Source organism: Conger conger, chromosome 5 (assembly GCF_963514075.1).
Source record: "Conger conger chromosome 5, fConCon1.1, whole genome shotgun sequence".
NCBI classification, from domain to species: Eukaryota; Metazoa; Chordata; class Actinopteri; order Anguilliformes; family Congridae; genus Conger; species Conger conger.
The window spans coordinates 34377909-34439647 of NC_083764.1; the positions used below are offsets into that span (position 1 = coordinate 34377909).

The following is a 61739-nucleotide window of genomic DNA, read 5'->3' on the forward strand; positions in this document are numbered from 1 at the left end:
ATTAGAACTATATACTTTTATTTCAATACTACTCTAATCTACTCATGTTTCAATTAGATGTTTCATCTCTTTTTTAAATTATTTTACTTACAATTGACAGTTGACAACCAGCAGCATTGGAAAAGCCAAAGAACTGTCAATTCAGAAGACACAGATGGTAATTCACCATCAGAAGTCATGTAATGGATACTTAAAAATACATAAAAGGTTAAGCATACCACGCAATAATAAAAAGGCATAAAACAGATCGAATGGTTGCAAACTTGCCAGGAAGAGGATGCAAGTGCATATTATCCCCACGGACAGCAAGGAAGATGGTATGGGAGGCCATAAGTAACCTGCAGTGATTTGCAGAGAATTGCAGAGATTGTGTCTAAAAACATAAAATGGCACCTCCATACTAGCAGACTCTTTGGAGGGGAGGTATAACATAACATAAGGTAATGGCAATTCAGCCCAGCAATGCTCACCTACCTACCTACCTACTGCCTAATTTGCCTAAAAGCTAAATAGTATAACACCGTATCAAGCCTGGTCTTGAAAACCCCCAGTGTTTCTGCCTCCACTACATGCACTGGCAAGCTATACCACACATTGACCACTCGCTGTGTGAAAAATACTTCCTAATATCTGTATGGAATTTTTCCTTTGCCAATTTCCATTTGTGCCCTCTCGTTCTGCTAACCAAACCCAACCTGAAGACTCCCCTATAATTAACTTTGTTAATCCCTTTAATCAATTTAAAGCCTCAAGCAAATCCCCCCTAAAAACCCTTACTGAGCACAATAAACAAAACCAAGCATCTTGAGTTTACCAAACGTCATTGGAATTATGACTGGAAAGGTCGTTCTGGCCATACACACCATCAACATGTTTGGTGGCTAAATGGAATGCGTACAAGGAGAAGCACCAGATACCTACTGTCAAATATGGAGGTGTGTCATTGATGTTTTGCTGCCAGTGGTCCAGGAGCACTATTTAAGTTCAATGGCACAATGAATTCAGCAAAGTACCAGGAAATCTTGGCAGAAAATCTGGTTGCCTCTGCTAGGAAGCTCAGTCTTGGTTATAAGTTGATTGTCCAGCAAGACAACGACTCCAAGCATTCATCAAAATCCACACAGAAATAGTTCAGTAAAAACCACTACCATGTAATGGCCATCTCAGTCTTCAGTCTTAAAACCCATGAAAAACTTGATTCTGAAAAGGTCTGCATGGAGAAATGGTGAAAAATCCCTCCAAATGTGTTCTCTAACTATATCACAAATTATAGGAAAAGACTGATGGCTGTCATCTTTGCCAAGGGTGTTTCTACAAAGCATTAAACCAGGGGTGCCAATAATTGTGGAACCAGTTTTGTGGGGAAATACGTCTTTAAAATAAGTGGGGAAATAGACTTTGGTTGATTCCATTGACTCATTAATAAAGCACACTACTTTACACATGTTGGAAAAATAAAGCTTATGTCAATAGCTTATTTTAATGTTTGGTTTACAGCACTAATTACATCGCATATTTATCAAGGGTGGCAATAATTCTGGGGCCCACTGTATATGGATAATCCAAGTACTGATACTGCTGAGGTGTGTTCCACTAATACTTTGGAGGTGTGTTCCACTAGTCAGGAAATGTGTGGCCAGGCTTGAGAAATGTTGGCTAGCCAAGTATTTTCGCCTCGACACTGAATGGAGTGACCAAGTTGTTTTGCCTTGAATGTTTCTCCATAGTTTAAGGAGTGCATTTGTTTTTATCTGAAGATGTGCATACACTTTTCACAATGGCAAGAATAGCTAAACACCCTATTTCATGTTAGCTTACAGTGGGAGCCTCAGGGTTTTTACTACCCTGGTGTGTGTTCATTTCTAAATGTTAAGGATTCAATCATATTGTAGTCCACAGTTTGTTTCTTGTCACATATGCCTTGAAAGCATGAAATTCAAATATACCGTACCAACAACAATGTAGTTACATACATTTTGCAAGGCACTATTCATGCACTATTTTTACTAAGCTAATGAGGGGTTGTCCATAAGCAGGCAGCTCTACTGAAAAAGGATAGAGACAGAAAGTGTGAACTCAGTTCAAAGTTTACATGGTTTTACAGGTTTGGGTTATAATTGAAGCACTGAGAGAAAATCCAAGGGAAAACGACAGGCGGCACATCTCCAGTCCTGGAAGGCTGCTATGTAGGCTGCTGTTCCAAATGGTTATTCTCCATTCGTCTTCGGGACAGCTGTACACACCAATTCTGGTTCACTCCTCTATAGACCACAGTAAAAATGTTTACACCAAGGATGAATGTGCAGTTCATTACCTTAGCAAAAACATGAGCTTGAATAAGTAGAGCAGAAATTGGCATGAAATCCAAAATAAATCACCCCAATGAGCAGGGGTCATTAGGCCAGGATCAGGCTGTTCCAAGGCTCTCCCTTGGAGCTAGATGGAGGTGGGAGGTTACCAGGGGGCAGCTTGAGAGAAACTCCACTGCCATGTACACTCATGTAGGCTGGGACAGATGAGACCTGCAAGGAGGTAGAGGCAAAGTAGGAAGTGACAATATTTTGCCACTAAAAATATTTGGTACAAATATGGCTTTGTTTACCCAGTCATTTCTAAGCAGCTACTTTTACTTTCATGAAATGATATCATTAATTATTTTTTGGAGGGGGAAGATACCTTAACTCACCTGTGGGTGTGCACTGTGGTGTGTGTACAGGGATGTAGTCTCAGGCTCAGTCTTGATTGGCCGCAGCTCCTCTGCTTTACTACCATTGGTAGGAGTGCTGCTGGGTGGGTAGTCTTTGCCAGGTGTCCCTGTCACACAAATCCAAGCATGATACAACCACTAAGGGTGGAAAATACCAGCTGTATGGTTTTCTACAGACCTATTTAGCCTCAGCTCTGCACTGGCACTGAATTGTTGTGCCACTGAGACTAATTGTAAGAAAGAAACTGAGATAATATGCTCAAATCTGGTTTAATGCGCAAAAGAACATTCAACAATGACATCTGCTGGTTAAAAAACAACACTGAGAATAATGTACCATAATGAGTAGCAAGTACACCTAAAAACATATTTTGATTATTTAATTTAGCTAACATGGTGGGGGCTGCATGAGACTACCTAAACCTACTGTAGATCTGCCATAAGAACAGCAAAATACATAATACATTTTGGGTCAATTGCTGAACAGCTCATCATCATTGAAAATATGTGGTTAGCTAACTGGCTAGCCAGCTATCAGAGCTAGCCAGCAATGATTAGTCAAGTTCAAAGTAGATATAGAGTTCCAGTTTGCTTTGCAAAGGGTCAGGTGATATAAAGGGCAATGTTCATTTGCTACAGTGCCAAATATGTAGTAATTAGGAGGTAAGTTAATACAATAAAAATGAAGATGAAACAATCCATAGTGGTTTAGGGATTGTTTTCGCATAACTACCACCAGGTGGCAAATGTGAGCACTCTAACCTACAGCTATTGTGAGTCCATCCTTGCAAAATCAGACTTCCTGCCAGAATTAAACTCCCCTTCACATGCACACGCGTCACTCTGCGTACTACATTGTTTGCTGCTCTGTCTGTTCTCCTTTCGCAATTTCCAACCTGTTTCAGACCAATCCCTATAGTTACTTTCACATTTGAAATGGTCGTTTTCGTGGTGTTCCGAGACAATTGCAGTGGCCTATTTGCAAGAATCACAGCTTGCTTTTGTCATACTAATTTTCAGTTTTTCTATAACAGTAATTCCCACGTTATGAAGCAAATAAAAGGCATGGAAATTATAGTTACCTAAAATGGTGTTGACGTTTTGAAACTACAAGACGTGAGATAACCACTGAGTTTTTTCTGGGAGCATCCCTAGAGACCAGGGACGCACCCCAGAAGAGGAAGGGGTAAACAATAAAGGGACTTAATAACTCCCCGGCAATTAGCCAGTGAAGAAAACGACCTATTAGAATGGTCAACTTATCTAATCTGAGACCTGCAAAGAAAAACCGATATGATATAGGTAGCCTACGCAAACTGCGCCAGAGAGGAAAACTACGCAGGCTGCCAATAGCATACCTAAAACCGGAAACAGCAAAGTGAACCCGAAAGACAAGACATCCTGTCTCCTATTCTACTGACAAAGCGGCAACATGGTCCCTAATACTAGAATACACTGAAGCATTTACAGTTCAATTCGACTGAGGAAGCAGTCCTAACAACATTTACAATTCAATTTGACTGAGGAAGCAGTCTTACCAACATATAAATACATACAATATTTACAATTTAATTCACCTGATGACACAGGGCTACTTTTAATACGGAGACGGGAATACATGAAACACATTTACCCTCTAATTCAACTGACGATGCAGGAATACTAACACAGAGGTAGAAAGTGTACAGGAAACAGCGACGGGGATCTCAGTCACAGAACCCCAAGCTTATCGGTGAGTTCGCAAAGCTTTCTTATCGGTGAATTTGCATGACTGTTGGGCGATACTCCAATGATCATGTACACCACTTGACTTTTAGGAAAGTCAGAAAGCACAGAGATTCACCAGACGGTCGACTAGGCTCAACAGACTTACGAGAAAGTGAGCTAAAGACAAGAGCAGCACCGAGGTTCTCCTGCATAGAGCCTTGGGCTAACGGAGGTTCGCAAAGCTCTCCACTGAGAGGCGCAAACACTCCAAAACACGTGTCAATAACCTTAGTGTTACACATAACAGATCAGTACTAAGAAGGAAACGAAAAGCATAAGCCCTCCGGGTATGAGGTTCATGTGAACATAACCTAACTACACCATCCGCCACCAGTTGCAAATAGCGACATAGTGCTGTATATCCAATGACCGACAAAGACGACACAACCACGAAAACAATGCATTTAGAAAGTGACAAAACGAAATACCTCAGACAGCTGCCAAACAGGGAAACCGCAATCTATTGGAAAGACATAATGGCACCAAGACCAATATCCACCTACGGATAGAGGAAATATTAACCAACCCTTATGCTCCATCAAAACTGTAGGGAGTCTGAACCAATATTAATTACCTCAGGTACTCCTGGGTCCACATTAACTTAGCCTAAAGCTCCTTACTTCCCAAAGGTAGTTTTTAAACAAGGCGGAATCAAACTATGTGGACAAATAGCCAATGAGAAAAAGCGTGTGGAACAAGGGTGCAAAAACCTCAATCTAACCCTTGGCGTAGACCGTAGGAATCTGCGAACGGGGTCTCAAACTCCCAGGGGAATCCCATCTTCCCACGGTACTGTGTCTAACATTTGTACACCAAAATAAAATATGAAAGTGAAGCTGTGGTAGACTGTCCTCACTACCCTAAATTGACGGAGAATTGCTACGTGTTTAGCTCCCATGGACTCTGTCACAAAAGGTAAGGAAGAATCTTCAGTCACCCCTCACATAATTCACAAATAAAACTAAAATAACGTGCTAGGGTGAATGCAACAAACAAGCCTAGATTTGAAGAGAAACAGGGCTTAAATAGACAGGCACGTAGCTAACCTTGATCAGTAATCAGATCCCTGTGGCAGGCAATTGTAATAATTAATCAGCACGAAGGCATCGATTACATAGGGGCGACGTGGCTCTGGCAGTAAGAGCAGTCGTCTGGCAGTTGGAGGGTTGCCGGTTCAATCCCCCGCCTGGGCTGTGTCGAAGTGTCCCTGAGCAAGACACCTAACCCCTAAAATGCTCCTGACGAGCAGGTTGTTGCCTTGCATGGCCAATCACCATTGGTGTGTGTATGAATGGGTGAATGAGAAACATCAATTGTACAGCACTTTGGATAAAGGCGCTATATAAATGCCAACCATTTACCATTTACCTAATTGTCAAAATAGGCTGGAATGCAACAATGCCGCCATCTAGCGGCGCAAAAAGGTAATGTCTGGAAAACCTAGCTGAATCCCTACCATAATCATGACAGTTTCATGAATCTACATAAATGTTTCTGAATTAGTGTATCTGAGATGCAACTGACAATAGCCGAGAACACAAACTGTTGCAGTACGAGGTGTTCAAATTGGACACATCAGGATTCTCGTTCTGATGAGAGTAAATAGTATCAGGTGGGGGATGAGCGGAGAGCCAAGTGTGACCGAATGAGAACCTTTCCTAGATCTCCGGGGCGGAGTGTAGGGATTTGTAGAACAGAAAACAAATCTACTCCCGAAACGGGGGAGGAACGAAAACAAACCCGAAGGCGATTCTTAATAAGGAAACAGAAATGGAAATATAAAACAACCCTCTGAAAACAGGGCGAGTGTTCCAACCAGTATTAGTGCTTAAAAGGCGAGCACTGAGGATTACCAAGCGAGAGTTCAGAAATAAAAATACAACCTAGCGAAAAACAGCTAGGCATGAAACAAAAAACCATGAGGTGCAGCTCAGGAATAAACACAAACAAAAATACAATAACCGGGGACACCGTCCCTCTACCGTCGGCTCACACGAGCCCCAAACAAAATAGAAAACCCTTAGGGAAGGCGTCGGTGTCCTACACAACTAAACTGAATGCCTTCCTTACCTTTTTCTCTTTTAGATTGTATGGCTTAGAAAACACACACCTGCACAGTACCCGACTCTTAACAGACCAGAGTCTACCGTGTGCATTACCGGCTTTGAGTAGAGCGAACAGTACACAAAAGCACTGAAGGCTGGTTGGAACTGGCCTTAAATACTCAGCTGGGAGATAATTCCCCTGGCGCAAATGAGGAACAGGTGTCAACAATGATCCTAGGCCCTCTGGCGGGCACCACGGGAATTACCTCCCACCATGACAAATAGTTATGTTTGTATAGATTATTTGATCCAATCTTGCCGGTTACATATTATTTAGTGTCTCAAGGTGAACCGCAATGTTAGTTTTTATAGATAAATGATAAATGGACTGCAGTTATACAGCACTTTTATCCAAAGTGCTTTACAATTGATGCCTCTGACATCAATTGGGAGTGTCTTGCTCAGGGACACTTTGACACACCTAGGGCAAGGGATTGAACCGGAAATCTTCTGACTGCCAGACAACCACTCTTACCTTGACCAAACCTGTTGACCAAACCTGTTCTGTGGACTATTTTGGAAAGTGTAGTGTATCGTTTATGATATTTAGTATATTATAGTATATTAGATACAACTTTATTTCATCTGGGCGGTACCCATATGAAGCATTAGAAAACTACACTATCTGCCAGGAAATCACTGTCCCCAATGCTCAGATTGCCTCTGGAGACGCAGCGTGACGCATGTGACGTCAAAGAGGAAATGGCGCTGGGCCTATTCTAGTGGGATATGTAGTCGTTAGGTCATTTCAAAGTGTGAAAATTGTAGGTGATTTGTAGGCAGGCCTGCATTTTAGGCCTCTTTGGATAAACTAGTACTTTTCCTGCCTCAGTTTCTGCTTGGTAACCATATGAGTAAAATGCCTGGACTAATTTTTCTTTTTATATGAAATTATTCATATAAAAGTGGAAAATTTATTTATGACCCAGGGGGCCTGGCAGGAGTTCAGTACCCTATCAGCTATGGGAATATTTGTGGGCTCTGCAAAAAATAACGCAAATGATTGGCTCTTGAACAATGTCGACAGTAATGATGGCAAAAATGATAAGCTTCACTCCCCCACTGCTGGCTCCTTTGTTCCACTCGTTAACTCCACTCCTTTGTTCTGCATACGTCTGCTGGAGTGGAGGAGTGGTAGTGGGGGGGTGGAGTAAAGGAGGGTGGAGTGAAAAATAATGGGACGGTAATAATGGGTTTGGTTTGAGGTCTGGTCTCACAGAATGTTTGTTATCACGGATAGCTGTCTAGCCAACTCCTGAATTATATTAAAAACGGGCTAAACTATAAACCTAGCTAATTGTTCTCAAAGATGAGTTATGGAACCAACTGTGTCCGTGTGAATTAATTGCCAATGTAGAACACATCTTTACTTTTAAATGACGGGATGATATAATTTTACAGGATGGTTAATGTCTAGCCATTCTTTGCCTATGTTTAACTACTCAACGCCTCTGTTTCTGGTCCTTCAATTTAGTTAATCTAACAGTTGGCCTACTATAACATTAAACGCTTATCTAGGTGGACCCTGTTGGCTTATTGTTGTTGTTGCTACATGCATGTATAGCATTTTAGCTACGGTATCTGCAATCTGAACTGGTGTCAGCTGGTATAGGCCATCCAATGCTGCCTTTTTCTCCTTTCTTGTCTGCGACCCACTTTTGTGCTTCAAGGGCATTTTCAAACCAGGCAGCTAAATGGCGCTCAATATTCAACGTATTTCTAGTTCTGCTTACTAAAAAATGTGTTCCCTTGAGTATATGTGTATCTACAAAACCAAAATTGTCAGTTCATGTATATCATTTTATATTACAAGACTAGGTTGTATACATAACAATATCATAGAGCCATGTCATTAGGACGTACAATTGCTTCATAATGTATGAGAATATCAGTGGAGTACCAGGTGGAAATTGGTTACATTGTTTATATTCCAATAGTTATAATGGCAAATGTATAGTGCTGGAATATATAATGATTATGTAATGTCAATATGCCGAAATGAGCTTCCTCCGTAGGGTGGCCGGGCTCAGCCTTAGAGATAGGGTGAGGAGCTCGGACATCCGGAGGGAGCTCGGAGTAGAGCCGCTGCTCCTTCGCGTCGAAAGGAGCCAATTGAGGTGGTTCGGGCATCTCATCAGGATGCCTCCCGGGCGCCTCCCTTTGGAGGTTTTCCGGGCTCGTCCAACTGGGCGGAGACCCCGAGGGAGACCCAGAGCCCGCTGGAGAGATTATATATCTCTCCTGGCCAGGGAACGCCTCGGGATCCCCCAGGAGGAGCTAGAATGCGTTGCTGGGGAGAGGGACGCCTGGAATACCCGGCTTTGCCTACTGCCCCCGCGACCCGACTCCGGATAAGCGGGTGACGATGGATGGATGGATGGAATATTTTATTACACAAACCTTAAAAACAACATGTAACCTATTTGAATAGCGATATTCTTGTCACATTCATGCAATCCTGCAACTGCGTCCAGTACATGGAACTGGGAATGCTCATCCCCAGAAGGTTTTATTTCACTTTCGCTTGCTGAACAAGCATCTTCATCAATAGTATAGCTTGAAGTGCCTTACCTAAGGATAAATATTTTGGAGGCATGTTTCTGATGGCACCCCAGACAGGTGTATTCTCATTGCCCTTTATGTGCATTCAGCAGGTACTACTTCTGGTAACAAAACAGCTGAAATTTAGCTAAATGAATGAAATGTTTTCAAATGCAACTTTTATTGTCTGTCATTTCGATATAGTTGAGAGTCGCAAGTCTCCGCTGCATAACAAAAATCACTCCTAAATCTCACAGCTGCATCTCTATGGTGCAGAAGCTCCAACCTCTGGGGTTTGCAGTACTCAGTCTGGTGCATGTTCACATCAATGTTCTCATCCTTGTAAGTGACTGATTCATGAAGGATAAATTGAGAATTGCCCATAGTCTGCTAGGGTGACACAAAGCCCTGGCAGATAATGTTGTGGTCTGACTCACCCAATTTTGACTTGTTGGGAGTCTTGGGCTTGCGCTTACGGGTCTGAATGCCCTCTTTCTTCATGGCCAGGGGTCGAGGAACCTGAGAAAAAAAAAAAAAAAAAAAAACTCAACCTGTCTTTGACAAAATATCAGTCTTTCTACATGCATGAAATGTTTTAACCAGAGGTGGGTAGTAATGAGTTACATTTACTCTGTTACAGTAAAACATTTTTAATGAATTGTACTTCTAAAAGTTGCTTCATAAGAGGATCATTTTTACTTTAGTATATTTAGTATAAGGAAAAAAATACATTTTACTACAATGCAATGCAAGTTCTGTTAGATTTGTTCTTACAGCAGGAAAGTTCTGCCATGCCTCTCAAATAGAGATGCGTAAAGACATGCGCAGAATAAGTAATCACTTGCACGCAGGTAAAAAAAAAAAAAAAACTCCATTCAACATCATTCCTGTTTTTTTTTTTTTTTTTAATTTCTTCTTACCATGCCTGATCTGAAAATGCAGAAGCAGTCAAAAAACAAAACAAAACAAGAGTATTTGTTACAAAAGCTTAATGTTATTATGTAATTATTTTCATTCAGTGTGAATGGGCTTTGATACTACAAAGTTATCTGTTTAAGAACAAGTTTGGGGATCTATGAGTGTTGTAGCTTATGTTGGATGAAGATTTAATTTATTTTTGTGTATTGTGTACTGTTTTAATTTGGACATGGCTATTTTGTATTTTGTTTGTTACTATTTTATTGGAAGTGCATTTTACAATGTTATATTTTGGACATTTTACAGTGCTTTCGTGTTTAATTTGGTGCTTCTGCCTCCAGAGATCTGTCGGGCAGCGGCACAGTAACTGTTTTTTTGTTTTTTCCACAGTAACTACTTGTCGTTTGCACAAACACCATCAGCTGGCATATGTTAGTCCACTAATCCACAGTGGCCTGACATACTTGCAGGCTCCAACAGTAGGGGGGGAGGCAATGCTCTTTTTTTATCATGAGGAGCTTGCATTATCATGAAAGTGCTGAAAAGACTGTTTCTGGAAGTAAATAATACAGTGCTAAAATACTCGCCAGAGGGAAACAGACATTTGAATCATGGTTATGTTTTGTTTCTATTTATACACAATTCAGATAAAAAGTTTTAAACATGGATTTATTTGGAAGGGGTGCAATGTCCGTCTCTTTTTCTCCGAAATTAATGCCAGACAGTAACGCAAATAACCATGCATTACGACAGAGGAATGCAGAAGAGCATCTCTAAACACATAACATGTCAAACCTCTAAGTTGATAGGCTACAGCAGCAGTCTAAAAAATAAATCTAAATCCCAGCTTCCATGCTTATCAAGGCAGGGCAACTGAAAAAAACACCAGACCAGATTTTCTTTTTCAGATTTTTCCCTTTTTCTCCCAATTTGGTAGCCAATTGTACTAATCCAATTAGTGTTAGCTGGGGGATACACCACCCACACTCCATCTCTCGGCGGCCCGAAGGAGAACAACACACCCTCTTCAAGCCGTCTCGTCTCATGCTCGTGACCATGATTCCGAGGCGCCCAGGGTGCTGTTGCGTGCGGCGATCCGCTAACCCTGTCAATTCCCTCCTGCTGGAGCAACAAGCTAATTATGCCGCTCTACGAGAGCCAGCCAAACTTGGCTTTTGGCAGGACCGGGAATCAAACCCCGGTCCTCGGTGTGCAACTGCAACGAACTGCAACCGCAAGTCCGCTGCATCTTAACCTGTTGCACCACCTGTTTTGACCCTTGCTTCATCCATTACGACTCCTGCCCAGCCCTTTTTGGTTTGTTTGACCAAGTGTTCAATCCTATTCGCCCACCCTGACTTTTACTTTACTTTGCACCTCTGCTCGCTGTACAGTGATTCCTGTTATTTAGAGCGTTTCAGCTGGATCGCATCCTTCATTCAGGACATTATTTGGTATTTTGCTTCGCCATTCTGAGAAGGTCTCCATTGGCGGTTGGCTACATGCACGCTTTGGGTCGTAACACTCTTACCCCATGGAGTTTCATGTAGAGTCCACAAGCATTGCACACAGGCTCTCCCTCAGCATTACGGCGCCACAGTGTGGTGGTGGTGGTATGACAGTTGGTGCAGGACAGACCCACCCTCCTCGAGGCTGACTGGATCAGTGAGTGAAGGAGAGTGACAGTTTTACATATAAATACTTTGTATTTTTAGTTACCATGTCACTTTTATAACATCAGAAAGACTTGGCGTAATTTATGCCCCTATCATAGAATTTTCTGAAATGAAGAAACAGATACAGTTATCTTTGCGCATTTGTCTTTGTACCCACACACACACACACACACACACACACCAGACGTCTCTGGGGCTTTATGAGGGGTCGGTTGATGCCATTCATCTTGTGGTAGAGCCCACAGGCATTGCACAAATAGTGGCCGGTCCCATCCCGCCTCCACAAGGGTGTAGACATGGCCCCGCAGTTCACACACTCACGGCCCTCCACAAAGTCATCAAACAGCTCTGAGAGAGCGAGAGATAGAGAGAGAGAGAGAGAGAGAGAGAGAGATATGAAAAATGTACATCCCAAACTATTCCCATTCCCAAAGACATGCAAATGTACAGAACAGATTATTAGTGATTGTAATGCACTATTATGCTCTGAAGAAATGTACTGCATGATAGATACATTTTTGAGCATGCAATATGAACATAGCAGAAAAAGCATAATTTTGGCCACAGTAACATATTTATACAATTTGCAAAGAAATCTACAATGCAAATAAAGAAAAAAACATAGAAACCAAAATGACCAAGAGGCAGTCTGAACTACTCGATATTCCACCTCGGACCATGTGCAGGTTGAGTAACATATACCAACAAAGTCACATGTGAAGTAGGGTGACCTGGACTGTGCAACATGCCCCAATAAAAGCCCAGGATGCCCCACCCTCTGCCTTTTTACTATTCTCGAACACCTGCCCTTGTCCATTCTCCCACTGGTAGTTGTTTTGACATGGAAGCGGAGTTGGGCTATGCCCTAGCCTGCTCCGTTTAACACAAAGAACAGGTAAATATATACCTTTTACCTAGCCAGTTGAAAACCGTCTGTGGTTAACGCCCTACTCAATATTCTAGCTCGGTTCAAGGATTCTTCCGATGAGTGTTGTCAGCAGTATTACTGCTCTTGGCTATATGTTAGTTATCTATTAGCGGAGTAGTTTTGAAGCCAAACGCTCCACGCTTATCAACCCAAAGCGGATTTCAACAGCTGACATCAAGTTACACATAATTGCTATTAACAAAGTGTTCCCAGCTTTAGCAGCCTGCGGTGGAATTCTACTGTTCATATTATGTTAAACTTAATTGACAAACTGTTTCGGTTTTGTTATCTTTCCTGATTCAAATTCTTTATCAGTCCCTGATGCAATTGTGCTATTGATAATCACCATCATTGGAATCTACTCAATATTCTAGCTAGGTTTGATAATTTTTCCAACGAACTAACGAACTAACTAACTAACATATAGCCTAACTGTTTAGCTCTAGGCTATATGTTAGTTAGCTATTAGCTGACTAGTTTTGAAACGAAGTGCCCCATGGTTTGAAGTGTTTTCAAGTTTATTAGCCTGCAGCGGATTTCAACAGCTTACATTAAAGGGACCATAGGTAAGATTTTTGTGTTAAAACATTGTTGCAAGACCATGTATATAGTACTGTGCAAAAGTTGTGAAAGGCAGGTGTGAAAAAATGCTGTAAAGTAAGAATGCTTTCAAAAATGAAATCAAATCGATATTTCGTGTGACCACTCTTCGCCTTCAAAACAGCATCAATTCTTCTCAGTATACTTGCACACAGTTTTTGAAGGAACTTGGCAGGTAGGTTGTTCCAAATATCTTGGAGAACTAGCCACAGTTCTTCTGTGGATTTAGGCAGCCTCAAATGCTTCTGTCTCTTCATGTAATCCCAGACAAACTTGATGATGTTGAGATCAGGGCTCTGTGGGGGCCATACCATCACTTCCAGGACTCCTTGTTCTTCTTTACACTGAAGATAGTTCTTAATGACATTCGCTGTATGTTTGGGGTCCTGCTGTAGAATACATTTGGGGCCAATCAGATGCCTCCCTGATGGTATTGCATGACGGATAGGTATCTGCCTGTACTTCTCAGCATTGAAGAGACCATTAATTCTGACCAAATCCCCAACTCCATTTCCAGAAATGCAGCCCCAAACTTGCCAGGAACCTCCACCATGGTTCACTGTTGCCTGGAGACACTCACTCTTGTACCGCTCTCCAGCCCTTCGGCGAACAAACTGCCTTCTGCTACAGCCAATTATTTACAATTTTGACTGCACCCCAGTTCCTGTGTTTTCGTGCATAGTTGAGTCACTTGGCCGTGTTTCCACGTCGGAGGTATGGCTTTTTGGCCGCAATTCTTCCATGAAGACCACTTCTGACCAGATTTCTCGATAGAGTAGATGGGTGTACCTGGTCCCACTGGTTTCTGCCAATTCTGAGCTGATGGCACTGCTGGACATCTTCCAATTGTGAAGGGAAATAAGCATGATGTGTCTTTCATCTGCTGTGTCTTTGAGTTTCCTTGGCCGACCACTGCATCTACAGTCCTCAATGTTGCCCGTTTCTTTGTGCTTCTTCAACAGAGCTTGGACAGCACATCTGGAAACCCCTGCCTGCCTACAAATCTCTGCCTGGGAGAAACCTTGCTGATGCAGTATAACTACCTTGTGTCTTGTTGCTGAGCTTAGTCTTGCCATGGTGTATGACTTCTGACATTAAACTGTTTTCAGCAACCTCACCTTGGAAGCAGAGTTTGGCTGTTCCTCACCCAGTCTTCCTACACAGCTGTTTCTGTTTCAGTTAATGATTGTGTTTCAACCTACATATTAATTTGATGATTATTGGCTCCTATTTGGTATAATTGGTTAATCACACACCTGACTATATGCCTACAAAATCCCTGACTTTGTGCAAGTGTACCTAGAAGAATTGATGCTGGTTTGAAGGCATTCGGGAGGTCACACCCAATATTGATTTGATTGAAATTTTTCTTCTGTTCACTCACTTTGCATTTTGTTAATTGTTTGCATGCTATATTTTGGCTCTCATGTGGGGTGGGAGGAGGTCAGCCTGGACTGTTAAATGCTATGTCTGTTTTGCCCATTTTCATTTTCCTTTTTCCTTCTTGCTTTTGTTTCACATTACATTATTGGCATTTGGCAGATGCTCTTATCCAGAGCGACGTACAGTTGATTAGACTAAGCAGGAGACAATCCTCCGCTGGAGCAATGCAGGATTAGGGGCCTTGCTCAAGGGCCCAACGGCTATGCAGATCTTATTGTGGCTACACCAGGATTAGAGCCACCGACCTTGCGAGTCCCAGTCATTTACCTTAACCACTACGCTGCAGGCCACCCCTGTTATGTGTACCCCTGTTATGTTATGTTTGTTATGGTGTACAATACTGACTGTGGTTACACAGCACTGAGCACTCTTACTTTCTTTAGACTGATCCTAATTATGATCCATTATGGCTTTGGCCAGTAACCTAAGTTCTGACATGAGAGGTTCCACATCCTTTATTAGCTGGAATGTTAAAGGGCTTGTCAATCCCTTGAAGTGCAAGAGAACATACACATCCTAAAACCTTCAACCCCAATATTTCTCCAAGAAGCACATCTCCGCAGAGCAGAGCATGCCAAATGTAGGACAGGCTAGATAGATCTAATTTTATAGGCAATGCACTCAATGCAATGACCAGGGGAGCAGCAATCCTCATTGTTTCATCCAATGATATCTCTGACAGCAATGGTCGGTACATTATAGTAACTGGTAAAATATGCAATACTCCAGTTATCGTAGCCAATCCACAGTCCCCTCCAAAAGTATTAGAACTGCAAGGTCAATTCCTTTGTTTTTGCCATAAACTGAAGGTAATTGAGTTTGATGTCAAAAGATGTACATGAGATGATAGATCCAAATCTATCCAAAACTTCATCACCTGGTATTTTTATCTAGATTTGTTAAACAACTTTGAACATATCACCTTTTGTATCAGACATCCATTTTTAAGGTGAGCAAAAGTATTGGAAAATGTGATTGACAAATGTTTCTTGTTGCCCAGATGTGTCCCGTTGGATTGATTGGTTAAACAATAAATAGTTCTGAATGTCTACTCTTGATTATAGCCTTGGGTTTTCCCTGTGAAGACTGCCTTTGTGTTAGAAAAGATAAAAGAATGTAAAGACCAAAGAGCTGTCTTTGAGAGAAAAGCAAGCCATTTTGAAACTTATAAAGAAAGTTGTAAAGAACATGAGACATTGAACAGGTCAACCATGTAAAAGAACAGCAGTTGATGACAAAAACATTGTGAGAGCTGTGAAGAAAAACCCCAAAACACCAGTCATTGACATCAGAAACAATAAACACAGGGCAGGGGTGAAGATATCTCAATCAACTGTAGAGAGCAGCAATATAGAGGCTAGACCACGAGATGCAACCATTCATCAGTACTAAGAATCGGAAGGCGAGATTAGAATTTGCAAAGAAGTACAGCGACGAGCCACAAAAGTTCTGGAACAAAGTTTTATGGACTGATGAGACCAAGATTAACCTCTACCAAAGTGATGGAAAGGTCAAAGTGTGGAGAAAGAAGGGATCTGCTCATGATCCAAAACATACACCTTCATCTGTGAAGCGTGATGGAGGAAGTGTCATGGCTTGGGCTTGCATGGCTGCTTCTGGAGTGGGCTCACTAATCTTTATTGACGATGTAACACATAGTAACAGCAGGATGAATTCCGAAGTCTACCAAAACATTCTGTCAACGTACGGAGACATGCGTCCAAACTAATTGTGAGGAACTTCATCATGCAATAAGACAACGACCCAAAACACACTGCCAACACAACAAAGGACTTCATTAGGGAGAAAAAGAGGAAAGTATAGATGGGCCAAGTCAATTGCCAGACCTTAATCCAATTGAGCATGCATTTCACCTCCTGAAGAGGAGATTGAAGGGGAAACCCCCCCTAAAACAAACAGCAAGGGAAAGAGGTTGCAGTAAAACCCTGGAAAAGCATCACAGAAGAAGAGTTTGGGTCGTAGGCTTCATGCAGTTGCAAGCAAGGGTTGCGCTACCAACTATTAAGTGTTATTTACTTCCATTTACTGAAATACAATGTACCATTGCTTTTGCCCAACTAAAAATTGGGTGGTCTGATACAAAAGGTGTATTCCTTTGTTCTAAGTAGTGTAACACATCTAGGTGCAAATACCAGGAAATAAAAGCTGAAATTCTGAACTCTTGTCTTATGTTAATTGTTTTATCTCAACCCCAAATGTATCCAGTGTGTTGCGAAAACAAAGGAATTGGCCTTGTTGTTCCAATAGTTTTGGAGGGGACTGTATGTGAAAATGTACACTCAACAAGCACCCTAATTAGGAACTTTTACTTTATTACACCTACTTATTCATGCAATTCACTAATCAGCCAATTTTGTGGCAGCAATGACACAAAACAAGAGTGCCTCTGTACTCCTGGGTCAACCATCAACTCAACCTAGAGCTCCTTTTAAACCAGACAGAAGCCAATTACGTGGACAAACAGCATACAAAAGCAAGTGAACAAGAAAAAGTGGTGCACTAAACTCTTGGCTTAATCAGAAGGAAAATTCAGACAGAATTTCAATTCCCAAAGGAGGTGAAGCTGACTATCCTCATCACGTCAAAATGATGAAGGATTGCTGCATGTTCAGCTCCGATACCCTTCACCACAATAGGCAAATGAGTCCAGTCAGTCCATACCTCGCATTAGTGCATAAACAAAAATAAACTAGACTGAGTCTCGGAAAGAGTGGGCTTATATAGATCAGATACACCTGTTCGTGATTACCCGATCTTTGTGCAATCAGTGATTCCTCACTATGCAAGGGAGAAATTAATGTGACAAGAGCGCCCTCTTGCAGCCCCAAAAGGTAATGCCCAACAAAGGCAGGTAGCCATGACAATCTCACTTTGTAGTGCTTCCTTCACATCATGTTACGGGATGTCGGATAATTAATTAAGACCACTCCATTTAGTCAAAAATATTTCAGGTGCGCAATGGCTTTAATTCAGGCTAGCAAAAGAAGAAACAAAAATCTTGAATTATCGACCAATGGAAACATGCTCTCAAAACACCCTTTTTGTTGTTAGAAGGCCCCTTGCTGTCAATACGCCCCCTACTCCAGTCTGCAGTGACGGATACTTGGAGTGGGTGGAAACCCCTGGTCGCTTCTCATCGCTTTGCCTGCTTGAAATAGCCCTATCATAATGTTATTTTTGCAGAGCCCACAAATATTCCCATCGCCAATTACTGATCTTCCAAATGGTCAGCCCACTAAAATCTATGAAATAGCTTGTAACTTTCACACACAAGTTGCATAGTAGTATACAGGAGCCCGTAAAAACACAAATCTGACATTACGGTTTTTTTTTTTTCTTCTTTTTTTTATTAGCACAAAGAAGATAATACAAAGTATACAAAAAAAAGAAACAAGCATAACAGAGATTGTGCAGGAGAGGTAAGAAACCCCAAAGGCTTATAATAAAACCTCTGGGATTTTCAATTTATCCTGCCACAGCGCTTCACTTTTCCCACATTTTGTTATGTTACAGCCTTATTCCAAAATGGAATAAATTCATTTTTTTCCTCTAAATTCTACACACAACACCCCATAATGACAACATGAAAGAAGTCTTTTTGAAATTTATTAAAAATAAAAAACTAAGAAATCACATGTACATAAGTATTCACAGCCTTTGCTCAATACTTTGTTGATGCACCTTTGGCAGCAATTACAGCCTCAAGTCTTTTTGAATATGATGCCACAAGCTTGGCACACCTATCTTTGGGCAGTTTCGCCCATTCCTCTTTGCAGCACCTCTCAAGCTCCATCAGGTTGGATGGGGAGCGTCGGTGCACAGCCATTTTCAGATCTCTCCAGAGATGTTCAATCGGATTCAAGTCTGGGCTCTGGCTGGGCCACTCAAGGACATTCACAGAGTTGTCCTGAAGCCACTCCTTTGATATCTTGGCTGTGTGCTTAGGGTCGTTGTCCTGCTGAAAGATGAACCGTCACCCCAGTCTGAGGTCAAGAGCGCTCTGGAGCAGGTTTTCATCCAGGATGTCTCTGTACATTGCTGCATTCATCTTTCCCTCAATCCTGACTAGTCTCCCAGTTCCTGCCGCTGAAAAACATCCCCACAGCATGATGCTGCCACCACCATGCTTCACTGTAGGGATGGTATTGGCCAGGTGATGAGCGGTGCCTGGTTTCCTCCAAACATGACGCCTGGCATCCACGCCAAAGAGTTCAATCTTTGTCTCATCAGACCAGAGAATTTTGTTTCTCATGGTCTGAGAGTCCTTCAGGTGCCTATTGGCAAACTCCAGGCAGGCTGCCATGTGCCTTTTACTAAAGAGTGGCTTCCGTCTGGCCACTCTACCATACAGGCCTGATTGGTGGATTGCTGCAGAGATGGTTGTCCTTCTGGAAGGTTCTCCTCTCTCCACAGAGGAACGCTGGAGCTCTGACAGAGTGACCATCGGGTTCTTGGTCACCTCCCTGATTAAGGCCCTTCTCCCCCGATTGCTCAGTTTAGACGGGCAGCCAGTTCTAGAAAGAGTCCTGGTGGTTCCGAACTTCTTCCATTTACGGATGATGGAGGCCACTGTGCTCATTGGGACCTCCAATTAAGCTGTAGAAACATCTCAAGGTTGATCAGTGGAAACAGGATGCACCTGAGCTCAATTTTGAGCTTCATGGCAAAGGCTGTGAATACTTATGTACATGTGATTTCTTATTTTTTTATTTTTAATCAATTTGCAAAAATGTAAAAAAAAAACTTATTTCATGTTGTCATTATTGGGTGTTGTGTGTAGAATTTTGAGGAAAAAAATGAATTTATTAAATTTTGGAATAAGGCTGTAACATAACAAAATGTGGGAAAAGTTAAGCGCTGTGAATACTTTCCGGATGCACTGTACATCCATGTACTGAGCACCTTAACTATGACACAGGTATTTTTTTTATGTTAAGCTTGTCATGGTGGGAGGTAATTCCCGTGGTGCCCGCCAGAGGGCCTAGGATAATTGTTGACACCTGTTCCTCATTTGCGCCAGGGGAATTATCTCCCAGCTATTTATTTAAGGTATTTAAGTATTTAAGGCCAGTTCCAACCAGCCTTCAGTGCTTTTGTGTACTGTTCGCTCTACTCAAAGCCGGTAATGCACACGGTAGACTCTGGTCTGTTAAGAGTCAGGTACTGTGCAGGTGTGTGTTTGCTAAGCCATACTATCTCAAAGAGAAAAAGGTAAGGAAGGCGTTCGGTTTAGTTGTGTAGGACACCAACGCCTTCCCTAAGGGTTTTCTATTTTGTTTGGGGCTCGTGTGAGCCGACGGTAGAGGGATGGTGTCCCCGGTTATTGTATTTTTGTTTGTGTTTATTCCTGAGCTGCGCCTCATGGTTTTTTGTTTCATGCCTAGCTGTTTTTCGCTAGGTTGTATTTTTATTTCTGAACTCTCAGTTGGTAATCCTCAGTGCTCGCCTTTCAAGCACTAATACTGGTTGGAACACTCGCCCTGTTTTCAGAGGGTTGTTTTATTTTTCTCAGCCGTTTTGTGGGCTCCCTTTCTGTTTCCTTATTAAGAATCGCCTTCGGGTTTGTTTTCGTTCCTCCCCCCTGTTTTGGGAGTAGCTTTTATTTTCTGTTCTACAAATCCCTACACTCCGCTCCTGGGATCTAGGAAAGGTTCTTATTCGGTCGCACTTGGCTCTCCGCTCAACCCCCACCTGATAAAGCTTGAATACTGTCAATGATGGACAGGTTTTGATAGAGATCGAGATTATTAATATGTAATTATTAATATGTAACCAGCAACACTAGATCAAAGTAAAAATCTATCCGAACATAAATTTACTGTAATCCCAGAATCCCGAGGTGTACGATATCTGAACACCTTAACAGCTTATGTTCTAGGCTATTATCAGTTGCATCTCACATAGCCTACACTAATTCAGAAACATTTCTCTAGATTAGTGAAACATAACCTAGACTACAGTATATGGTGCTGCATATTATTCAAGTTATTGTTTTCCAATGTTCGGTTTTTACATTGAAGTCATGTTGTATTAATGTACAAACAAATAAATAAACTAGCTTACAAAATTAGTTTGTAAGATATGAGCCACAAACATGAACTGGCATTTTTCAATCTGGGTAGGACACAATGCACGATAATAATGACACACATAGCACAATATCCTTAGTTTCGGCACTTCACTGAGAAAATGTTTCTTTTTTCTTCTAACATAACTGGAAATAAATTACAATAAAATTGCTACAGCAGTCGAAACTGTGCAGAAAAATTTTAATTTCTCATCCAGTTTGTGAGGCTTGTTGACAAAGTAAAGAGACACTGTTCATATTTCTGCTACTCAGAGAAGCCCTGACCTAAAAGAAGACACTTTAAAACTAACACTGGTTTCCCTTAATTAAAATGTATTCTATTTTGGGGAATTCTTTTAAAATCCATTATTTTAAAAAGATTTTGGTCATATTTTTGCAAGTCAGAAAAGCACCATTGAATGTTAAAATGTACAATGTTGTTAAAAAGGTTGTTCTGGGTCTTGTCTTGCCCCGATCAGGCAGGGGTCTTAATACCCTGGTACATACCATCCTGGTTTTTCAAATAATTTTCAGATAGGATCATTCTGATCCAGATACAGATAAGGTTCGGGATCAAGGAACCAGTTGCAACCAGAAGTAGACAATAATGGAGTGTTTATTTAGCGAAGTCAGACAGGGAGGGATCAATCATTGGCAGACAGATACAAAAAGGATAATCACAATTGGGGTCACTAGCCAAAGTCCAAACACAGGGCAACCAGACACAGCAGGGACAATCCAAAACTTTGTCGTGGTCACAGGCAAAGGTTGAAACCGCTAGATAATCCAAATAAGCAAAGGTAAAGAACATGATCCAGTAAGCATTTAACAAAAGCCAAATCAAAATTCTGTAACAGAAAATCCAATTACAGACAGAAGGGTAATCCAGAAAGTGGAGGTTGGGGTACATGACACAGGTCAGGACACAGAACAGAAGGAATGTCTTACACACATTACAATCTGGCAAACAGGAGTAATTGGCAGGCTTAAATATACTGGTGATGAAGTATGATGAACAGGTGTGCATGAAAACAGATGACGAGACACAGGTGAGATGAATGAACAAAGGAGACAGACTACGGAAAGTGAAGAGGGACACAACAAATAAAAAACACCAGGAAATAGACAAACAGCAGAACCCAGAATACAGCATGACAAATACCACAAGATGATGATAACAAAATCTAGATTTGCAGTCTTGTCTATCTGTTGGTCAATATAATGCAACATTTCATTTAGACAAACTTTTTTCCACACATTTGGAAAATGTGGAATTCAGTTCGCATATTAGTCCTATTCATCTACAGCAGTACACAATACATGGGCCAAAGTCAATCTAATTTCAAAATTCAATGTCTCACTGAATAATAAAAATGATTAACCCTTTGGCCCCAAGATGGCAATTTCAGCCTATTTTGTACTAGTCCTATAAAAGTGTCAATATCTCAAAAACGATTTACTGCACACACATGGCTGAAGACTTAAATGAAAGAAGAAGCTTGTACAATTCATAACTTTGCGACAGAACAAATGTATGTCAGAGCATGTAAATACAGTGTACACGAGATTCATAAAATAAGGCGCTTGTAATGCGTTTTGTTAAAGACAATTTATCTTCATGTGTGTTTTATTCATATATATGACAGTATATTTTATAAAGCATGTCCAAGGTGTCGAAAAAGCTCTTTACTCACCCTAACGAAGCACATTTAAAATGGAACTATTTCAAAAACAGGTTAACCAGAGCCCCATTAGCCAGTAGAGTTATGGGTTTATCCATAGCAAGTCCAAAGTAAATGCTCACTTGATGACCAGGTACCAGTACTGAAGAACCAATTGCAACCAGGAAATGTGCAGAATAGCAGGTTTTATTAATTTCTAGTATGACCGCACCTCCCTACCAGCAAACCCTTTGGAAGGGTGGCATGAAGACAGCCCTTAATCAGCACAATAAACAAACTTTTTTTTTAAATGTACAGCATATCAAGGATGCCAATAATTCTGGAGCCCACTGTATGACAGGCTAGCTCCACCCCTAGCTAAAGTTTAAAAGATGGCAGCAAGTAAAAAATAATGATCTGAAAATGACATTGAAGTAAAGTTAATGAAGGTGCACACAAGTGCACAACTATTGTTTCGTCCCATCAGTATTGTATTCAGTGAAACAATATATATTGGTAAGCTGTGGCAGGTTGGTTGTGGATAGTGGCATTGAATCATCCTATAAAATAAATAAATAAATAAATTAAATAAACAATTTAAAATAAAACATTTTGTCAGTTGGTCCTACGGTCATGGTACTTCTCAATAAATGGATATACAAAGGAAATTAAATTCCATATCTCAAGCAATTGGAAATTAACAAAAGTTAACAAAGGCAGACAACTTTCAAGGTCAATAGTAAATTTACCATGATAACCATTATAAATGCTAAGTAATATGGATAGCAGACAAAAAAAATTATGGTGTATTCTATCCCACAGAACCAGTACAAGTTTGATTGCATTTTTCCGTTTTTATTTATGAAAAATACTACACTACCGTTTAGGGTCACCTTGTCTTTTTCATATATATTATTAATATATATTTATTTTCTCAGTTTGAAATCAAACAATTCATATGCAGCTTTTATTAAAGGGTATTTTTATACATTATGGTTTCACTGTGTAGTAATTGCAGCAGTTTTTATATGTAGTCCCCCATTTCAATGTTTGAGAAGATTAACATAATGTCAAATAAAAGAGTCATGTTTTATATTTAGTTGCATATCCTTTGCATGCTATTACTTCCTGATCTCTGTGACCTATGAACATCATCAGTCTGAATATCTCATTTTCAGGTTGTCCTACAATCAATACTAATACTCTTTCCATTTGAATGGATCTCTATGGGAATTGGGGGTTGGGACTAAATCCAGCTGTAAATTGTGCTGATACAGTATGGAACACATTTGTTGGCTAAATGTTTTTAAGTCATCAAGGGTCCAAAGTATCAAATAAGCCTCAAATCATCATGCTGCTGTCAGATATGCAGTAGATACTAAAATAATTATTTCTCTTGACAAATTATCCTATTGAACTCAATGGAAAAAATATTCAGGAGAAACTATTGTGGCCATCATCTAGGATCAGGGGTGAGTTTCCCGAAGCATGTCATAGCAGTGAGAATGTCATTACATGTCTCTTCAAGACATTTGCTAAGTGTACCCTGAAACATTTCGCTACTCACAGTTCCTCGTTTTACTTCCTAGAATGTTCAATCTGTCAAGTTTCAAATTCTTAGAACGTTTTTTAATGGTAAAGGTAAATGGTAAATGGTTGGCATTTATATAGCGCCTTTATCCAAAGCGCTGTACAATTGATGCTTCTCATTCACCCATTCATACACACACTCACACACACTCACACACCAACGGCGATTGGCTGCCATGCAAGGCACCAACCAGCTTGTCAGGAGCATTTAGGGGTTAGGTGTCTTGCTCAGGGACACTTCGACACAGCCCGGGCAGGGGATCGAACCAGCAACTCTCTGAGTGCCAGACAACTGCTCTTACTTGCTGAGCCATGTCGCCCCATTCTCAATGTTCCAGGAAAATTATGCATTAAAGTGGAACCTTCTTAGAACCTACAGAAAACCTTACTAAATCAAATCAGAACGTTCCCTGTTAGCTGGTATGTTCTATTGCTTCTGCAAGTTTAATTCTAGTTTCTTAAAAAGGTTCATCAAACTGGTCAGGAGCTTCAGGAGCTTCAGTTAATGTTCACATCAACCAATTAATTATTTCATTTAAATTCATTTTAATTTGCTTTTTAAAACACGTTACAAATCATTAATGTCTGTGGTGTTACCGTCACTTATGGTACGATATTCTCTATTGTGTAAAAAAGTAAAATAAATTCTTATAGTGATTGAATGTTCAATGTCATCTATTTCTTGTATGTTGGGTGGTAACACCATGAACACCACATCATTAATTCATGTTACAAAGTGGTGTGTGAAGTAACAGCAGAGACAGTTCTGTGCTGTTACCATGAAGACAACTGCACACAAATATAATAATTTATTCAAAGATAACATGCTGCCATTTTAGCTAACTATCAAGAAGATATGGGGAAACATAAAATATCCACCATGTATTATTATTTTACACCATAGACAAAAATAAATTGGAACATAAACAATTTTTGTTCAATTAAACAAAAGGTATGAAAGAGTGCCTGATAATGCAAACCTGTCAGAATTCCCACTTCTTTGTACAAATACTTCCAACAGGAAGTAGTTTAGAAGTTCTTCCTGCTTATGTTGGGTAACACCACAGACATGAAATCTCCGGACAATTTTTAATGAAATTGTATCTTTAAATATAAAAATAAGTTAATGTGGTTGAAGGGGAAACGTTGGATCTTCGGATTAACAAGCGTGTTAACAAGGTTCTTAATCTCTCATTACGTGGTTTTCCAGAATACACTCGTTAGATAGACTCTTGATAGGAATTTAACAACGAACTTCTTTGCCATGCGCATTCCTGCTAAACGCATGAGAATAGTTGATCAATCTATGTGGAGTTTTAGGTCACATGTTTCTGAGACAATATACACTGAAAACTGTTCTAAACGTGAGAACATATCGCGTTATCATTAAATTATATCTATTCATTCCGAATATCTTTTTGAAGTAAATATAATAATTACTAAAGAAAAACAAATATTAAAACAAAACATTCCAGGAATAATGATAATTATAGAAACATTCCCGAACATTACGGCGTCATCGGTGTGATCTGGCGTCTTTAAATGTATCATACGTCTCGTACTCTCAAGTTACTGCGTCCTCTGTTTTCTTATGCACCTTTGGTTCAGGTGCTCGATTTTCTGAAGTAGTTTGTTTTATTAATGGAACACTAGTAAATGACAATGTTATATTAACCGCATTTATTGGGACTAAAATAGTCAAGTTATCAATGTGACATTATCATGTTCGATTTAATTTAATAAATTTCATTCATTTCAAGTCATAGGCTATTCAGATAATGTTTTGATGGGATTTCCTGTCAATATAGGTTAAATGAAAAATAATTGACAATGAGGCCACTACAGTTTTTTTTTTTTTAGCGATGCATGAATAGAAAGCGCATGCATATTGTATGTGCTGCCAGAGACTTCGATCGGTATCTTAAAAGAACGTATATGCTGCAAACAAGTAATCCTGATCGCTCGTAATTTACGAGGGAACTAAAGAGACAATGGCCGCGTTTCCCGAACGCGTTAAGAACGTTCTTAAGCTAAGAAACCCATAAACCTAAGAGACCTTCAGGTCCTTAAGAACTTTCTTAGCTTAAGAACGTTCTTAACGCGTTCGGGAAACGCGGCCAATTTCGTTACCAATGTGTTCTGGAAACCCACGTTATTTTAAGAAGGATCGTAAGATGCATTTAACCCTCAAGGGACCAACATATTTCGCACACATGAATGAGTTTCAACCTAATAAAAAAGAAGCCCCAATCAGAAACGCTTTATTATTATTATTATTATTATTATTATTATTATTATTATTATTATTAAAATGTCTTTATAATCTAAAAAGCATTTCATTTTCACAAAAATACTATATATCTATATTATTGCAATTCCAGAACATTTAGTAATCATTAATGTCACCTACATTGGCTTTACATAGGGGAATAGGAGGAATTGTAAGCCGTAACACATGTAGGCTAGCCCGCGAGGTCAATATATAATGTTATCAAGGTAATGTTGTAATAAATTGCATATGTGGATAAACTGTGCAAAATGGAACTAATGACAGACTAGGACACCATTTTTTCTAACTAAAAATGTAAAAATATTTCTGTTAAAACGAAATAAATTACTCCTGTTATTTTCCTTCCTATGTTAATATTTTAACAGTTGATTGCGTATTGACTGATATTGTGAAGCTACACGTTCAGTTCCAGTGAGACACTCGAAAGACAACATTTTCTGATTGCATTCTTAAGTACCACAGGTCAATCCATTCGAAATTACATTTCACATTTTGTACACAAATGCAAAAATGTTTTGCATTATGACTTGTATTAGTTTTTTGTGAACATATGCAAAATACCTCATGAATAACCAAAAAACAAATTCGCTCATGAGTGGATTTGGTCTCAGATTTTTTGCCATTTCCCCCAAAAAATCACATAATATATTTATGTAAATCACCAGCTATTTTGTTTACAAAGCACCAACATTTTGTAGCTATATCTATACCTTAAGTTGGAATTATTTTTTTTTTTCGTAAGGGAAATAGCCTATGTTAGCCTAAATTTGAAAATGACTGTTAAATCGTTTTTGTGCAAGATAGGCTATAGGCTACTTGGCATGGCTGGTATAAAAAAATAATCTCAATTAATTAAAAGTTGTTTCTGATCATTTTTTTCCATATATTTTATGAAACTGCAGTAGTTGTAGAAGCTAAATATCATAATTTCTGTAAATTGACCTCTCCAGCCAAAATCGCCCTTTTCACCTGTGGTGCCTCCCCTGAAAGCAGTACTTTAGCGTACGTTGCATTTGTTTTATATTTAAAAACGGTGCAGTACAGTGAGAGAGAATGTAGCCTACTGTTGAGACCTAATTTTTCCGTCTTCTTCTTTTTCTTCTACTATTATTATTATTATTATTATTATTATTATTGTCATTCGTATATATTCGCATATAATAGTACATCATTATAATGTGTATAATAATAATAATAAAATAATAAAAAATAATAATAATAAAAATAAAAAATAAAAAATAAAAAAATAATAATAGTAATAGTAATTGTCACGTTATAAAAATCACAATTAAGTATATGTTTAAATGCTCATAACGAATGTCTTTTTAGATACCCCGCATTGCGCTGCGTTTTGACGCCGTGAATTCTGTAAATAATTCAGCGATGTGTGTAATTTCCAAACATTTATGAATCCATACTGTTAAAAATCACACACACACACACACACACACACACACACACACACACACACACACACACACACACACACACCGTTAATGAATGCATTGATTTTAAAGTTTCACATATAAAAGTGGCCGCCTTGGATGAAAATAAATGTTCCTCGAAGTTTTTGGTCATAGCGACACTTTAAAAACGTAGGCCTGTGAAAAATACAGGTAGAACAGCAGGCCTTAATCCTTCTCACGTCCATCATGTGCAATCGTCCTTTCCTTATTTTATGTTGAAAACGGTAAATGTAAACACGAGATTAATTGGAATATTATATTTGACACTCGTGTTATTTCACTATAGAACTTTAGGAGTGCAATGTGGGCACCCCAGGTCAAAAAGGCTTTTACAATGAATATCTTGGTGAACAGAAGCAAACATGAACTGTAAATGTCAAAAATACATTTTAAACCAAGATTTGGTTTGGGAACCCTTTTCGATTATTCTTTTACTTTTTAAAGAGGCCCAGACCCATATAATTTTGTTGTTGGGGCTTCAATGAGTCAGGTGAATATAATTCCAGGGCTGAAATTTTTATTCTGAAGTTCCTCTAAAAAGTTGTCCAAACTCTCTCAATGTTTCAAACCACCTTTTTCCAGTGTCAGAAACATTATTAGAAAATGGAAGATAAATGGAACAGTTGAAGTCAAGGCAAGGTCTGGAAGACCAAAAAATATTTCAGACAGAATGGCCTGAGACCTGGTGATAAGTGCTCAGAAGAACCCACACATCACTGCAAAAGAGCTGCAAAAAAAGGTAGCAGATTCTAGCTGTTCACAGGACAACAACACAACGTACTTTAAACAACGAAGACTTACACGGCTGAGTTGCCAGAAATAAGCCATTCCTACTACCTCAGCACAAAATTTAAATGAAAACAAAATTTAAATAAAACATTGAGAAGCCTGAATTATTTTGGAACAATGTGCTTTGGACTGATTAAACCAAAATGTAACCAAATAAGGTATGTTAGGAAAAAAAGGGTGAAGCCTTTGTAGAGAAGATCACCTTGCCAATTGTTAAGCATGGAGGTAGATCCATTATGCTTTGGGGTTGTGTGGCAGCTGTGGTGGAAGAAAGAGTGGATTCCATCAAATATTAAGAAATTCTACAGGCAGTCCAAAGGTCAGTCCAGACATTGAAGTTGAAGAGAGGTTGGGTATTCCAGCAAGACAATGATCCAAAGTTTTCCCTCAAAATTAACCATGAAGTACCTCCAGGAAAGACTGATGAAGGTTTTGGAATGGCCACGACAGTCCCCAGACTTGAATATTATTGAAAATCTGTACATGCAAGGAGGCCAAAGAATATTTCTGAGCTAGAGGTGTTCTGCCAGCAAAAATGTGGAAAAATTGCAAAAGCAAGAATTGAAACACTCTTAGCTGGCTACAGGAAGCATTTGCAAGCTGTTATAGTTTCCAGAGGACACTATAAGTACTTAGAAAGTACTAACTGACAGGGTTCCCAAACTTTTTCACAGGGTCTTTTCCCTTTTTTATTATTTTAGAGGTCAGGTTCGCTTCTATTCACCAATATATTCATTGTAAAAGGCTTTTTGACCACACCACTGTAAGCTCTGTGACTGTACATATTTCCAAATGATGAGATTTTTAGATTTCTTTATATGTTGTATTTACATTTATATGAGATAATGAAATGTAAGAAATTCAAATGTATGAAAGCCTCGACTATTTTTAAGGATATGGTATAGGTTGTCTTAAACTGGTTCTATTTGATAACCATTTTCCAACAACGAGTAATTGGAATCTCGCATGCAAACTTATAAATTCAATGGATAGGCCGCTCTTTTCTGAGAATGTGCAAAAGACAAACATGTTTGAATTGAGCATTAATCTGATCTGGACCCATTAAATGGCAATAATGTCGCCATTATTCTTGTAATATTACCCAAAGATCCGACCTGTTTCTTTGACATAACCTGCGATAATAAAACACCCTGCTCACACTACGAACACTGCTCGACAAGTTGCTGAAATAGGCCTAACCGTAGCCACATAGTCTGAAAGTGCTGATCCGTTTCGGAGCGAATATACAATACTAATATTTTGAAATGAAACATATCTAGAATGTTTTAATAAAATAGTCAGTAGGGCTAGCCGATTGCAGAGTCATGCTAATATAAGAAGTTATCATGAAACTGTTAACTGGATATCACGTTTGGAACGGTTTCCAAAACATATAATAATAAATTATGGTTATGGTGTTCAAATCTTTGTAATAAATGTGACCGAATCTCATATGCAAATTGTTTATTTTTAATCGAACTCTTACCTATACTAGGTTGCCTGGTTGCGCTCGTCGGTCCTCCAGATTGTAGACTATGCAAGACTGAGCTGTCAAAGGAAGCTGTGGCCCAGGTGCCCCCCATGTTTGGACTCATATATGCTGGGTAAGGACTGTGATAAGACCCTCCAAGTCCTCTTGTTCCGTAGTGTTCCCTACCATTGCTGGAGATGTGCAGAGGATTGGTGTAAGTTGACGTCTCCCGGACAGCGGAGGAGAGAGGTGGGCTCGTGGAGAACGTGAAGCGAGATGACACTGGAGAATGGTGCGCGTTGCCCGTGTTGTACGAGGGAACAGACTCTGCGTCGGGTTGGGCCCAGGCAGAGTGACTCGACAACGGAGTGCTCTGCTGGGACGCTGCGTGCGTTTGGAGGTATGACAAGGCTGGGATCATGGGTGTGACCCGAGTCGTTGGTACGTAAACTGGCGAGGTACCAGTAGCATTGTGAACAAAACTAGTCTCATAAGACGTGGGTCCATGATTTGTTGTCATTGTTAAGCCTTGGTACATATCCGAGTCCCTTGTCCCGAGCAACTTGTATTCCAATGGAACAGTTAAATCTTTTGAACTTTTTGACTTCACATTTGTTATCCATTTAAAGAAGGCGTCTCCATTTATGCGCTCGTCGTCAATGGGTTAAAAACTACAAAATTGCAGCAGGACACCGGGAACAAAAGACGAATGAGACCTAGCAAACGGACGAGGGGCGAAGTCGGTAGCCGTCGGCACCAAGTAAGCGGTTGTCAAATCCCAACTGTCTAGTGTTTGCACTCTGCTCTGTTCTGTATGCGTGCTCTCTCTCTACCCACCCACCCCCTCCCTTACCTAAAGTAGGGAGGTCAAGTCCGTTAGATTTTCTAGAATAAAGACGTGGCCTATTTCAACATCAACATCATTTTAACTGTTTTACATGTCTCTTTGTGATTACATTGCAGGCAGGAGATTTTTTTTTTTTTTTTGGTATAAGACCCAAAATAGAAGCTGAGAAAAATTAAATAGAAACTATTTTAAATACGCCACTCCCAATGGTGCTGTGTATATTTTACACGGTATTTCCTAATTTGTCAATTTACATGTTATTGGATAGGCTACATGTGCAATGGTAGCGAGTAGTGTACCTATGTAATACTCCAAAATAATGAAGTGATGGATGGACAATGTAGTCACATTCCTATTTAACAGTAGCTTTTAACTTCAGAACATAGCATATACATTTATCTATGGAATGGTGTGCACGCATGACCATTTTAAAGCCAATTATGCAAACAGAACCGAATGGTTCATATTCGTTTGATTTGATAGATTTGATTTGATAGGATAGCCTACATAACGTTTTTTTAATTCTCTGAGATCTGATGACTTGTTGTTCTCATTGATTTATGGCTGCTGTCGACAACTTTAACAAAAGTACAATAGCCTACTCAATTGCTTGTATGAATACTTCCTTTAAGAAGTCCTTATTCCATGGTATACATTGGCTAAGTATGTCCATCTCTTCGGTGTAAATAATGATTGTCATCGTGGCAGGATTCGACAACAAGATAGATTTAATGAGAAGTCAACTGTTTTTAAAGAACTATGGTGGTGATTAAATGTGTAGGCCTTCTTTATAGAATACTATTAGTGTTCTTCGCTTAAATGCAAAGCCATTTCTTATAAAAATGTGATTTTTATTTGCCTGTATAATGCAAACAATACGAATAATATTTTTTAAATGTAGTCTAGTTCATCTGTCGTAGCTTCTGAATATAAGATCGTGATTGTAATGGCATAAACTGCACTCTAATAATAATAATAATAATAATAATAATAATAATAATAATAATAATAATAATAATAATAATACTGATAATAATAATAATAATAAGATATGTTTATTAATTTTTAAATGTATGGTATTTGCTAAGGTCACCAACAATAGTATAACCTGATAAAATAAAGATAAAAGCGATAGAAGTCACCGGAGCATGTCATCAAGCGCAGGAAATATCAAAGCAGTGCAGAATGCGGGATATTTTGTTATTAGAAACAAAGAACTGAACAAGAAAGATTAATATTGGTCATTTCAAGGGTGAATAACATTGACCAAACTTGCACTGTCACAGAAGCTTTAACGCTTTTAAAGAAGCTCTTGAAAAGTCAACATGTGTTGCCCTAAAGATGACGTAAAGAGACATTTTCTACAAGACAGTTACTACAAGACTGAGGGGATAATCGGCAAAATTGTAACATTTTTCACTTCTCAATTACTCCAAGGTAACGCGATCAAAATGGAGAAATTTAACTTTAACCACAAAGAGTATACACTTGTCTGCTTGAATAAGACAAGTTTGAGGTCACAAACGGTTCATGTAGGGTGAAGTCATGTAAATTGCGCCATCAGTTAAAATGGGCCAGATAAGGTGGGTCTTAAAGCTTGAAGATTTAATAGGCAATTTAATAGGCTGCAAAGAATCTCTAACTGTTGCCACAATAGTATTTGACATGTAGAAATGATTTGATTGGTCTCATGTTGCTAGAGATGGCGGGGTAACGTTTCATACGGAGACTGGTGAGGAAAAGTGCATGATGAGTGGCCTGAAAGCTAAACTGCTTTTAGCTTTCAATGATAAAGTTGACCTATGAATAAGAAACAAATGAACATCTAGAAGTCCATCCATCCATCCATTATCTGAACCCGCTTATCCTGAACAGGGTCGCAGAGGGGCTGGAGCCTATCCCAGCATACATTGGGCGAAAGGCAGGAAAACACCCTGGACAGGTCGCCAGTCCATCGCAGGGCACACACACCATTCACTCACACACTCACACCTACGGGCAATTTAGACTCTCCAATTAGCCTAACCTGCATGTCTTTGGACTGTGGGAGGAAACCGGAGTACCCGGAGGGAACCCACGCAGACACGGGGAGAACATGCAAACTCCACACAGAGAGGCCCCGGCCGACGGGGATTCGAACCCAGGACCTCCTTGCTGTGAGGCGGCAGTGCTACCCACTGCACCATCCGTGCCGCCATTTCTAGAAGTTAAGTCTTATAATCAGTGAGTGATATTTTGCTAAACAAACTTGCTTTTTTAGTTACCGGCCCATTTTAGCTTAATGTGTTAGACAAAATGAGCCAGTAATTTCAGTTAAAATGGGCCACCTTCTGCATTGACTTTCAGCACATATTCTGATGGTTCCTCTCATTGAAATGTATTAAAATATTATTGAGAATAACAAGCCTAGATATGTCATAGTCATACTGTATAGACATAGCACATTTTATAGAGAATGCATACACCCACATACATGCATATACACACACAAACACACACATGCAGATGTACACACAAATGCACTCTCCTCACATGCACAGGCACACACATGTTCAAACAATGAGTTTAGTTTTTGAATGTATTTGAATGTAATTTGTACATTTTCATGTAATTGCTGTTGTGTTTTAATGTTATTTCAATATTTTCTATCGTGAAACACCCACAGATCCACCTCCACATCATTCACACACAAATCAGACATGCATGTATCCGCATGCATGCACACACACACCCCCACACACACAGATACATTTTTAAAAACAATTTCTTGTTTTGATGCCTTCAACTGAAAATTAAATAAAGAACATTCATTGTTCAGAATGATGTTTTTGAAGGAATAAGCTAAACTTGATGGTCGGGGACGAAACGGGTCAAAACAGGTATCAATACAAAAACCGCTGGAGAGTATGGAATGAACACATAACAATTTGGCAACTACCTGCACAAATGGAGGGTTTTTTATACACAGGTAATGAGAGGGAATGGGGTGGGGAAACAATCAGGAACTGAAACAAGTGAAACAAATGAATGAAGTGACAGGGAGACTATGGTGTGCACGGAGGTAACAAAAACACAAAACCGCTAACAACATAGGCAGAATACAGATCATGAAAAACATGAAACCTAACATCTAGGACTAAAACATTTGTTTTGTATCACACAATTCCAACACAGATTGATAGAGGAGACCTGACTTAATAAATAAGAAACATATTTCAAAGTTCAGCATTGTGCCCATAGCTATTTTTTTTTGGTGTGAAAGCCAAAAAGTGGCCCAATTTACCTGATTTCCCCCTACAATTTAAACAAATGTAAACATTGTCTGATGTTACAATTGTGAACTATGTGTGTGACATCTTTTAACAGTGGTCTGTAACTGCATACATCGTTAATATCTGCATTATTTTCCAAAACACATATCCTGCATGAATGTTTAAACTAGCAACCAATTAGGAATGCCATTCATTTTAGTTTATTGGCGAGATTGGATGAGGGATTCTGTGAACGAGACATGGTTAAAACTAGAATTGTGTATGAATAGAAACAAAACATAATCATGATTTATAAATGTCCATGTGTTTTAAAACCAACCACAAGCTAGCAAATCTAATTCACTATAATGTGTTTCAGTTGACTCACGTATGCTAACATGTATACTGAATCTCCCCATAAGGGAACTAATAACTGTGTCTCATAGGAAAAGACTTCATCCTCTATTATGTAAATAAGATTTTTTCTTGCATAACAAAACAATGTACCAGCGTTTAATAAGCAACTTGCTAATGTTTGACTGCAACATTTGTACAATGTTGCCAGGATGTTGTTGGTTAGCTTACAAAATGGTTTTCTCAGGAATGTCCATGTAAAGTCACAGGGTAACAAGGATGGAACATTTTGACTGCAACATTTTTACAATGTTGCCAGGATGTTGTTGATGGTAGGTTACAAAATGATTTTCTCAAGAATATTCCTGTACACATTACTTGCTAACAAAGACTGTTCTGATTGCAATATTTTTACAGTGTTGTTGAGATGTTGATGGCAAGTTACAAAATGGTTTTTCCATGACTGTTACATGTCAACAAAGAAGCATTTTTAGAATGTTGTTAGAATGTTTTAGGATGTTGTTGATCAGTTTGCAAACTGGTTTTCCCAATAACGTTCAGGATTAAATGGACTTTGCTGTCATAGAAAATGCCCAAATTTTGAATACAATGTAATCTGTTTTGTGGTGCCTGGTAATGCCTCATTTCTCCCGGAGAGTTGGTTGGCTCCTTGCATGGCTGAAAAGAATGTGACAAAGAACATTCCATACATGTTTTCAATAATGTTTTAAAAGAACATTTTTATAACTTTGGAAAAAACATTCCAGAAACATTCAGAAGCATTAATTGTACTGCACTTTATATGGCCTTAGTTTCTGGGAAAAACTCTTGGAAGGCTTTGTAATAGCACTCACTATATGTTTGCGTTGGTTGGCACTTCCATTCAAAATAGCACATTTTAAACCTCAGGATCTCACCCGTTTCAAAACCAATCTCAAAGCCGTTTTGCAGTTTTATTACAATGGCAACCGGCTCCCCAACTATTGATTTTGGTATTGCTACGTTCTGCCATTTCTGTGTTATAGATACTCTTAAAAAATGAGCTTAAAACATGAAGACTTTTTTTGCGCAAAAATAACTCAATTTAAATCCAACCGATCCTGACACAAGACCAGTAATTCTGTGGATATTTCAGAAATATATGTGCCTTTTGAATGTGCATGACTGTATATTTTATAACATTTTAATTAGACCAAAACATTTTTAATTTCGATTATGAATTGTCCATAGACTTAACATGGGGGAGACACATGTAAACATGAATTAGGCTAATTGAACATTATAAAAGGGACATCACAAGAGACCAGTATGTTCAGCAGCTGTGCAGGCAGTAGATGACATTTAGCACACTAACAGTAGCAGCAGCCAGCCTGTCTAAAGTGGTAAGCAAGTAAGCAAGTACTCAATTTATGAAAACATTGTAAAGTAAATGTTTACATTTGCTGAAAGACTCAAAACACAGGAAATTAAATTGCCATAATGCTAACATCAGCCTGCTCTCCATCAAGGTATCAAACAATCTCCACAGGGCGGGGGTGAAGGTATCCTAATCAACCGTTCGAAGAAGACAATAAAGAGCAGCAATATAGAGGCTATACCACAAGATGCAAACCACTTGTCAGAAGTAAGAATTGGAAGGCAAGATTACAATTTGCAAAGAAGTACAGAGATGAGCCACAAAAGTTCTGGAACAACGTTTTATAGACTGATGAAACCAAGATTAACCTCTACCAAAGTGATGGAAACGCCAAAGTGTGGAGAAAGAAGGGTTCTGCTCATGATCAGCTCATCTGTAAAGCACGGTGGAGGAAGGGCTTGCATGGCTGCTTTTGGAGTGGGCTCACTCCAAACAGAAATATTCTGCCTGCCAACTTACGGAGAAATGCGTCCAAACTAATTGGGAGGAACTTCATCATGCAGCAAGACAATGACCAAAAGCATACTGGCAACATAACAAAGGACTTCATGAGGAAGAAAAGCGGAAGGTTTTAGACTGGTCAAATCACCAGACCTTGAAGGGAAAACCACCCTAAAACAAACAACAACTGAAAGCATCACAAAATAAGAATGCAGCAGTTTGGTGATGTCAATTGTTCACAGGCTTGATGCAGCTATTGCAATCAAAGGGATACACTACCAAATATGAAGTGTTATTTACTTTCATTTACTTAAATACTCTCTGTTCCAATACTTTTGCTCACCTAAACATTGGGTGGTCTGATACCAAAGGTGCTATGTTCTAAGTAGCTTAACACATCTAGGTGTAAATATCAGGAAATAAAAGCTGAAAATTCTGAACTCTTATCCAGAGCAACATACAGTTGATTAGACTAAGCAGGAGACAATCCTCCCCTGGAGCAATGCAGGGTTAAGGGCCTTGCTCAAGAGCCCAATGGCTGTGTGGATCTTATTGTGGCTACATTGGGATTCTAACCATAGACCTAGCTTGTCCCAGTCATTTACCTTAACCACTACGCTACAAGCCACCCATCAGTCATCATTTTATCTCAATAGTTCTATGCATATAATTGGGTATAAATGAGAGTTGTTCTCCACAAACTGACTATAAACTACAGGGCTATAGTATGCTGTCAAAGATCTTTGCTGATACCTTGATGGAGAGCAGGCTGATGTTAGCATGAGGGCTGATGAATTTAATTTCCTGTCTTTTAAGGCTTTCAGCAAATGCAAACATTTCACTTAAAACATAGTTTTTTGTGATTCATTATTTATTCATTTGTAATAAATTTGAATTCAAGCATTGAACAAAAATTGGGTAGATATTCAGCATTTTGTTTGATAAAGCCATTCATATAAACATGAGTTCCAATATCACTGAGGTAAATACACTGCGCAAAAAAATTAAGGGAACACTTAAGGGACACGTCAGATCTTGATGAACAATTTATTCAAGTTGAAAATCTTTACTGATGAACATTGTATAATTTGTTGAGAACAAAATGATGTAATAAAGGTCAAAGGAAGCCAAAATCATCAACCCACTGAGAAATCTAAGTAAAAATTTGAAATCACAGGCTGATCCAACTTTTATCACGGCAACTCATAATGTGACTCAGTAGTGTGTATGGCCCCCCCCTGTACGCACTCCCGACAATGTCTGGGCATGCTCCTGATGAGTCAGCGGATGGTGTCCTGGGGGATCTCCTCCCAGACCCGGATCAGGGCATCAGTGAGCTCCTGGTCTCTAGTGGTACTTGGCGGCGTCGGATGCACCGATACATAACGTCCCATAGGAGCTCAATTGGATTTAGGTCAGGGGAACTTCAGGGCCAGTCAATGGCATCAATGCCTTCCTCATCCAGGAACTGCCTACACACTCTGGCCACATGAGGCAGGGCATTGTCCTGCACCAGGAGGAACCCAGGGCCAACTGCACCAGAGTGGTCTGACATTCTGTCTGAAGATTTCATCCCGGTCAGACTACCATTGGCTATGACATGGAGGTCTGTGTGACCCTCCAAGGATTTGCCTCCCCAGACCATCACTGACCCACCGCCAAACCGGTAATGCTGGATGATGTTACAGGCAGCATGACATTCACCATGGCGTCTCCAGACTCTTTCATGCCTTTCACATGTGCTCAGTGTGAACCTGCCAATGGCGGACCTGCCAATTCTGGTGGCCTCTCGCGAATGCCAATCGAGCTGCATGGTGCTGGGCTGTGAGCACTAGAGGACATTGGGCCCTCATGCAACCCTCACGAGTTTGTTTCTGACATTTTGGTCAGAAACATACACACCAGTAGCCTGCTGGAGGTCATTTTGTAGGGCTCTGGCAGTGCTCCTCCTGTTCCTTCTCGCACAAAGGAGCAGATACCGGTCCTGCTGCTAGGTTAATGCCCTTCTACAGCCCTGTCCAGCTCTCCTTGTGTAACAGCCGGTCTCCTGGTATCTCCTCCATGCTCTTGAGACTGTGCTGGGAGATACAGCAAACCTTCTTGCAACCGCACATATGGATGTGCCATCCTGGAGGAGCTGGACTACCTGTGCAACCCGATTGGGCTGCATGCTACCAGTAGTGACAAGGACACTAGCAGAACACAAAACTAGAGAAGAATCAATCGGGAAGGATAAGGAGAGAGCAATTGTCTGTGGCCACCACATGCAAAACCATTACCTTTTTGCTTTTGCATCTCCATTGCACCTGTTGTCACTTTCATTTGCACCAAAGCAGGTGAAATTGATTCACAATCACTTGTGCTTCCTAAATGGACAGATTGATATCCGTGAAGTTTAACTGACTTGGTGATATAAAAGTTTTAAAATATTTTTTATTTGAAAACTCTGTGCTCTTAATCCAGTAAATGTTTGATTACAAATCTAAAATTGTGGAATACACAGCCAAAGATTTGTTGGTACCCCTCAACAAATGCACATTTGCATTTTCTCTGAAATAACTTGAAACTGACAAGTAATTGGCATCCACCAAAGGACATTCTCCCAGAAGACTCCCAGAAGAAGGCTTGTCAATATGTATTATAGTAAATTCCAATATGGCTTTATGTTTTTCTTTCAAAAGTGGAGTCCTCCTGAGTTTTCTTCCATGGAGCCCACTTTCGCTCAAAAACTGATGTACCTTCACCTTGGAGTTCAGCTTGTATCTCTTAGGCAGTCATTCTTGGTTGTTTTTCTACAATTTGCACTATCCTTTGTTCGATCTGGGGTCGATTTTCCTTTTGCGGCCACACCCAGGGAGGTTGGCTACAGTTCCATGGACTTAATGATATTTGCAACTGTTTTCACAGGATCATCAAGCTGCTTGGAGATGGTATTGTAGTCTTTACCTTATTTTTGTATTTTTTTTTATTTTGTATTTTTTTGTATTTTTTATTATTATCTTTTTTTTTTTTTTCGGCTCTCCTCAGACACCTTTCTGGTGCATGTTCAGCGTGGTGCACACAATAATACTACTTTTCTCCATTCAAATAGACTGAATGACTGATTACAATATTGGAGACGTGTGATACCAATTAAATGAACTAATTAGTTTGACGTATCACGATAATCCAATTATTTACTATCTTTTCTAAGGGGTACCAACAAATGTGTCCAGGCCATTTTAGAATATCTTTGTAGAATAAGCAATAATTATCTTTTCACAGCTTCTTTGCTTTATTCTATGACACAGGTGTCAAACTCCAGGCCTGGAGGGCCGCGGCGTCTGCTGGTTTTTCGGGTTGTTCCCGGCACCTGTGGTTCATTTAAGTCTTTGATTGGCTAAAGAATCCACACACCTTGTTCTCAAGGCCTTAATTGACAGCTGATTGAAAGGTAACCACAAAAACCCGCAGACACTGCAGCCCCCTGGGAATTCAGTTTGACACCCCTGAGCTGTAAGGGTACCAACAAATTTGACCACATCTGTATTTGACCAGTTGGTACAATTTCTGTAGTCCAGAACATTGGATTTGAAATGAAACAACAAATGTGAGGTTAAAGTGCAGACTGACCCTTTAATTTAGTTAATTTAGTTTAAGGGACCAAAAGTAATTGGACATTTGGCTTCTCAGCTGCTTCTGAATAGTTGTCGTTAAAGTAATGGCATCTTAAAATAGGTTATACAGATAGATATGTGAGTTTTAACACTTTCTGATGGTATATTCTGTGACCAGAGTGATTGAAAATTGCAAAGAGTATTGTAATAAAACCAGTTTTTATACATAGTCCCCCATTTCAGGGCACCATAATGTTTGGGACAAATGGCCTCACAGGTGTTTCTGTTTAGTCTGGTGTGTTTAATCAGGGGTTTCAATCATCAAGTTTTGCACCCCTCCAATTTCAGATCAAAAACCACCACTGCATGTGCTGCAGCAGCACATGTATCCTTGGTAAATGCCATTTTTTGGAAAGTCAGAATAAATTGCTCATACAAAAACCAGAATACACATAGGCCTTCCTGTCATGTAAAGCAACTATAAAATGTGAGGGTGGCTATACTAAGACAGTATCACTGCCAATCTTGATTTAGCTTCAATTTATTTTAACATGATTTAACATTTGATTTTGATATGTTTTGAGTAATTACTTGTTTTGCTTGTGTGAGGTATACCAGAAAAGAGATTCTCCTACTGAGTTGATGTTTCACTAATCAGTCATGACTCTTGTTTTAGACAGCTTTTACAATATTGATTTTCTGTCTTCGGTCCTCCAGGGTGTCAAGGTGAATAGCACAATATTGCTCCATTGAAAATGCTGAATTATTAATGTATAACTTTGTGCTGATAATCTAGGGACCCCAATGATGAGTGCATACTTAACTTTGACTACCACCGATTCCTGAGGCTACTGAGCTGGCTTCAACCGATCTGTTAGCACTCTCCGTGCTTCAGTAATGACTTTAAAGAACCACTTTTGATTCTTGCTTTATATTGTACAAATACATGCTGCCAGACCTGTTGAATAAATATTAAAGGATAAATAGAAAACACATGAGTGTTTCCTTTGAATTTGCATATGTTCACCAAGTTAAAAGCCTGGATTCAATCAAAATGTGTCCTTAATATGATTTCAAAATGGATTTAACTTTTTTCTCCCCTCAGTTTGAGTTCATTTTGGTGAATTGTGATTTTTTCAAATTGTGTTTGTGATGAAAACTTGCATTTAATTGTGAGTCCTAATTAAGGTTAATGTCCATTGAATCCAGGACAAAGAAAGAGCATGTGATTAAACAACATTCAGTCTCTCAATATAAAGTTGCACATTCAGAGTGGGCTTAATATTGCTGGGATAATTTCAAGATCCAGCTGTAGAGGAGGGGAATAGAGCTCATTAGCAGAGCTCATTTTCCAAATTCTTGACATACTGTCATATGATGCATTCATAAGATGCAGCTGAAAGAAATTAAGTGATACAGTGCAGCTGTCATCTCTGCAAGGACTGTTGACTCCTGAGTCTCCTTCATGAGTTCCCTCATTAATCTGTGATATTTTACCAGTGCTTCTCATATCTGTACTTCTGCATTGTTCCAAACAGAAAGCATTTTTGAGTGAGGTGGCTAGACCCCTGGGCTTTCAGCATTGGCTTCAGTTGCTTTGTACAGGCAGAATCTGAAACCCTCCAAGAAGCATATTAGTTGCAAAGTTTGAACCTCAACTGGATTGTCTGAATTTTTAAATCTCCAAACCGGACTAATCCACCTTTCCCTGACTACTGTCAGTAGCCATATTAATGAGGTGATGTCTGACCTGTGGGAGCACACAGTGCTGGGATTAATGAAAAGAGAAACGTTACAGGAAAATATTCCTCACAATGAGTGTAATGATTACATATGATTAATAAATCATCTCTTATAACAACTAACACATTGCTCCCATTTTTTTAAATGAAATAATATGTCTTATTTCCTATATTTTCACATTTTAATATACTTTTTTTATTACATTTACATTTAATATTTTCTCTCTTAAAATATGATTTAATCACTCTTATGTAGGTGAAATGAAAACATTGCTTTCTTATTCATAAGAAATCACCTACAACAAAAGAAATAGGATTGTTTTGCAATGATGGAATGAACAAGTGCAAAGAATGAGGCGCACAATATCTGTTGCACAGGATTGGCCAGATAGCCTGAACCTTTTGGCCTAGATCAGGCAGGCTCTGGGTGGTCAGCAGCCTTCTTCAGCTCTCTTCCTCTGAGCAGACCACAGGCAGGCGATGGTGGCACCAGGAACAACACTTCAACCAAACAGCAGTGAGAGATAGAGAAAAGATAAACAGAGTTAAACGGACCCTGAAAAGGCCATAGGTCAAATAAGTGTGAATCTACTGCACAGGGAACCTGCTGAGCCCATTTTGTATGAAATTAAGCCATGTGTATTACAGTATTATTCTGAGAATGCTTGGAATACTCATGAGAAAGGTTGGGTAGGTGCTATGGCAACCTAACCTTTCCAGCATTTCCTGCTTTTTCTGCTGTTTAAATAGTAGTTATTGTGTAGAGTGCTGTGCATTTGCTAATGCATTGATGTTGCAGGGTGACTATTGAGCTGCAACTTTTTCTGAGCAATACCTATTTGTCAAGGTTTGCAAATCCTGTTGATGTCAAAGAACGCGAGCATAGTAGCCACTAAGCAGTAAGTTATCACATGCTAACTAAGCATAATATAATTAATATTCTGTTAAGCCTCATCTTCTGTTAAGCCTCATCTTAACTTCATAGCATGTACCTGGAGATATCCAGGTACACCCGTATTAATATTTAAGGGGTTTTGTAGCTCAGTGTTAGCACATGGGGATATTATGCTGAATTAGTTTGAAAATACAGCATACAGTTGATTATTTGACCACTCAAATGAATATCAATAATGAAAAATAAAAATATGAATCAATGAAAGTTTGTGAAATATAACAATTAATCTGTGAAATGGTACATGATATTTAGAACTTTTTTGCAATATTTGTGGAAAAAGCACGGTAATGTGGAACATATAGACTTACACCACACAGGTGATGGTTTTACTGCATAGCGTTAAATATTGTCTTCAGGTATTTTAAATAATAGTTGGTCTTTTCTAGAATAATTCACTTGTGCTATCTGACTGCAAATTGACACCACTATAAACTGTAGTTTTGGGTAGGGCAGTGGTTCTCTTTGTTAATTAGGTGCTTTTCATCTTAAGATGAAAATGTACCAACACAATGCAGGTTTGCCTCTTCCTTAAACATATCAACACAATGCAGGTTTGCTTTGTCTTTCAATTCTTCATTATTGATGAAATGGTTAGTTTTGGTGGCCAGGGGCAATACTTTTACCAGTTATGAGCCTACTGATTCACTCCAGTTTTTAATTTGAGCAGTTAAAAATAATTGACCACTATTAATGCATTTTTTCTACAAAGTGTATGCATCGGTTTCAATATAGCTCAATAAGCACGATATGAACATAGGAATTTTATTCTTCCTGGTATGTATATCTATTTGAAAAAATGTGCTTTAAGAGGGAAAGTAATCCCTCTAAATGTGAAACACACCTAATTAAAACTAACAGCTTGTTAAAATTCTTGGATTGCAATTGTGGTTGAAAGTTGGAACGAAAACCAGCATACACAGGGGTACTAGATTTACATAATGAATAATTTATTATAATTATGTATTATTTATTATATTATGATTATTAAACCACATTTTTTTGGAGTACTCATAATATAGTTGTATGTATACAAATCAATAGAAGATTTTGATTACAATTTATACATACTACTACATTTGGAGCACTCCACTCTACTCAGCTAGCCTTACCCTTTGGAAATGTGACTGTTTTGAGCTTCTTTGAGAAGCTGGGCTGATATCCATACGTTTTTCATTTTCTGTTTTAATTATTTAACATTTATATTAACCCGTTTTAACCCATCAAATGTATCAAATGACTTGTCTAAAACCTCTATTAATTAAAATGTATATTGATTAAAATTTTGCCATATCAAACAACTAAATAAATTTTTTTGTGCTATCAGAATTAATAATTTCAGTCAACAAAAATTATTATTGCCTGCCATGTCACAATAATAGGACAGAAATGCTCTACTTTTCTTGCTCTGGAGTCAGGCGATGTGTACCTTCAATATGTTTTTTAAACTTGGCCAGTCAGAATTTAGAGAAGACTGTTTGCATCTCTCTTAGCGATGTGGCTCTCACAAATGCAAACCAACTGAATTAAAGCGACAGGAATCGATTGCATAAAGTACAGCCAATCGAGGGCATCCACTGGGGTATTATCCACTGTTGTGGGCAGGGCCTTACTGTTTAGTGGCAGCACAATCACTTCCTCACCTCCTCACACTCCAAGCCTCTCATAACAGAGCAACTGGTTGGAAGAACCATATTGCCAATTGTCTAACGATGGCACACCAGCATCCCAGTCCTTTTGCTCCTGTCTCAAGGGGCTATCCAGTCATATTTGGGGAGGAGGAAGGTTCTGAAAGGGTTACAGTTCCCCCGTGCCCATGCCTGGCCCTTGATTGATTTACAGACGGTATATTTTTAGTGGGTTGGAACGCTCTGGCTGAGAGGCAAGGATCCCAGGACCTCTCTCCCGGCGATAAGGCCCGGCCAAAGTCCGTGGGCCCAAGCAATGAGAGCAAACAGAGGGCCAGAGCCACTGATAAGGCAGGGCTCCCTAGCGCCGCAGTCAGGCCAGCAAAGGCCATGATACAGCCCGAAAGAGAGTTCACCCATGGTTCAGCTCCCAAAAAAGCCAAATGGCCCTGAAAAAGGCTCATTACCGGGGTAACCTGCCCCCGCTATAACCAGGATGTTTACGGGGGTCCTATGAATGACTTTGAAATATGGAATGTCTTATCATGAGGACAATTTGGACATTTTGGGTTTCTTTGGGTTGAGGAACTTCTGTTTTCCATTTTATGAAGTGCTTGTCATTAAATATTTTCCCTGGTTACCCCCCCCCCCCCTGCAATTACAATGCCTTTCAGTCATGCTGAAAAATACTGGCCAGTCAAGAGAAGTTTGAATTTTTAACACAGGAGATTCATACTTCTCTTTTGATTGTATTTGTCTGTTTGGCCCTCTAATGTACAATACTGTGCAGTCGTATTCACCCTAGATTTATTTTATATATAAATTTTGCCTTGTTTATTTTTTTCCTGCATTGGTATTTGAGATTTTCAAGCAATCATTTTCCAACTAATTAAATACAGAGAATTGAGAATTGTTCTACAGAGAATTGTTTTTAATAAAGCAACATATGAAGTGATAGACCACTATTCAGATAAAAACTTGATCAAGGCTGTCTGGGATTAGCTGGAGAGCCAGATGCAAGCAAGGCGGCCAAAGTCTGCCAGAACTATGGCAAGTTCCAATATGTTGCAGGACTATTTACCTAAGAGAAATTACGCAGTTTTAAAGGGGAGGGGTGGTCACAAATAATCTTCATTCATTTTCAGCTGTTCACTGTTATTTATTGTGCATATTAGGAAATATTTAAGAAATGTTAATTTTAGCATCTTCGCTTTATGGATTTAATGTGCCTACACCTTTACCTTATTCAGAACTGGTCAAGACCACAGGAACACAGATCCAGAGTACATAAGATTAGTTTGTTACAGAACTGATAAAAGGGATATGAAATCTCAGGGTGCCACAACTAAGTTTTATGATGGCCTATCCCAAACTCTTCTGCATATTACTATTGTAATGTGTTGTAAAGCTTTGACCAGTCTGGCCCTTCTCCTCTGACCTCTCTCATTAACAATGCGTCTTTGCCCGCAGAACTGCTGCTCACTAGATGCTTTTGTTAGACTAACTCAGCTAACTTTAGCGTGAAATCCCAGGAGTTCAGTAGTTTTTTAGATACTCAAACCACCAACAACCATTCCACAGTCAAAGTCACTTAGATCACACTTCTTCCCCATTCTGATGTTTGGTCTGAAAAACAGCTGAACCTCTTGAGCATGTCTGTATGCATTTAGTTGCTGCCACATGATTGGCTGAGTAGATATTACAGCATTACAAGCTGGTGTGGAGGTCTACCTAATAAAGTGCTCACTCGTGTATATACATATGATTTATTTTAAGGACGAGTGCATGATACCAGAAATGGGATTGCAAAGATTTTGGGAACAATAGGACTCCACAGTCAAGCCTCTTATCAGTCTCTGGCCTTATCCAGGGCTGTCTCTGTTAGTGTAAAACCCCCTCCCACCCCCCCACCCCGGCCCCTCGTGGACCCCCTTATCAGCGCAGGCTTACGTCAGGGCCGTGGGGCAGAATGCCGGAGACAGGCCCTGATAGGGAGGCTCCTGCTGTGGGAACAACCACCTCCGCAAGCTGGGCGCCGGTCTGCTCAGGGCTCCAAGGTGCAAGGCAAAAGCCCCCAGGCTGTCCAGCACTATGCCTGCAGTCCAAAAAAGACACTAATGTTCATTTTGTCAATTTATGGTGAAGATACCCCTTAATGAGCTGTTTATTTGGTTCCAGTAGCAATTTCATAATGGGATAATGATCAACAACAACGAGAAACAAATTAAATGAATTGTTTTCCTAAAATGATTTCAGCCTGTTTGTTATCTCATATTAAAAAAATATATCTAATATTTAAAAAAATTCAAAACAAGGGGTATTTTTTCATACTTTTTGGTCTTTAAGCCTTGACTTTGTCCACTCAATACAGCAGTTTTTGTGTTATTTATGGAGAACCATCATGAGATTTACCCCACCCCCCATCAATCTAAAAATAAGTACATACATTAATACGTTTATGAACATACTGATCCACTTTTTGTTTAAACATATGCAATGATTCATAAATAGGCTAGGTGGTGCAGGCAGCAGGGTACACACAATTCTGACCATACAGAATTCATTTAGTGTCAATTTAATTCAACTGAACTGAAACTATCCCACCGAAACTGTCCCACCAAAAGACTGCTCTTAAATTATTCTTACACATTTCAGAGCTACAGGGTTCACTATGGAAGTCATAAATTCTGCACTAATATAAATGGCCAAACACTGGGATAAGAGATACTTAGTCCCTGAAAAAGTAGTGGTTATTGTCAAATCAGGAATTACTCATTGGTAAGCAGGTGAATTTTGAAAAATCCAAGACATAATAGGTACAGAGGTGAGATCTGACCACATAAATATTATTTCATTGCTATTGTAGCCGAAAAGATTCCCCTGGTGTAACAAATCAGTAAATAGATTGGAAAATAGATACAACATTACACCAATCAGGAAAAGTACAAAAGTTCCAGTTTACATTCTGCTTTATTTGACTGATAGTCCAAACCATTCCTGTTCTAAAATGTGGGAGAAATCTGCATGTAGGGTTTACGCAGATCCATCAAAAGCAGGAATGAGGGGATGGAGCCACTGTTATCTTTGTTTTCCTCCACAGTGCTTTGATAAGGAAAGATTTGTAACAGTTGCATGTATATCAGTGCTGACCTTTCACAGCCCAGGAGGAGGGTGAGAATCCTGGCCTTGAAATACAGGCTGCAAGAGAGGAGTTGTGTCTTTGAGGTACTGGCTTCCTTTCCCCTGGCTTTCTGTCTCACTCCCCAAATCTCTTCTGGCTGCCATGGCCTTGGGTACACCAAAAAATATTGAAGAAAAGAAAAATGGACTACATAAAGAGCTGGAAGGGCAATGAAGAAAATATTCACTTCTGTGTCAGATCAGCCAATCATGTCAGGGTTGGCTTTTGTCCAAGGTCTGTCTTCAATCGACAGCTCAAAGGCCAGTAACCATGCAGAAGAACGTTTTAGCATCAGTTGCAATGCTAGTTTCAGTCAGGTTCATTACAACCTCTCTCTGTATCAATCTGGCTGAATGGGTATGGATTTATCACGCTTTTTAATGGCTTCATACACTGATGAGTCTGGTAATATTTAATAGTCACCTATGGTTTCAAATAATGGCCATCATTGTCCTAAAATAAGTAGAATCCCATGGTAACTGTAATTATCAACCCATTCAAGGTCCTGTTATTTGCTATAAAAACTGCAACTGTTGCTCTGAAAAAGAACCACCAAAATACATGTATATATGATATGATAATATATTTACACATTTGCAACTGGAGCACAACTTCTTTATGTCAACTAGCAGTAGTTCAGGAATTGTCTGTCTCTCCCAGCTCTACTTTTCTGACAACAGGAAGTAGCACAATTTATCAGCTAGTCAAAGCAAGCAACACACTTGTATCCCATAGTGCACCACTTCTATGGCAGCAATAGACAACTGATTAAAAATTTGAATAAAAAGAAAAATGTACAGTGCCACGTACTATTATTGCATATTTGTCACATGGAATGGTTTCAGATCTATATGCAAAATGTGCATATTAGACAAAGGGAACATTTATTTCATGAAAAAATTATAAACCCCCAAATGAAAATGTGAAATGTGAAACCCATGTGAAAATGTAATTACCCATCCATGAGAGATAGCCAATGTGCACTTAAGGGATTTTGCAAGTTTAAAAACCAAAGTGCAAAGATGAATGGAAAAAATGGGTGCATAGCAGTCAAATGTATGCTTCGGTTGAAATATTTATGATTTGTTCAGGACTAGATATAGTATGAGTGTATATATAGTTCATTTGTTTTTTTATGTAAGGTGTGGAGCTAGTTTTTTAGTTTGTGTATATAGTCTCATACTGTGAGAAGGATAAATATAATAAACTAAGCTTTCAGCCTATATCTTTTCGGTCATTGCATTATTGTCTTATTGATTTATTGCTGTTTTGTTTTCTAGTTTGATTTTTTGTATACTCAGTATTGTTTTTAAGGACCAAAATAAATAGATAAATAAAATTAAAAATTGCAGCCAGCCATGCTGAGTCTTTGGCTGTGTCTGAAATGGCACCCTACCCTATGTACTAAATAGTCAACTATATTGGCCGTCAACCATGTTCTGCCATCCAAATTCAAAAATCTAATTTTACTCACATTTTATGGCACTAGAAATATCCCACAATGCATTGTAAAATATAGTGAACTGCAGTGGTCACGAAAAAGGTGGATATAAACCACAATGCTTTACGAACAGCTTTTCTCCTATATTTTACACGAATCTTTTTTTCTTCCCCTTTTAAGCTGAGAGAGAGTTTGCAGTTTGCAAGTATTAGTTTTATATTAGCAAATTTGCCTAATTTAACATATTCATTATTCAATAATCCAAAACCCTAGTCCAGGTGCAGTTTTTTTGCTAGCTCTCCTTATAGCATTAACGTAATTTGTTATGAATGCCACAGTCCATCCAGTCTATCGACTAAAAGTGGTAATAGAAATATTCTTCTTAACTCGTGCTCTGATCAATTTTTGGACCACGGGACCACATTTTCCAGGATTACACTGGGAACTTCTGTTTACAGCGTTGCCCCAGCATAACGTCTACTTACAGTAAACCAATACTGTAACAGCGGAAGCAATACACTTTTACAGTATAAGAGCTAAGACAAATGTCCAGTCTCTTTGCTATTCTCTTCTCCATCTCGTGCACTCTTGACTTTGTGCCAACTCAATCTGCACTCATACATGAAGCTCATACAACCTCACCCCATATTCTCACCATGAGCGATTTGGTCGACCAGTTTCCGGAAGTCCATTCATTTTCTATGAAGCTGAGAGACGCCTAGCAGCATGAGCAACCGGGTAACTGAACAACAAAAGTCGGCCAGAAAAAGGTTAGAAAATTTCCAAATAAAAGTACCAACTATGAAACCAGCATTATGTCTAATATAAGGGATTTAAGATATTTTTTGAAAACTGTATGAAATTATATAAATTTGAAATATTTGTTTTCTACTTGAACAGTATTATAAACGCTTTTAACAAACTTATACAAACTGTACATATAATAATGTCTTCCTTTTTTCCAGTCATATTTTTAATTGGTAAAAAAGGTTTTAAAAGGAGATCCATTCATCATCTTAACCCGCTTACCCTGAACTGGGTCACAGTGGGGCTGGAGCCTATCCCAGCATACATTGGGCGAAAGGCAGGAATACACCCTGGACAAGTCGCCAGTCCATTGCAGGGCACACACACCATTCACTTACACACTCATACCCACTGTCAGGGTTGGAGGTAGTACTGGTTGTGGCCATCAGGGGGCTTATTACTTTCACCTGGTGGTCATTAGTGCTTACGTGATGTCTACCTCCTGAAGGTATTTAAAGCCCGCATTTCCCCTCAGTCTTCGCTTTGGTGTCACTGTTCGCTCTGCCACCTAAAGCCGGTATTTGGCACATGGTAGACTCTAAGCTAACGAGTCAGGTATTGTGCTGGTTCGCTTCGTATTCAAAAAAGGGTAAGGAAGGGGTCTGCGTGCTAGTGTGTGTACACTGCGACCGCCTTCCTTTTGGTTCTTTTGTTCTTTATTTCTTTTTATTTTCGGCTCGTGTGAGTCCGTGGGTGAGGGACGTTGTCCCCGGTATTTTGTATTTTGATTTGTGTGTTATTTCGGAGCTGCGTCTCCTGAATCTTTATTTTTGTTCGCTCAGTCTTTTATACTGGGTTGTACTTTTATTTCGGGTTTTCCCCGGTCCGGGAGAGGAGTGCTAGCATTTACGCACTCATTTTTGGTTTGTGATTTTCGCCCGAGTTTTGTAGGGTAGTTTTATTTTCAGAGCCGTTATTTGGGGCCCTTCCTTTTATTTGTGCGAAGTTGTCTCCGTGTTTCAGAGCTGTCTCCCCTACCCCCCGGGGTCTTAGTGGCGGGCACGTTTGTGTGTCCGCTTACAAGGGATTACTCCTTAGTCGCACCTGACTCTCCGCACCTCCTCAACCTTACACCCACAGGTAATTTAGACTCTCCAATCAGCCTAACTTGCATATCTTTGGACTGGGGGAGGAAACCGGAGTACCCGGAGGAAACCCACACGCACACATGGGGAGAACATGCAAACTCCTAACAAAAATGAAATACTCCCAATACTTTTAGGCATTATTAATACATCCAATATGACATTTGTACATACTTGTAAATCAAAGGTGATAGTGGGATGCTTGGGATCATTGTCTTGGTGGAATACCCACTCGCACAATATTTCATGTTTCACCGGCTGCCACACAACCCCAAAGCATAATGGATCCACCTCCATGGTTAACAGTTGGCAAGGTGTTCTCTACAAAGGCTTCACTCTTTTTTCTCCAAAAGATGCCTTCTTTGGTGGTGGCCAAAAAGTTACATTTTGGTTTTGTCAGTCCAAAGCACATTGTTCCAAAAGGCTTCAGGATTCTCAATGTTTTCTTTTGCATACTACAGATGTTTAATTTTGTGTTGAGTTTGTAGGAAAGACTTCTTCCTGGCAACTCTGCCATGTAGGTCTTTGGTGTATGTTGTGTTGTTGTCCTGTGAACAGCTAGACCTGCTACTCTTTTGCAGGAATGTGTGGGTTCCTCTGAACATTTCTCACCAGGTGTCAGTCCATTTTATCTGAACATTTTCTTTGTCTTTTGTCACGTTTCAGGTCTGTCTCACCATGTTTTATGTTGATTTATGTTTATTCATGTTGTCTAGTCATGTAGTGTCTTCATGTATTATGTTAGTCTAGGTTCGTCATGTTGTTTAGTTATGTTTCGTTACGATTTATTTTCTCGTCATGTCTAGTTATGTTATCGTACGATTTTATTACCTGGTTATGTTGAGTGATTATCGTCTTAGTTTCGCTTTGTGTTTTGTTTCGATGTATGTTTATTGTTACGTTAACTTGTCATCCATTGCATCTGTTTTCCATTTCCTTGCTACGCTCTAACTAATTGTCTACACCTGTCTACACCTGCATTTATAGCCCAGTCGCGCAACTGTTCACTGCGAAATTGTCTGCCTCTGTTTTTTCACGCAACTCTTGAGCATTATTTACTGTTTGATTACACGTTACGATCCACGCCTGTTTACTGACCATTGTTTATTGATTTCTGTTTTGTGACCATCGTTTGTTTTTTGACTACGTCCTCGCCTACCGTTTTTGTACTTTTGCCCCGCTGATTGTTTCATGGTTTCGACTCCCGCTTCGCCCACGACTACGCCTCTGCCTGCCGTCCGCCTGTTCATCTGCTGACAGCTGACAGCTCTCCTGCTACCGGACCTCCCTGCACGCCTACCGACTACGAGATTGCCTCTTCCCTCGGCACCGGGCTTTTTGTTTGTTTATTTTTTGTTTGGCTGGATCTACGTGTATGGACTTTGCTTGGATTGACTACTCTCCTGGGATTCGTCCCGAATAAAGCCCTGAGGGGTCTTTATATTACTATTGTTTCTGAGTCGTGCATTTTGGGTCCAACCCCCACGCACCCGTCTCATCTTTCAGACCTTGCCTTGACTGTTTCATTTATCTTCCATTTTCTAATAATGTTTCTGACAGTGGAAATAGGGAGTTTGAAAGAGTTTTGTTGCCGTCGCCTTCTTGGAAATGAACCATCTTAATTCTGACATTCTTGGACAGCTGTTTAGAGGAACCCAAGGTTGTTAACCCCAGACAGAACAGCCACTGCAGTTGGATGCTTTAGAAGGCATGGAGTTACTTCAGAATAAAAAATTCAGCACTGGAACTATATTAGATATAGTTACAAATATAACTATATGTAAATCATCGGGGGCTGGGCCTTAGTAATCATGTATTTAAAAAGTAACAACAAATAATCAAAAAGGTGTTATGTTCCTGAGTTCTGTCTGTTAGTTTATCATTGTTTGTTATCGTTATTCTTGTAATTTATTATTCTTCATATTCATGTCTGGTGTTCTGTTTACATTCATTAGTCTTTGCACTCGTCTTCCCCTGTGATGTCAGAGTCTGAATATTTACGAGCCCGAGTCACTCCCCTGTCTGCATGCTCCACTATTTGGGTGTTTACGGTAGTTCCTTCCAATCTTGCATTCTTTACTTCCGGCTTTTGCTAGTTAAATGGTAAATGGTTGGCATTTATATAGCGCCTTTATCCAAAGCGCTGCACAATTGATGCTTCTCATTCACTCATTCATACACACACTCACACACCGACGGCGATTGGCTGCCATGCAAGGCACCAACCAGCTTGTCAGGAGCATTTGGGGGTTAGGTGTCTTGCTCAGGCACACTTCAACACAGCTCGGGCGGGGGATCGAACCGGCAACCCTCCGACTGCCAGACAACTGCTCTTACTGCCTGAGCTAGTTAATGTTGTAAAGCACTATTCTTACTAACAACTACTAATTTAGATATTGTACAGTACTAATCATATTAATACACTTACTGTCTGTCTAACTAACAAACTCACAGTCACTTAATTAGGGTAGTTTTAGATTTAACTAATTTACTAACCCATCTCCAGTTTCAATTCTGTTCTGTAACTCTGCCTCCCTATTCTATCACTGATTACTTGCTTAGTTTCAGAGAAGTGTTTGCACCTCTTGTATCACTACAGCTCCTGATTCTGTGCAATTGTCTATTCCCCAGTCCGGAGCCGTTTGTATTATATGTGTCTGTGAATCCAGTCTGCGTTTTTGTTTCCCCCTCGTTATTGTGTTATTACCCTTTCATGTGTCTCACCTGATGTTTATTTGTTAGACCGGCCTCACTCCCATGCCCCGCCTAGTTTGTTTCATTCCCTTCAGTATTTATACCTGTCCTTTTCAGTTGCACTTGGCTGGTTCGTCTTGTCCTGTTTTGAGTCCCGAGCCCTTTAATTCCTTCCCCCTGTTCTAGCCCCCTTATTCCAGGGTCCTTGTTTCCAGAGCCCTTGCCCTTGTGACATTCCGTCTTGTTTTATTGATTTTTGTATCTGGATAACTGTTGATGACCCCTGCCTGCTTCCTTGGACTCTTTGCTCGTTTTTGTGGACTTTGTACCTCTGCCCTGATTTTGGATTGCCTTTGGATTACGCTCTGTCTGCCCCTTCATCTGCCGTATTTAAAAACCTGCCATTTTCCCACATCCCTGTGTCTGCTTCTGGTTTCTCTGTTCCCCCCACTGTGGCAAAGGGCTCCCACACTTTTGCACAGAAGATTACATAACATTGGATATAATTTCACAGTTTCATCATGATAATGTATGTAGCCTGTAGCAGAATGATTACAACCTAACTAGCACATTATTGATTTGGTTAACTTTCATTGAGGTGAGATCATAAAGGTTTTCTGTGACTGTATTGATGAGCTAAGAGATATTTCCAATGCTGCAGGCTAACTTAAAAGACTATCTATATTATGCTGATATTGTCTTTTGTGACATATTGAGTCTTTTGGGGTGTCTTATGTCTAGAATTATCCAAAGAGGTTGTATGGTTCATTTGGTTCCTATTCTGTGATGATCCTAAAATGTGATGATTATTTATTTGTGTTGATCCAAATGCCTGAATAAAAATTAAAGTTAGTGCAGAAATTGGCTTTTTTTTCTTGGAGGGGGGCATAAGAATGAAAGGAAATTCTGAGAAGGCAACCAGAACCATATTTCATTTTCAGTATTACAGGAGAAATTTAAAAATATATATCAATCACTGCAGTCTTGTCAATGTGGTGCAGTATCAACCTATACCCAGGCTATATTATATCTGTACAGCATCTTTAGTCTTCATGAGCAGAAAGACACAGGCTACAAGACAATCAATGGCATCTAAATGATGAATAGCTGTAGAGCGGTCCTTTTAAGCTTCTATAAGGTATATCCATCTAATTTAATAATTAACAATGTCCCTGTTAACTTTGATTGAAGGTCTATCAGTAGGAAGCCCTCAACAATACCATGAACACCACAATTTCTGAATCTGTCACCACTGCTAGATTTCTTATTTATTATTTTATTTTATTTTTTAGTTGTCCTTCTTTTTGCTCAGAATTACGTTGACACAAGCAAGTCAAGACATGACTGCAGCCCGTCATCTTGCAATCTTTTTCCTAAACACTCCCATCAGCAGAACATTGTTCATGTTCAAGCATGAAACATGTATTAATTGGTTATGCTTATTTTTAGGATTTTCAGCAAAACTTAATCACAATGCATAAAGCATGAATACTTTTAAATTACTCATTCATTTGCTTTCAAGAAATATCTAGTTTGGTCACAACATTCATTGAATTCATTAACAGGATAATCAAGCAAAGCAAAGACACAAATCAGTGGCAATAATGTTGTCACGTTTCATGTTTGTCACATCATATTTCATGTTTAGTCATTGTCCTAGTTATGTTATTGTCATGTCACATATTATGTTAGTCTAGTCTTGCCATGTTGTTATGCTTTATTTCTTGTTACATTTAATTTTCATGTCATGTTACGTTTCATGTTTAGTTGTTATGATTTAATTGTTAGTCTTGTCACGTCACATTATGTAGTTTATTCATGTCACAGTTACAAACTTGTTATGTCACGATTTATGTTTGTTTCATGTTATGGCATACACTTTTTCATGTCTTTCTGCAAACCTTGCATTCCTGCTTTCTCTCTCTCCCTTTCTGTCACTCACACCCTAATTGTTTCAATTTCCCTTGTCTTCTTACTAATCTATGAACTTTAGATCAGGATTGGGTAATACTAACATTCTAACCATGTGTTCATGTTACGTTTCTTGTGCATGTCATTTACTAATTTACTAACGCTAGGGAAGGATAGGTTTATTGCTAACAATTACTAATTACCTCGTTAACTTGTCAATCCTCCACACCTCATTTCCATTCTCTTGCTGCTCTCAAGCTAATTGTCTACACCTGTCTACACCTGCATATAAAGCTCAGATTCATGTCATGTCAAAATTGTTGCCCCTCTGTTCGTCAGTGCACTTTTGAGTGTTTTTGTCAAGCCATTGTCTACCCGTTACGATCCAAGCCTGTTTATTGACCAAAGATTATTGACTTCTGTTTTGTTGACCATTGCCTGCCTGTACCACATCTTTGTGCTTTTGCCCCGCGGAGCAGACTTCGGTCTTGACTCTTGACTTCGCCGTCATCGACCCTGAGCCTGCCTACCGTCCGCCTGTACTTCTGCCCCGCTGACGGCTTTCCTGACTACTGGACTTTTTTGCATGGTGTACTGATTACGAGACTGCCTTCTCCCTCGGTACTGTACTTTGGTTTTGGCTGGATTTTACATGTTTGAACATTGCCTGTTTTTTGACTACGCTCACTGGACATTCCCTGAATAAAGCCCTGATGGGACTTTATTTCATCCCTTTTGTCTGAGTTGTGCATTTTGGGTCCAACCCCCCACGCACCCATCTCAAATGTAGGCACAAAATGGGAAACTATAAGCAAATTCAACTAGTTGTATCACAGCAATAGTGTGTATATATAACATGGCCTACAAGCAAGTGGCCATAATGTGCGTGCATGATACCAATCAACCGACAAAAAGAAAGTAATGTGGCATAAAGCGCACCAATTAATGGTAGTTTAGTCTTCACGTAATATCCAATGTGCATACTGAATGGAACCACAGCTGTTGCAGCAGCAACATTAGTCTCATTGCATTTCCTCCTTGGTATGCATACAGTTAGGTCCGGAAATATTTGGACAGTGACACAATTTTCATAATTTTGGCCCTGTACGCTACCACAATGGATTTGAAATTAATCGAGATGCAATTGAAGTGCAGACTTTCAGCTTTAATTTGAAGGTATTTACATCAAAATTGGAGGAAGGGTTTAGGAATTGCAGCAATTTTCATACATTTCAAGGGACCAAAAGTAATTGGACAATTGACTCAAAGGCTGTTTCATGAGCAAGGGTGGACTATTCCCTTGTTATTTCATCATCAATTAAGCAGGTAAAAGGTCTGGAGTTGATTTCAGGTGTGGTATTTTCATTTGGAAGCTGTTGCTGTGAATCCACAACATGCGGTCAAAGGAGCTGTCAATGCAAGTGAAACAGGCCATCCTTAGGCTGCGAAAAAAGAAAAAATCCATCAGAGAGATAGCAGAAACTTCAGGAGTGGCCAAATCAACAGTTTGGTACATTCTGAGAAAAAAGGAACGCACTGGTGAACTTGGCAACACAAAAAGGCCCGGACGTCCACGGAAGACAACAGCGGTTGATGATCGCAGGATCCTTTCCATGGTAAAGAAGGACCCTTTCACAACATCTAGTGAAGTGAAGAAGACTCTCCAGGAAGTAGGCGTATCATTATCCAAGTCTACCATAAAGAGAAGACTTCACGAGAGCAAATACAGAGGGTTCACCACAAGGTGCAAACCATTCATAAGCCACAAGAATAGAAAGGCCAGATTAGAGTTTGCCAGAACACATCTAAAAAAGCCAGCCCAGTTCTGGAACAGCATTCTTTGGACAGATGAAACTAAGATCAACCTGTACCAGAATGATGGGAAGAGAAAAGTATGGAGAAGGCTTGGAACGGCTCATGATCTGAAGCACACCACATCATCTGTAAAACATGGTGGAGGCAGTGTGATGGCATGGGCATGCATGGCTTCCAATGGCACTGGGTCACTAGTGTTTATTGATGATATGACAGAAGACGGAAGCAGCCGCATGAATTCTGAAGTCTATAGGAACATTCTGTCTGCTCACATTCAGCCAAATTCAGCAAAGTTGATTGTACGGCGCTTCACAGTACAGATGGACAATGACCCAAAACATACTGCGAAAGCAACCCAGGAGTTTTTCAAGGTAAAGAAGTGGAATATTCTACAATGGCCGAGTCAATCATCTGATCTCAATCCGATTGAGCATGCATTCCACTTGCTTAAGACAAAACTTAAGGCAGAAAGACCTGCAAACAAACAACAACTGAAGACAGCTGCAGTCAAGGCCTGGCAAAGCATCACAAAGGAGGAAACCCAACGTTTGGTGATGTCCATGGGTTCCAGACTTCAGGCAGTCATCGCCTGCAAAGGATTCTCAACAAAGTATTAAGAATGAAAATTTTATTTATGATTATATTCATTTGTCCAATTACTTTAGGTCCCTTGAAATGAGGGGACAATGTATGAAAATTGTTGCAATTCCTAAACCCTTCCTTCAATTTTGATGTAAATACCCTCAAATTAAAGCTGAAAGTCTGCACTTCAATTGCATCTCGATTATTTAATTTCAAATCCATTGTGGTAGCGTACAGGGCCAAAATTATGAAAATTGTGTCACTGTCCAAATATTTCTGGACCTAACTCTATCTATTTGACAAAATGTGGTTTAAGAAAGTAAGTTATCCCTCTGAATGTGAAAATAACTTTTTCTTTTCACATTTGAAAAGACTCCCTCCCTGCACTGTCCCATTATCAAAGTAGACAAATAAAACTCCTTCAACTCCACTCACCAACACTCCTCCGGGGAAGTATACAACGAGTGAATTCATCATGCTCGCTCCCACATACTATGAAAAACCAACCCACCAAAGTCGGTACTATCCAGATTCAGAAAGATGGCAGCAAACTTGAACACCCCCAAATATTTGTGTGTCATTTGTGTGTCATTATCACACATAGCGTCCTACCCGGATTGTGGCTCACAAACAAATGTAGCAATTTAAAATGAGGAAGCGAGCTGTATTAGTTTGGACATAAAACCAACATGGCTTTAAATAATCATGGCAATTACCTTTATTTGAGTACCTGAACCTGCATGGATGAATTCAACCAACCGTCATTTATTACCAATAAATTTGTCACAGATGTCTCTAACGTGAACACTGAACTTTGGAAAACACATTACTGCTATACTAATCTACAGAATGTTTCTGAATTAGCATATGTGAGATGCAACTCACCATTGCTTAACACAAGCTGTAACAGTACAAGGTGTTCAGCTCAGACACATTGGGATTCTGGGATTACAGTAAATAGTTATGTTTGTATAGATTTTACTTTGATCCAATGTTGCTGGTTACATATTATTTAATGTCTGATGGTGAACCGCAATATAAGGCTTTATAGGCTACTGTATCTGACGATGCAACTTGTGCTTGAAACTTACAAGCTATTTTGTAGCTTTAAATTGGCTGACGACATGTATGATCTGTAATTGGCAATGGGAGTATTTGTGGGCTCTGCAAAAAATTAGCGCTTATGATACGGCTATTTCATCAACACAGGATGTCAACTGATAAAACTTACCCAGTTTTTCTTCACTTCATTTATACGATTCTTTGCTCCACATACTTCCACCGGAGTGGAGGAGTAGGAGTGGGGGAGTGGAATAAAGGAGGGTAGAGTGACAAATAATAGGATGCACCCCCCTTAAAATCCAGCAGAAATTATGTCTGACTTGAATGTGTAAATTAATAAATGTAAAATATAAATAATAGTTATTTACATTACTTTGAATACATATTTTTGTGGAGTTCTGGTTATTTCTACATTTCTACATTTACAGCTACTTTACTGTCAGTTTAATTAACATAACATAATAGCGAAAACAGGAGATTCAGCCCAGGAATACTTGCCTTTTCCTACTGCTAAAGTGTACCTACTGCTTTGTTTGCCAAAAAGCTAAATAGTATCAACCATCCCATCATGCCTGGTCTTGAAAACCCCCAGTGTTTCTGCCTCCACTATATGTCCTGATAGGATCCTATTCAACAGTGACCACTCACTGTGGAAAAATACTTCCTAATATTTGTGCGAAATGTGTCCAATTTGCATTTATGCCCCCTCGTTCTGCTAACCGAACTCACCCTGAATAATAAAGAAATAAAGAAATAAAAGCCTCAATCAAAGCCCTGTAGATTTATATGCAATATTCTTGACTATGTATCCTAACATCATGTTGGCTTTTTTACTGCTACTGTACACTGACTAGAAATTGAAAGGCTTTGATCAACTATTAACCCTCTTTTTCAACTTCAGCACCTTCCAATTTTGTATCACCCATAAAGTAACCCTGCCTTATGTTGTTGCAGTTGTGTTCAAATAAATAGCAGTGCGTTAAAAAAGGTGAATAAATATTTTTTAATAGCTTTTAGTTCCATATTTCAAATGTAGTGGAAACATTGCACATTCAATTCCAAATCAAAGCATTAGCAAATTTGATCAAGTCTGCGTTATTATTTTACAGGAAGCAAAAGATTTTTAATTCATCGGTTCCAAAAAATGGCAGTGTCGATATTTTTCTCTTCAAATTCAAACACTTGCCGTATAAACTGAAGACATTTTTCAAGATCTAACTGACTGAACTAATATTTAGTTGCATCGCCATTGTTTTTGATAACTGCTGTGCATCTGCGTTGCATCGAGTCAACAAACTTCAACCAACTCCACCTAGAAACAGGTATTTCAGCCCAGGATGAACGTACTACATTCCCCAGTTCAGTTTAATTGCATGACCAATTTCAGGGGCATTTCCTCTTCGGCATACGGCAACATAATCTCTTCAAGTATTTTGATGTATTCAAACTGATCCATGATCTCTGGTATACGAACCCAACACAGTAGTATCATCAGTAGTAAAACATCCCCATGCCATGATTTTGCACCACCATGCTGCACTGTCTTCACAGTGTACTGTGGCTTGAATTCAGTACCTGGGGGTCGTCTGACATACTGTTGATGACCACTAAACATGAAAATAACAATTTTACTCTCATCAGTCCACAGAATGTTACGCCATTTCTCTTTGAGCCAATCGATTCTGCACATGCTGTTTTTTTCCAACAATGGTGCTTTACGGGGGCTTCTTACTGATAGCTTAGCTTCGATCAAACATCTTATGACTGTAACAGCACTTACAGGTAATTGTAGATCATCTTTGATCTGATGAATGGCTGAATCTTTGCCATTCTGACTTCTTCGATCCATTTTAACAGTAGTTGCTAGTTTTCTTCACTGTGTTTCGGGTTTCTTTTTGCCATTTTAGAGCATTTGAGATCATTTTAGCTGAGCATCCTATAATTTGCTGCACTGCTTTATTCATTTTCCCCTCTCCAATCAACTTTTTAATCAAATGATGTTCCTCCAAACAATGTTTGGAATGGCCCATTTTACTTTCAAAAGGGAATATATTTTATAACAATATATGAAACATTTTCTTCCCTTCTTCTTTAATAAATGTCAATTTTTTTTTTTTTTTTCACAGAATGAATGAATTCTCCAATTAAACTCCACACTGCTATTATTTAGAACACACCCCTTTCAATGAATGAGTCAATTACTCAGAATAAGCAGCGTGCATGTCATGACAGTTGAGTCTGTTGTTTTTCTATTACACTACTACATCTACAAGTAAATTATTAGCCATGCAGAAATATCACTACTACTAATAACAGTGGTTCATCAGGTTACTGATGTTGTACTGCTATTTTTTAACACAACTGTATTTCCCACATTTCACATTCAGTTATATTGAACTTTTATACTGAATACATTCAATGCCTCTGTCAAGCTCATTTACATAAATGAGGAAAGCAGTGGACCCAGAACTGAATCCTGTGGGACTTTACTACCCACAATACCCTGCTCAGATAAGGTCCCTCCTATTATTACTCTCTGTGTCCTATCCCATAAGCAGTTCCGAACCCACTCTGAAATGGCTCCTGAATTGGCTCCTGTAATTCCACCTACCTCCTACTGTCCTCATTTTGATTATGAGTTTGTAAAGCAGTGCCTTATCAAATGCTTTTTGGTAATCAAAAAATACAATATCATAAGCCCTCTAACATCAAAGCACTTGCTAGCTTCCTCAAAAAATGCTAAAATGTTTATCATTATTATTTTTAAGAAATAATTCCACTTTCTTTCTTATGATTGATTCCTGTATTTTACATGTGATGCAAGTTAGACTGACAGGCCTAAAGTTTCCTGGATCAGTCCCCTTTCTTGTATATTGGTATTATATTACCTTGT

The 61739-nt window shown here is 39.4% G+C and overlaps 1 protein-coding gene across 3 annotated transcripts; it reads right to left on the bottom strand.

Annotated features, from left to right (window-relative positions):
- Positions 1 to 377: 377 nt before the first annotated feature.
- Positions 378 to 30687, bottom strand: gata4 (GATA binding protein 4). Of its 3 annotated transcripts, none has more exons than XR_009708788.1 (7): positions 30056 to 30687; positions 11896 to 12062; positions 11570 to 11695; positions 9558 to 9639; positions 2687 to 2814; positions 2315 to 2522; positions 378 to 2233 (listed from the first exon to the last, which is right to left on the bottom strand). XR_009708788.1 is itself a non-coding variant. In XM_061242575.1 (7 exons), the coding sequence occupies exons 1-6, from the start codon at positions 30576 to 30578 to the stop codon at positions 2397 to 2399; spliced, it is 1152 nt and encodes a 383-aa protein (XP_061098559.1). In that variant the 5' UTR covers positions 30579 to 30687; the 3' UTR covers positions 378 to 2261; positions 2379 to 2396. The 3 variants fall into 3 exon arrangements, 2 of the variants coding, with proteins under 2 accessions (XP_061098559.1, XP_061098558.1); XM_061242575.1 differs by having other exon boundaries at positions 378 to 2261; positions 2379 to 2522; XM_061242574.1 differs by having other exon boundaries at positions 378 to 2522.
- Between the last annotated feature and the right edge of the window lie 31052 nt (positions 30688 to 61739).

Coding starts and splice junctions, on each gene's coding strand:
- gata4 (XM_061242575.1), bottom strand. CDS start 30,578: ATGTACCAAGGCTTAACAATGACAACAAATCATGGACCCACGTCTTAT. Junction 11,696..11,895: donor TAAAGCCCCAGAGACGTCTG/GTGTGTGTGTGT, acceptor TCACTGATCCAG/TCAGCCTCGAGGAGGGTGGG. Junction 2,523..2,686: donor ACCACAGTGCACACCCACAG/GTGAGTTAAGGT, acceptor ACCTCCTTGCAG/GTCTCATCTGTCCCAGCCTA.